General features: G+C 40.8%; 3 protein-coding genes and 1 non-coding gene across 4 annotated transcripts in view; all 4 read right to left on the bottom strand.

The window, feature by feature from the left end:
* Window positions 1–23,504: 23,504 nt before the first annotated feature.
* LOC145410390 (protein O-linked-mannose beta-1,2-N-acetylglucosaminyltransferase 1-like) lies at window positions 23,505–26,833 on the bottom strand. Its single transcript, XM_080280542.1, has 4 exons — window positions 26,720–26,833; window positions 25,846–26,201; window positions 25,190–25,389; window positions 23,505–24,838 (listed from the first exon to the last, which is right to left on the bottom strand). The coding sequence occupies exons 1-4, from the start codon at window positions 26,831–26,833 to the stop codon at window positions 23,505–23,507; spliced, it is 2,004 nt and encodes a 667-aa protein (XP_080136668.1).
* A 7,213-nt stretch (window positions 26,834–34,046) lies between these two features.
* On the bottom strand, window positions 34,047–49,829 carry LOC145410449 (alpha-mannosidase 2C1-like). The gene is made up of 17 exons (XM_080280601.1): window positions 49,655–49,829; window positions 48,592–48,833; window positions 47,796–47,940; window positions 46,391–46,592; window positions 45,801–46,002; window positions 44,588–44,845; window positions 43,812–43,960; window positions 42,805–42,960; window positions 41,949–42,182; window positions 41,101–41,270; window positions 39,458–39,631; window positions 38,929–39,185; window positions 37,516–37,820; window positions 37,148–37,323; window positions 36,146–36,227; window positions 35,057–35,185; window positions 34,047–34,248 (listed from the first exon to the last, which is right to left on the bottom strand). Exons 1-17 carry the CDS (start codon window positions 49,791–49,793, stop codon window positions 34,092–34,094), a joined length of 3,177 nt encoding a protein of 1,058 aa, XP_080136727.1. The 5' UTR covers window positions 49,794–49,829; the 3' UTR covers window positions 34,047–34,091.
* On the bottom strand, window positions 39,875–39,993 carry LOC145410506 (5S ribosomal RNA). The gene has a single exon (XR_013899296.1). It is a non-coding gene; the product is annotated as a 5S ribosomal RNA (ribosomal RNA).
* Window positions 49,830–71,346: 21,517 nt separating the features above from the next.
* Window positions 71,347–72,089, bottom strand: part of LOC145410391 (uncharacterized) — a 3,169-nt gene continuing 2,426 nt past the window's right edge. Inside the window, exon 3 of the mRNA XM_080280543.1 lies at window positions 71,347–72,089. This exon is cut by the window's right edge and continues 211 nt beyond it. Within this exon, the coding sequence (XP_080136669.1) occupies window positions 71,347–72,089 (743 nt within the window).

Below are 72,089 nucleotides of genomic sequence, written 5' to 3' on the forward strand. Positions count from 1 at the left end.
CTTTAATATAGACACCATCCACTCTACGCAGTGCTGAGAACAATGAAAAATGGATGTCTGGTGGTCAAGCAGGGTTAAAACACTAAAAACAGAAGTGGCCCATAATTGGTTACATGAGGGATGGTTTATTATAGGCACCATCCACTCTATGTAGTGCTGCCAACAATGACAAATGGATGCCTGGTGGTCTAGTGGGATTAAAGCACTAAAAAAGGAAATTGACCATAACTGGTTACATATGAGGGATGGTTGGGTTTATAGCTGCTGCAAACTGCTCAGGGAATAAAGACCGATCACTCCAGAAGAGGTGACAGTGAAGACTATTTTCAAATATCTAAAGCATGAATACCTTTATACAACACAGGATTAGATAATAACTGCTTAAACCCTTTATGGGAGCTGGTGCATCATGGTATTTTGTACAAGACAAAACTACTGGACTATGAGAAAACCTGAAATCCAGTATCAGGTGCAAGTCTGGGTTATTTTATTCAGGCAAAACACCAAAATGTTGTTAACCTATATATCTACATATCTATCTATAGCCCGACACCCTAATCTTGTCAACAAATAGTTAATCAATAATAATACTGAATGGCTTCAAACAATCTCTGGTACAAATTTTTATGAGATTTGTTATTTTCAATCTTTTCTGTGTAGCTATATGACAATACTACAGCTGGACATCCTTTACACAGCACTTCAAGCCTACCACCATATTCTAGTGGTAACCTCTTGTTACAGCTCCACACTGAAGATGGAGATGCCAGTTTTACTTTTTAAAAAACAGATTATAATTCTGACCTTTACATCGCCTGGTGCAGTCTTTGGTCCAATCTCTGGGGTGCCCATAGTGCTGAGAGCTGGGACTGTTTGTCATCTTGTCAACAAATTTCTTTTATCAGCATTCTGGACCCTCACTCTGTCCGCTTCTGGCAAATATGTCCAGTGGTAGTGGCAACACCTGGAACAATATAAGTTTTGATCATACATAGTGGCTTTATATGCACTATCCACACACTGTATACACTGCTACCTACATGTGACAACACAAATGGCCAGCTCGGGATCTAATGGGTTATATGGTACCATTCCAAATGATTGTGGTCCATACCAAAATTGTGTACTATTATCACAACTGATAATGTAATACTGCCACAGATGGAAGAGAATTGTCTAAACATTGACCCACATATCTTCCAACCATCCTAGTGAAAAATTTTGCCAGCACCTTCAAAGAGTTAAGCACATGTCTAGATGCAGAAATTCATTAGCTTTCTCTTTTTCACTTCAGAATTTCGATACGACCAATAGTACAGAATTCAAATAAATTGCAGGAATACTGTATTAAGTAATCCCTCATTGATCTGGTTGTGCAATATCAGGGCCTGTTCATTATCCTGACTGTACCTTAGCTCTATTAAACTATTAGCTGAACTTAATTGCTATTACCGGATGTAAAAGTCCCCGAGAACTTCGGCCGGCCAGCCAACATATTTAAACATTCAGTATTATGGCCACTGGGCTTTAGCCGTGAATGGGAAATAGGTCGTAACCCACAACCTGAGCTAAAACGTTTGTCCGCCCCTGTATTGTATACACATTTACTGTGACAATTCAGGTCGGTTTTACTGCAAAAGGAAAATATCTTGCGTCGCGCTGCAGTGCAGAAGCGGTGTTTCGCACGGCCAAAGTTGTTGCTAAATTATTTTTTTCCTTGCCATTCTTTATGCCTCTATCTGCCTGACTTTCTATTCACATACTCTCGAACAGTTGTACTTGCTTATGTTGATAAAAACATTCGGTGAACATAAATTATGCGCTACTTTATGATGTTTTTTCTTTCCTTCTTGTTTCCTCATAGAAATAAATGTTTTATGGTAACTGTTACTGAAAAAGTTTTTAGGAAATTTCATTAGCTACATTTTGGCATACAAACATTTACTGCACAACAATTTGGGTCAGTTTTACGTACTGCAAAAGGAAAATATCTTATGGCCACGCTACAGCGCGGCAGCAGTGTTTCACACGGCCAAAGTAGTTGCTAAATTATTTTTTCTCCTGTCTTTACTTATGCCTCTAGCTGCCTGATTTTTTATTCACATAATCTCGAATAGTTGTACTTAATTATGGTGCTGATAAAAACATTAGGTGAACAATAAATCAAGTGCTAATTTACGTTTTTTTCTTTCTATCTAGGGGCGATATTGTTCGATGCAGCCTGCGTCATCCAGTAACGAGCGAGTGCGATTAGATTCGACGCAGCCTGCGTCATCCAGTACCATGCTTGTGAGATTAGGTTCGACGCAGCTTGCTTGATCCAGTAACGTGCAGCTGAGATTAGGTTCGACGCAGCCTGCGTGATCCAGTAATGAGTGGGTGACTTTTGCACCCCTACCCTAAGTATCGAAAGGGTTAACCCTTGCTAAATGCGAAGGTTAGCCACTAGAACACATGGGACAACAGACCACCTGCTGGAGGTGTGCGGGTTACAATGCCTGTCTGCGGTGCACTGGGTGGTAAGTACCCTAATCGAATGTTTTTTTTGGCAGGGAACTTTAGATTTTTTCATGGTTTTCTTGGTGTTTAAATTTATTTAGGATATTCCCATGTGTGTTATGATGTCAAAATATGACAGACTGACCTGAAAACAGTGCCAAAGTTAGGAGGGATTCTGTATATACAGCAGTGTATAGGTAGGGAGTTCTTTGGTTTCTAATTTTTTTCTGCAGGGTTCTCTTGGTGTTCAAGATTACTTTCTATATTCCTATGTGTATCGATATTTAAATATCAGAATGACTGGAAAACAGTACCAAAATTAGGAGGGGTACTGTACATACAGTAACGTAAAAGTGGGGTGTTTTTTGGTTTTCGATGTTTTTTTGCATGGTTTTCTTGGTGTTTTTGCTTTTCAATTTTTTTTTCATCGTTTTCTTGGTTTAAAATTATTTTCGATTTTCCTATGTGTGTTTTGATGTCTAAATATGCATGAATGACCGGAAAACACTGCCAACGTGAGCAGAGGTACTGTACAAATAGATTAGGTATCAGTTGAAGGTTGAGTGAAGTAGGGGGAATATTGTTCATTATCCGGACATTGCCACTGTGCTCAAACATGCTTTTGGCTCTATATGTCGTATAACTGAGGGACTACTGCACCATCATTCAGGGACCCGATTTACGAGCAAAGGCTATGAAATCAGATTCAGCGTATAGGCAATCCAGAGGAGATATGACTGAAACTTTTAAAATTGTTGATGGTATATATGATGTTCGAATCTGTAAGCACATCTTTGAAAAACAAGTGAACTCAAATACAAAAGGAAATTGAAAAATCTATAAAAGCAAGGCTGAATATTAGACAATATTCATTCAGCTATAGAGTAGTGGATGCATAGAAGTCTACCCTATTATGAAGCCAACTCTGAAAATGTAAAGATTTTTTAAATCTTGATGCTGTATGGAGACTGCTAAAGATGAAATATAATTACAAAGCTAATGCATAGTATACATGCCCCGACCAAGACCACTGTAATAGCAATTTAAGTTTAGAGCTGGAGCCACAGGCAGAATAGCCTCTTCAAGAATTAATCTGTAAGAATAATATGGGAGATAACATAATATGGATGATAGCATGAATATGGATGAATAATATGGATGACAGCAAGACTATGGATGATTGCATGAATACACTATAGTATGAATGATAGCATAAGGAAGATGGCATGAATAATGTGGGAGACAGCAAGACTAAAACTATGGAAGACAGCATGAATATGGATGATTGCATGAATAAGGATGACTGCATGAATATGAAAGAGAACATTATTGTGGAAGACAGCATGACTAAAAATAAAGTTTCCAGATTCACTGGGTCTAACCAGCCCTAACGTTAGCCCATACCTGTCAATTTCTGCTACCTACATATCAGGGAAGTTAGGATAAGCTGAGAATACCTACGTATATATGCATAAAAAAAAAAAAAGTTTAAGGCGAGATATTTACAATCAATCGACTTCGTGGCTGACCGAAAGCACAAACAGTCCCTGTGGACAACCGGCTTTGACTTACCAGACCCTACAGTGTCTATAATGCGGATGAACTCCCGATTTACCATAATGTTTCGTTATCCTTATGACTTTTTCGAACTGCTAGGGCTTGGAATATCCTGCATTAATCCAGACTGACATGGTACCCTTAAATGATTAACCATCTTCATCCAACAGTAGAGCAAAAATGGCGACTCACAAATTCGTCGAGTACCTGGCTGAGGCAAAACACTTTCGTAATTATTCAATCTACGTCTTTCCTTCTATTTCAGCCTCTGTACCAACTACATGTACTAATTTAACAACTACACATTAGAATGAAGACATTATATATAGAAAATACGTACCATGATTTACGATTCACGGCGCAGAAGCCCCACCATCCTGCGCAGAGAGATTGGTGACGTGGCACGCTGCCTGCCTGCTTCCCGGCCGAACGGCCAGACGTATGATTAAATTGCTAAACCCATCTTAATCTTATTTTATGCTTCTTCTCCTGCAGTTTCTTTATAATCTAAATAATTAATCGTCATTCAAGAGCACTACCGTGATATTACAGATAAGAATAACAACACCAAATACCAAATTTCTTCCAGCATCATTTCAACTACCCGACCTATGACGAGTACTTGCCAGACACACCATATTCTTATTCTGTTCTACTTGTGCATTTGAAATGCCAGTCTAATAGTTACTGATCACTCAATAGCGTCAGAGATATATAACGAAGAAGAACGACCACAAATGGACATTGTATCAACGTACGTTGTGCCGTATGAAATTTTTCCATCTCATCGTTTTACAACTCGACTTTTTTAATTATTATTATTTAATGTTTACAGCGTCACCGGGAAACATAAATACAGTAATTAGTATGCCTTATGAAAATTCTATGTTCATCAGCACAAACCGTCACAAGGGCTCGTTTTCACGTGAGCTGAGGAATTTATACCATCCCTTTCTTCCTGCTTTATTTTTGCACATGGCGCATTATTATTCTCTTGTACGAATTGAGCCTGTCCAGATTTATATCCAAGAGGTGGTTGGGGTTTATTGCTCACGTAATGTCACCCAGGGATGAGTGTGGCTAGTCACTCATCAGGACCAACTTGCCTGACCCCGGGTAACACAGGAATGGATGATGATGATGATGACGGCATTTATGTAATCTATATTGATGCTGCAAACCCATAAGACATACAAGAGAACAGTAATTGGTAATACCGGTATCCAAACTGAATCGCTAAACAACAGGGTCATAGATTTCCGCAAGTTCTTTGGCTACTGGGCCCCATAAGCTAACGAAAAGAAGATAATATATATTTCTCACATCAATATTCACCAATTATTCAGAGTAATGAATAAATTATAATACATGAATAAGCAACATTCGGATGACGTCACTATGTATTCCATGCACTCTTAATTGGCCTATAATTGTCATCTTTCCATCCCAGGTACTCAGCCATAACTACAGATTAACACAAGAATATGATGCTAGTCAGGATGAAGTGCTATGGAATGGATGCAAAGCCATAATTCTGTCTTTGCTATTGTGCTATGAGAGTACAATTATTGAGAGGGAGGGAGAGAGGGAGATTCCTGGCAGGTTGCTCAAACGCTGGACTGTGCCTAACTGAAGCAACCACGGTCATCATTGATCATCATCAACATCATCACCATCCCATGATATTTATTAGCACAGGTAGTGAGGAGATTAAGCTCAGCCTTGACATTTTTTTTTTTTTTTTTTAATCTTGCTGTCACCAGGAGATTTTATATCGGCATTTTGTATAGTTCTTTCAGCTTAATTTGGCCCAGATTTTCTGCCTGTTTCAGCTTAATTCAATTAGCTCAGTGGAAGAGACAGTGCTATAGCTAAATCCTTTCCATACCACTTACTCGTGACAAGCATTATATCCTATTGCTAATCTGTTGTTATAGCTAAGCAGTCAAGATGGAGAGATGGAAATTTTAGGCTAAGTTAAAGAGCAAACTTTTTTACCTTAACTTTTCGTTCTTTTGCAGCTTATTTCGCGTAGAGCAGAACAAGGCGACACAGCAATCCTACATCCTTTCCCTAGCACTTCTTTGTGACTAACATCATATGGTGTTCATTAATTACTACAGCTCAGTGTTCAAGATGTAAATATTAGGCCAAGTAAAGTAGAAAGAGTATAATGAAAGGGTTAGCTAACTTCAGACGATTTGGGGGGAACTTTGGAGAGCTTTTTCCACCTGCAGGGGTTAGATGGAGAATTTATTAACGTCTTCAGTAATAGAGATCTGCCCTGAGTAAAATCGTCTGTTTGCAGCTAAAAATAATCGTAAGCTGGTGAGAAAAAACAACTTTCAGTAAGATTGACACTTCTGGTCCATTCATCCGAACTCCAGACGATTTTATTAAGCTTACGAGGTATTAGATATAGCCGCCATTAATCCTTCCAATACCAAGTTTATCCTAAGCTGTAAAAAATCGTCTGGTGCCAGCAAGATTAACCATTTCACTCCAAAGTCGCATTTTTTATTATTTCCAGACGACTTACGCAGCTCAGGATTTTTTTTTTTTTTTTTTTTTTCCGAACTGGAGGGGTTAGATGTAGCCTTCACTATCCCCTTCACTGCCGCAAGGTTCTCCTCAGCTGAATAAAATCGTTTAGTGGTGGCAAGAGAAAAAACGAAAAAAAAGGAAAAGAACAAAGGACGGCAACGGATAATGAAAAAACAATAACTGCTTCAATCTGTTGCTGTTTCCTTCAATAATTTTCATCAATATCACGGAAAAATATCCAAAGAGAAAACGGAGAACTAATGTAAAATCTGGAGGACGACTGAGAGGACTAGAATGATCATAAGCGACAATAGTAGTAGTAGTAGTGGTGGTGGTGGTGGTAGAAACAGTAGTGGTAGCAACATATTAGTAGTAGTAGTATTACCATCATCATCGTTAATATTATTATTATTATTATTATTATTATTATCATTATTATTATTATTATTCAGCCATATCCTTCACTGGTCCATCAGGAGCTTAGGGGCCTTAGATTAGGCTACTCAGTTACGGCATTTAGGGTAATAATAATAATAAGTGTGCTTAAACCTGATTGACAATGATGATGATGATTAAACACAAAGCACTGTGCTAAAACGTGATTAGCAGCCGAGTATTGAAGTTCGCATGATACTCTGGAACGTTTATTTGTTTTGTAAAAAAAAAAAAAATGAGTGCTTTTGAAATGGCCCATACAGCCACATGAGATGTATGTTTTAATCGGTATCCACAACACATGGTCTCTAAACTGTTTTAAAACTAGGCAGCAATCCTAAAAATTGCAGTTGGCGGACCACTGCACTTAACTACAACACTAGTAAGATATAACTTGAAAGCAGACTTGTTTTACCTTTTCTTCTCTCCAAAGTGCTGTAGTGCATACCGTGCAGCGCCACTGATGTTAAAAGCAATGCCAACGTGCGTTTACAATTTCTTTTACGGACGGAATTAATCTGGCATGATTGATTGGCTGTTTGTACATTGGTAAATAAAAATTTGCAACTTTCTATCTTTGCTTGCCCTAAAGATATGAAAAACCTGGATGAAACTTGGTTAATATTTCATGTTAATAATCTATATACACGTAAAGTTTACTTACGATGAAAATGCTTGATATGCTAAAATCGCAAACCTCCGTTTCACACAGACGAAACTTTAGTCTTTTTAATAGATACGAAAAAATATACCTGGCAGCTAAACAAGTCTTTAAAGTTAACCATAGGTCCTTAACACTAAAATAATAAATGTTCAACAGTGGACTAAACACTAATCACTAACTTCAATAACTAACACGCTTTTGCAACAACCATGTCGGTGAAACTGGGTAGGAAACTACTGGCTACTTAAGACCTGGAAATAAAAATGCTTGCAGGGTGAAATAGTGTAAAAATAAAGTACTGTACCACGCATTCATTGAAGATGAGATGCAAGTTGAAAACTGAGCTAATCCTTCTCACGAACGACTTGAGTCTACGACTTGCTTACAGCTTTAGTCTACTAATAACGATCGATAGGTCTTAATCTTGGGTTAGGCTAGTTAAGATCACGAGGGTTAAGGTATTAATTACCTCGTTAGTCTTACAACTTAATGTTATGGCCATAGTGAACGTAAACTCCGAACATGGAACATCGAGCGGCTAGTGCTAATGACTTGCTGTGGCAGCTTTCTCGCGTTGGTAAGGCTCCGATGAATGTCGCCAATCGTGTTTCCACTAAATAACTGGCTTTCAGGAACCTGAGTTCACCTTAGACGTATACTGAAATTTTGATGCACAAAGTACCGAGATTCTTAATCTCTCAGTCTCAAGACCGTGAATATAAGGTCATCATGGATGACTGGAGATTAGAGAGTACATTACCCAGACCTCTTTTTCTGCGTAATGCACTCAGTGACTGACCTTGCCAACGGCAGGGGCCGGCCCACTAAGGCACTGGTTTCTCAACCAGGGGACAATGAGCCACACTTGGGACCTCAGGGTGGTATCGGCCATCTTCTTTATCTAACTGTACGCTGGGAGAGCTTGCAGTTGCCATACTCAGATTCTCCAAAAACACTTATTCTTTATGAACAGTCCTATGATATTGCCTGTGGGGTCGTCTAAAGCCCCCCCCCCTTTTATTTTTACCTTTATGTCACGAGCGCCAGACATCCTGTAATAAACATCTGAGTTGTTCTAGTTGGGGCATTAAACGATAGATGTTAAGAATAAGATGCATAATGAAAAATAAGTGACTAGTTCCGAAATTTTGCAATGAAAAAATGAATATAAATCTTGTCCGTTCAGCAAAAAAAAAAAAATGTAATACAGGGCACCTTAGTATTTCTGTTTTTAAAGGACGAACGAGTAGATAGCGTTAGGAGATAATCAACGCTGTCTTCGTCCTGTGTGTAAAAACAAGCGAGCTGATCGTAATGTTTGGTGGATATTTGGATGTCGACCAGATATAAAAACCAAGAACAATAGGCGAAAATGTTCTCACCCTAACTTGGACTTAAACTTCCATCTCTCCATTTTCACTGCTGAGTTGTAGCAAGAGGTTAGCACTGAAATACGGTGCTAGTCACGAAGAAGTGCTATAGAAAGGATGTAGAGCCGTAGTACTATTTGTCAAATGAATAAGCGGCAAAAGGTAAAAATAAGGGAATAAACATGCTATATATAATGAAAGGAATAAACATGGATTAAGTAAGGAATATATATGGATTAAGTAGGGAATAAACATGAATTACGTACGGAAAAGACATGAATTACATAAGGAATAAACATGAATTACGTACGGAAAAGACATGAATTACATAAGGAATAAACATGAATTACGTAAGGATTAAACATGAAATGCGTAAGGAATAAACATGAATTACGTAAGGAATAAACATGAATTACGTAAGGAATAAACATGAATTACGGTACGTACGGAATAAACATGGATTACATAAGGAACATACATGGAATATGTAAGAAATAAACATGGATTACATAATGAAAGGGATAAATATGGATCACAGACATGGATTACATAATGACAGGAATAAACACGGATTACAAAGGATACGGCTTACATAATGACAGAAATAAGTATAAATTACATAAGGAATAAACAATACAGTATATCGTACACAATGAAATAAACATGAGATAAATAACTGATAAATTGGTTCGGGTGTATCTGTCCAACAATGGTGCGAGATAAGATATAACTATTCATTTCCAAAGAGTGATATTAGAAGTACAACTGTCCTATCACAATCTGTTCATAAACCGCAGGAAACAAAATGTCTTATTATCAAAAGTGAATGCACGAAACTGTGGACGAGAACAGAATATTTTACGGAAATTGGAAATGTTTAGTGGAAGAGAGAGAGACAGGTTAGAGCATGACTTTTCTCTAATGTTTATGGCAACACAGAAACCATCTTCGGAGCCATTTCTTTTCCTTCTGTGTAGCACGAAACGTTAGAGAAAATAAAGAATTCAAACGCTAACCTGCCTCTTTCTTTCCCGCCCAACATTTCCACCTGTCACAATGGATTATCTATGGTACATCTTGGAACATTTTTGAAACACGAGAGGACAGGACTAGTCGGACCTTTCAGTATCGCTGCTGACTGCACTCTGTAAATGTGGGATGCAGACTGAATACGTGTTGCAATTAATTGAAGGTGTTCCAAAAAAAAATCACGTTCAGTGCTTTCACACCTTCGAAGTCTCATTTCAAGCCTTAATTTTGAATCTATTGAGGATTTTCTGAGTTTCAGTTCTCAAAGTATTTATCACAGTACATCCTTAAATCTGGACTTATTATATTTTGCCTGAGTTAAAACGTAATTCTCCCTTACAACTTCGCGGTCTGTTTTCGCAATTAGGTCCATAAATTTCGCGGTCTCAGTTTTCGCAATTAAGTCCATAAATTTCGCGGTCTCTTTTCGCAATTAAATCCACAAATGTCGCGGTCTCAGTTTTCGCAATTAAATCCATAAATCTCGCGGTTTTCGCAATTAAATCCATAAATCTCGCGGTTTTCGCAATTGAGTCCATAAACTTCGCGGTCTCGGTTTTCAAAGTTAAGGCTTTGTATTTTGATCTATCTATTGAGGATCTTTTGCCTGAGAGCTTCAATATCGTTCTCCTTCAGGTATTTATCGACATTCATGGTCTCCTTCAGTAGATCTCTCAGCCCAAACCAAGCGTCTATGTTCCTCACGCCCAAGAAAGTGTATCCAAGAGGCTCCAGGAATTTAATCATCCCCCGTGTGCCTCCCCGAACGTGGTTGACTTCGATGCACAGAAGACGAAAACGTACCTTGTCCCAGGGCAGTGTCTGAAGTACCTGTAGGAGAGACAGAGTGAGCTAGAGTGAGTGAGTGAGTGAGTCAGTGAGTGAGCTAGTGTGAGTGAGTGAGTGAGTGGGAGTGAGGGAGGGACGTGTGTAAATTCGATGCAGAGGAGGTAAAGGATTATCTTGGCCCAGGGCAGTGTTTTCAGTGCCTGTAGAAGGAGATGGAATGAGAGAATGAGGTAGAGTGAAAGTGAGTCAGCTTGAGTGAAAGTGAGTAAGCTAGAGAGAGAGAGAGAGAGAGAGAGAGAGAGAGAGAGAGGTGAGTAACTTCGATGCAGAGGAGACGAAAACGTATCTTGTCCCTGCATGGATGGAAAAGAAAAAAAGTGAGCTAGAATGAAAGCGAGACAGAGCGAGTAAACCAGGGTATGGGTGAGAGAGAGCTAGCCATGGAGCCTTAAAATTAATCTCATCACCTTCATATATCGACATCTTCGCGTGGTGGCACAGATATAGCGAGCCGGATGAACTACCGGGGTATATATATAAAAAAAAAACACCTACTTCCCTATCCCTCAAAAGGTGGATCTATCTATCTACCTCTGTCTATATGTATCTATCTGTCTACATCTATCTATCCGTCTATCTTACCTTCATCTCATCTCCCTCAATATCCAGAGAGAACATATCAACTTGTGTCACGTTCAGAGCCAACAAGAGTGTGTAGAGAGGCAGCATCTTAATTGACACGCCACCCTTTGCTCCAGGCCTCACCCGCCCCGCCCCACGAGCTGGCCTGGGGGTGGATAGATGGATTGATGGATGAGTGGATGGATGGATGGAGGGGTGGACAGATGGAGGAGGGTGGATGGAGGGGTTGATGGATGGAGAGGTGGATGGATGGATGGATGGATGAATGAGTGGATGGATGGATGGATGAATGAATGGATGGATGGATGGATGGATGGATGGATGGGTGGATGGATGGGTGGAGAGGTGGATGGATGGAGTGTTAGTATATCAGGGTCCTTAGGATACCACAAGACCCCTAGCATATTATATCAGTCCTAGCATATCACCAGTATATCAGTATCCCTAGCATATCACAAGTCCCCTAGCATATTCAAGCATACCACAAAATAAAGGCCTAATCAAAAGGAAAGGATTTAGAAAGTATCAGTGTCTAAGTGGTGGTAAGTGACGCCATTAGGAGGGCTGTTGGTGTGTGGTTATAGTCCAATGCATCCTGGAGTTCATACCCTCAGTGTAGAGTCAGATGGATAAGCGAAAAAATCTTCAAAACACCACCGGATGCCATTACAAGTGCGCAGTCTTCTGTGTGTGTGTGTGTGTGTGTGTGTGTGTGTGTAAACGACTAATTACGCATACCCTCATCATCGCATCAAATCATCAGTTTCCATTCACTCCCTTTTATTTCTCTCAGTTCACTCCTTTTCACGTATTCCCTTTCATTTTCACCGCTCACTTGAAGTCCGCTTTCCCAGCTCTACTCGAGAAGGAGAGCCCCGTCCTGATGGAGTAAGCTTTGCGGTGGAGGGAGGACAGAGTCGCGTAGAGCTTGGGGTCCGGCTCTATCAGAAGTCCCGTCCAGCCTCTGTATTTCTCGTAGTAAAGGCTGTTGCTCTTGTCTTCTCCGTCCAGGGCGCCAACCTCAACGAAAAATCCCCCGCCCTGGAAAAAAAAAGAAAAGTAATAGCGAAAATGGCAAGAAAAACACCCGGAAAAGAAACACAACAAGCGAAAATGGCAAGAAAAAAGCCGAAAAAGAAACACAACAAGCGACAATGACAATAAAACACCCGGAAGAGAAAAACAAGCGAAAATGGCAAGAAAAACACCCGGAAAAGAAACACAACAAGCATAAATGGCAAGGAAAACACCCGGAAAAGAAACACATGCGAAAATGGCAAGCAAAAAACGGAAAAGTAACACAACAAGCGTAAATGGCAAGAAAAACAGCCGGGAAAGAAGTACAACAGGCGAAAATAGCAAGAGAACCAGCCGGAAAAGAAACACAACAGGCGAAAATGGCAAGAAAAACACACGGAAAAGAAACACAACAGGCGAAAATGGCAAGAAAAACACACGGAAAAGAAACACAACAGGCGAAAATGACAAGAAAAACACCCGGAAAAGAAACACAACAGGCGAAAATGGCAAGAAAAACACCCGGAAAAGAAACTCAAGCATAAATTAGAAGAAAAACACCTGGGAGGAAAACACAACAAGCGATAAGTATATGGCAAACTCTTGAAAAAGAAGCCGAGCAATCGCTGTTAATAAGAAAAACATCCGAAAAACAAGAAGCACAAGCGTAACTGAGAAGAAAAACACTTGAAAAAGAAGCCTGTATACGTAGATAGACAGACAGATAGATTGATAAGATAGATAGTACACTCACCATGCCATTGAAGAAGTTGTTTTCAGCAAATTCACTCTGGTCATACTGGGAGAAGTGCACTCTGTGGGGGTAGGTGAGGTTGTAGGGAAGGGGGGAGGGCGGAGTCATCTGGGGAAGAAGGATACAGTAAGACCTCTTCCTTAGCGATTTATTTTGCACACTAAACCTCAGGATCCTCCCGATATTACTGACGCAAAATATAGTAAAATGATATACAATAGAACGTCAAAGGTGTGATATGCAGAAAAAAATCGCTATGGAAAAGGTTTTAAGAAATTCCCACTTAGAATTATGATCTACAGTGGGATCTTAACTCTAATAATCTACAAAAAAAAAAAAAAAAATCTATTACAGTTAACACGAAAATATTTTAGTCAAACAGAGTAAGTTCGAGGAGACTGTTTGTTAATACTGTCACTATCAACTCATTCCAGCCATCCAATCCTCCATCCATCCACCCATCCATCAATCGACTCATCCATCCATCAACCCAACCATCCATCAACCCATCCACTCATCCATTCATCAACCCATCTATTCATCAACCCATCTATCCATCAACTTATCCACCCATCTATCCATCAACCCATCCACCCATCCATTCATCAATCCAACTTTCCATCAACCCATCAACCCATCCATCCATCACCCCAACCATCCATCAACCCATCCATCCATCAACCCATCCACCCATCCATCCATCACCCCATCCATCCATCAACCCATCCACCCATCAACCTATCCATACATCAACCCATCCATCCAACAACCCATCCATCCATCAACCCAACCATCCATCAACCCATCCATCCATCAACCTAGCTAGCACCATACGAAATGAATCAACCAAAAGCGAGTAAGGGAACCCTCAAAAATATTAATACTGATAATATTAAAAAAAAAAAAAAAAAAAAAAAAGAGATAACAGAGGAAAGTGTGGAGTATAAAACGCGAAATATTACCAAACTCCTGGCATAGGCGATTAATCTTGGGTCTGTCATTGCAAGGCCAACGAAGGTACGATCGGTGGCGGGTTCTGTGTTGACATCCCGGGGTGAAGATGGTGCTTTGGCGTCCAGGAGCGAGGACACTTGTTGCAACTCAGCCAACATGGACCGGGTCAGCGAGGCATCTGCGGTACACATACACATATACAGTACATGAACGGGTTTATCTGCTGCACACACACACACACACACATGCGTTCTGGGGGGGAAGAAATGAACAGAAAACGAAATCCACATCAGGGACTGCCTAACAGTAGCCAAAATTTACCCAACCTAAACTATAAGGGATTAATTGGCCAGAATAAGTAGCCTAGCCAAGGGCCCCTACGACCTTAATGTTAAAAAAAAAACTGAAACAAGCGAGACTGACCTTGTGTTTGTTGCTGTGGTCTTAGTGACAGGAGTAGAGCGAGCACCATACACGTCACCATCACCCCCATCATCACCATAACATTACACCTTTCCCGCCACCTAAAGGCACTGTGCCCCATCATTTAAATCACAGCACGTCTGTCTGTAAATATGAGAAGCTGTAAATGCGAAATGAAAGCTGTAAATACAAAATAAATTCCAACATAAGTTTCCAGCCATCGCCAGTCTCTGTACGCCATCTTTTAAATCACTACACCTCTACCTGTTTGAAATAAGCTGTAAATACGAACTGAAAACTGTAAATACGAAATCAGGTGCACTACAAACGCCATCATCACACCCATCACCACCATAACACTGCACCTCTCCCGGGCACCGTCAGGCACAGCATCCTCCCTATCCCCCAAAAGGACGATTGTGGATTGCAGGATGAGGGCAACTTCAGCCTGCAGAAAAACAGGTTCACGTTCAGATAAACTCGAAAAAACACCAACAACGACAACTACAACAACAACAACAACGGCGACGACGACAACAGTCAACAAAACAAAAACAACACGACCTGAGTTAAATCATGTAGCGGTTTTCATAATTAAAAATATAAATAAATAAAAATCCAATCCCCTCTGATCCTTCCCATCCACAAACCCTCTTTCCCTTAACCTCCTCCATCCCAGGACGATTCTTTCACCTTATTCTTTCTATTTTCGGACGATTTTCCTCAAGTTACGGGCAATCTCTAACCCGACCTACAATTGCCATCTCTTTTATGCTGAGTGCTGAGCTGTAACAGTAGATTAGCACTAGAATATGATGCCAGTCACGAAGAAGTGTTACTGAAAGGATTTAGAGTCGTAATATTTTTTTTTTCTGCCACTGATGCATTTGAAATGAGGTACAAAAAGACGAAAATCTGGACCAATTCAAAGTACAATGACTAATGATGGCCAGGTATATAATCCCTTCAGTTCGAAAACTCTCTCTCTCTCTCTCTCAACAAAAAAAAATAATAATAATAATGTGAAGGGGATGTGAAATACGTCATCGGAGTGAAGTGGCTAATGACACGTGGAGGACGGACACAGGTGCGACACACACACACACACACACACGATTACACCACCTTATGGCCCAGGTGTCGTAGGCCATTTATAAATAGTCATAAGGCAGGTAAAAGTTAATTATCGACTTCATCTAAATGAGACACGTAACTAACAGCTTACATTTATATACATAATCACACTTCAATAAATTCAGCAAAAAATATGTTGTAAGGGAAGAAGTACTTGTTACGTGTCCCGCCCTTTTTATTTTATTTATTTATTTATTTATTTAATTATTTTTACAGATGGAAAGAGGAAGGAAAGACTGTTTAACTACAGAAAAAAATCACGTCAGTACTTTGCCTTAAAATTTTTGATGACAAATGGTCTAATTAACAGAACCTCATTTGGCTTAAAGAATTGCAAATTAATAATCTCCTTTAGACAGTCCATTAACGTACAAGCGATTCCCATCCCGTCAGGTCATGACTCTCTCTCTCTCTCTCTTCTCTTCTCTCTCTCTTTTTCTCTCTCTCTGTTTACCTCACTTTCTCGCCCAGCAGACTCTCTCGGTTCTCTCTGACCACTTCGAGTTTGGTTAGGAAATTGAGGCTCACCAGATACTCAGAGTCGTGTGTGGAATGTTGGCACCTCCTGGACTATACAGCTCACACGTGCTTATGATGGGCCGGTGACAAGCCTTTCTCTTCATGTCAATGGCGACTACCTCTTGTCAGCCTCTAGAGATCATAACTGGGCCTTCAAATATTAAAACTGGTCGTGTTCTTTGTAAGTGACTTGTAAGACACTGACCGCTGCACAGTTTCACCAAGATAGCCTCATTCTGGGCTTTGGCACACAGGACGCCGCCATCAATACCTGGGATCTGAAGGAACGCTCCAATATTGTCAGCTTCTCAGGCCATAGTGGCGCCACCAACTCCACTGCCTTCAGAAGAATGGATACTACCTGGCCACAGCTGCTAAGGACTCCAGTCAGGTTTTGGCATTTACGCAATCTGAGGAACTTCAAGATAATCCAACAGGACGAGGGTCATGAAGTCTGGTGTTACCTTGCTGCTGCCGGCACTGATGTTTGAGTTTACGTGACCACACAGCCATGGCCGCAAGTGTTGGCTGTGGCGTTAGTGCATCCATCATACTTGGCAACATTATTAACGGACAGAACACTAAAGCCTTATGGGCCATGAGAAGGGATGCAAAAAGTATATCATCTTAAATGTTGAGCTCGATGACTGGTAATGTCTTTGTACATGACATTCTTTCGTGGCCACCCCTTGCGGGATTATGGTGTCTGGAGATAGATTCTTGGTACATAAGGTGATATTATTCTGCTTAAACTTTTCAAGACAGAAGAGTTGTGAAAACCTTTCAGTAATGAGTTTACCACTAAGGTACTGTACATATGAAAATTTTATTCAGCTTAGGAGAGAGTGAATGTACTTCATTAATGTGTTTATTGTTGAGGTGATGTAAGTTGAATAAAACTGGTGGCAGCAATAGGAGAGAGTGAATATACTTCATTAATGTGTTTATTGCTGAGGCGATGTAAGTTGAATAAAACTCTGGTGGCGGCAAGAATTCAGTCAAAACGACATCCTTTTACTGAAGTGCTGCAATCATAATAAAAGATTATCACTAATAGACTTAAATAATAAATTTGTACATTTTATGTGGGTGACTTAAGATATTTCAGAAATACTCGTGTGCGGGAACTCTGCTTGCGTTAATGGAATACATTTTAGTTTCTTGCATTTCACATTTTGATGTACATTTTACTATACGCATTTTGTATTTTAGTCTTGCTGTTTCCACTACAAGAAATTCGTTGCAAGTGGAATAAAATTGTTGTGTTGGTAACGGTTAAAATAAAATAACTGCACTAAAGAGGTTTACATTATACAGAAGTGTGGCAGGTATTTATAAGTTCTGTGTAGTAAACGGGCCAGTGTTTTCACAAGTAAGAGGTAGAGGTTTTTATTTTACAGTTTCTTTATCAACGCACTGAAGATGGTTAGCATTACACTACCAGGTTCTTGGAATGCGAATGTTGTAAAACTCTTGGCAGTGACTTTGTTTGTACTGTCCTTGTATATATCTTAACAAACTAACCATCTTTATGCGGTGTTTCAAGCAAACAAACAAACAAACAAAAAACAGTAAGGGTGGCCTAGGTATGTGTTATCCTGCTGATGTACTGGAGGGGGGGGGAGGGTCTGTGTCCGGCCTTTGACATGTCCAGGTAAAGACGTGCTCGCACGTCTCTACGCCCGTTCAAATGGCGCTAGCACAACGATTCACCTGACGTGCGTGCATCAAGGAATTTATCAGGGACTTCATGGTTGAAGAGGACGGTAAGCACACGTGTTTTCTTTTTTGTGAGTTTGCAAACAGGCTTAGTTTACAAATTAGCAATAATAGTGATCTTAGTAGAATTTGCCTTTTTTCCCCCAGCAATTAACCTTGTCATGGGCCAACAGGCCTCCTGTTATCTGTGCTTCCTATGTCCTCCCTCATCCCCCCCCCCCTCTCTCAGTACCACAGAGCTCCTTTACTGCCTCATTTGTCTGTATGTCTCCCCATGTCACTCCACATGCTCTTCTCAAATGACACTGCTCTCACTCTTGCCTTGTACCCTTCCGGCAGAGTCCAAAAGCTTCACATCCGTACGTTACAGTGGGACCACAATACTGCCAAGAAGCAACTTTTTTTTTTTTTTTTTTAACTTCCATGCTCACTTCCCTCTTCTGTATCACTGTTTTCAGTAAACCAGCTGTATCCTTTCAAGCACATCATCCTGTAAACTTGTGATCTTACTTAACACACTGCCTAAGTACTTGAATGAATTCACATTCTCCATTTCCACACCATCCAGCCTCAGTGTGTGTGACTACATTTATCTCAAAGATCTTAACTTTACTTTTATCTACATTCACTTTTAGATTCCGTTTCTTACACTTCCACATTCATTCACCAAGCCTTGCAGCTTATTCATCTTCACTTAACAATACAGTATAGTCAGTAAACTGCAGTACAGGAAGTTACAAACCCCACCCTCTTTCATTAGGGAGTCCAACGTGCACTGCCCTACCTAGTATCCCTTTTATAACTCCATCCATTTACAAAGTGATCCTGTCATTAAAGAAAAAAAAAGGAAAATGGAGGAAAATGCTAAAAAGGAAAGGAAAAAGAAAACAGATGAAATACGTAACAAAACAGATGAAGTAACTGAAATATATAAAACAAACACAATGAATGAAATTAAAACTGTTGTACCTTCCCGGGAACAAGATGCTGGTGTGGCAATGTGTTACTTGGACAGAGTATGACGCCGTACTGTCTACCTGCATTATCCGATCCCTACCTACCTCCCCTATCTCTCTTTCTCCCCCTCCCCCCATCCCACTGCTTCACTCCCACTTCTCTCCCTCCATCCCTCTCACCCCCTATCTTATCCCCTTCCCCTACCGACCTTACTATCTCACCCCCTCCCTTCATCTTCTCTACCTCCCTGCCTCACCCTATCCGCCCTCCACCCCCACCCTACCCCTCCCCACAATATCCTAAACCTGGCTTACTCTCACTTGGGTGCTGGACAGAGACGCCTTCACGTGATGGCACCGATATGTCTGGGCAGTGGAGCTACCCAGTTATACAAGAGTCCCTTAACCCCCTCCCTATCCCCTGAGAAGATGGTGGACTGCGGGAAGGACAACTCTGGCCTGCAGTCCACCGGGTTCACAGTTGTTATAGAAGAGGAGGAGTAAAATATGTTGTTAGGTATGAGGAAATATTAAGGAAGCGACATATACAGTATATGGATGTAGTTATTATCTTATCTCGCCATTAAAGAAGAGGTGATCGAGTACAGTGGGACGGATATCAGGTACGATCAAATTAAAACAGATCGACTGCTTTCCCGTATGCTATCCTTGTCATTTTCTTTGTGCACTGTTTGGCAGCTGAATGAGAGAACGATCATACAAAAAAATCAATTATATATATATATATATATATATATATATATATATATATATATATATATATATATAGATAGATAGATAGATAGATAGATAGATATACACACACCTGATATGGGGGTGTTTGGTGGCTGTACAAATGACGACGAGCGCGTACAAAGGCAAATGCACAACTTAAGTCTGTAGGTTTATAAATACCAATCATAAATGAAACAAGCTTGGAAAGGTTTATAAATACCCTCCCCTCCCCCAGGTCTGCCAGAAACCGGTTTGTCTTTTGTTCACTTGGCAGGTGTTTTGCATATGTACTGTTCGATACTACGTAACCCAAACCTACGATACCGTACGCAGAGATTGGCGGCACCAGAAACCGAGTTCACTTATCCGCCATCAGGAGCAGCGTTAACTTACCCAACAGGAGCAGAGTTTACTTACTTGCCATCAGAAGCTGCGTTTATTTACTCTTCTACGGCTCATCGAATTGGCACTCAGGTGGTGGCGGTGGTCCAGTCCCGTCGGATGAAAACAAAGCAGCTGGGATCCATGGAGAAGGTGGATAGAAGCGGCAGGATACGGTTGGCCTTACAGGTGACTAACTCTGGTTGCAGCGGCGTCCTCTGAAATAAAGGCAATCGTTCGTGGTCTTGATTTCGTAACAATTCTTCCTTAGCGATTTATTCTGTATATCACATTGGCATGCACAGGGAATCTGAGGGACTGGGACTCTAGTTTAATAAAAAGGGGGGGAGTACCACACTCTTTCCCGTAGAGAGAGAGAGAGAGAGAGAGTGTGTGTGTGTGTGTGTGTGTGTGTGTGTGTGTGTGTGTGTGTGTGTACTGACTGGATGGTACAATTTGGTGTCGAGAGAGAGAGAGAGTGTGTGTGTGTGTGTGTGTGTGTGTGTACTGACTGGGTGGTACAATTTGATGTCGAGAGAGAGTACCGACTGGATGGTACAATTTGGTGTCGAGAGAGAGAGAGAGAGAGAGAGAGAGAGAGAGAGAGAGAGAGGGGGGTCACTGTGCGCAATACCGTATATTTTGGAGTAAAGCCGTAAGCCACAAATGACCAAGCAGGAAAAGGAACGATGCTAATTCCTCTACACTCAAGAATAACCACCCTTCACTGTTTTTTTTTTTTTTCTTGGAGGGAACAATCTTGCGGGATTCTGGCCTTTGGTTCCTTCTTCCTTAAAAAAAAGGTCCTAAATGGCAGTAGCAGCAACCTCCCTCTACCTATGACGTCACAGAAAGCCTATGACGAAAGATATTTTTAAACTTCCCTCCTCCCCCTTCCCCCCTAATCAACAAGTCATCAGGTATCCATCCACGTATAAATCCTAAACATATACTTTCACAGGATATACTTTCCTACCCTAGCCCCACCACCTATCCCATTCCCATCCCATTCCACCCACTCCTTCGCTCTCCACACCCACCCGTTACTCCCCTTTGGCGGGTTCAGGGCGTGCGGAGGTTTGGAGGTCGACGCTCTCTCTCTCTCTCTCTCTCTCTCTCTCCTTACGTCCAGAAATACAAGTAACATTACAACTAAATAATTTTCGGATTCAGATTTACGTAACTGTTGTGTATTTAATCTCCTAACCCCTATCAGCACGGGTGTTGTTAGACTGGAGGACTGATTTGACTAGTAACCAAGAAGACTCATTCCTACCTCAGAACTAAGGCTCACTTAATTTCATGCAACCAAAACTTAGCATTTACGTTGTGGGAGTGGTTCAATTCCATCAGATAACAAAGAACAGACTAGAGGATTTGTATTTGTGGAAAGAACAAGGGATCAGAATATTTTAATCTTCATTCCTTGCCCAGTCTGATAAAGAGAAGAAAAAGATAACAATTTTCCTTACAAAAAATCCTATCATAATTAAGTATATACAGAAACAGAAAAATGTAGTGATAGTATGCTCTTCTCTTGACCATTTATCTATTTATTTTTTATTTATTTTTTTGCATAGTGTTTACACCTTAACATTCTTTTGTATGTCACTTGTATTTTGAATATCGACGCTGACGTAGTTCTCATCAACACACAATAGGACAAATATGTATAATGTGCAGAATGTCGCTAAAAAATTGTTACAAAATTTCCAAACCACTTCAAATATCACCCTCAAAACCCATGGGCCATTTTTTTCTATTGTTTTAATGAAAGAAGAAAGAACCGTTGGAAGCCTTCAGGAAAATCAAAATCGAGATCCATTTATTTCGAGATGCTTGGACACACTGCAACTGAAAGACTGGAGGTCAGAGGCAGACGGAAATACAGACTGAGGAAGACTGTGGAGTTGACCTGTTGCATACATGGACTGAGAGTAGGTTACACTATCACTTCTTGGTCTTTCACAACTATACTCCTTTTATTCTAACTTGGCCTAAAATTGCCAACTCTCCATCCTCAATGCTGAATAATAATAGCTAAAATATAATGTTAATCACGATGGAGGTCTGTGGAAAGGATGTAGAGCCGTAGTATTATCTTTATCGACCACTGTGCTACGTGACACAAGCATAAAAAGACGAAAAACTGCGCCAGGTGAAGGTGAAAAGGGAATACATCTACAAATGTCCCTCCCCTTCCCTTTCTGCATCTGTTCCATACTGGCTGCCACCAGTTTCTTATTCGCAGGTGTCCTCTCTCTCTCTCTCTCTCTCTCTCTCTCATGTAGTCATCGCCTCACCTGTGTCTGGCTTTATATCAGACCAAACACATGCAGGCACATTTAGGTAAAACAATTCATCTGTCGCTGCACTGCATTTACCTCACACTTAGGGCATGTCCGTCCACCACACTGACGCATCATTCCAGTAAGAATCATCACAATTAATCACCCCAAGCATATCAACGCTCAGAAATATTAACCGGTAGAGTGAGATGTGGAAGGGAAATGGATAGTGGACATGATAAAGCGAGGAAATATGGAAATGTGCATAGGAAACCAGACGACAAGCAGTGTGGACCGGGTGCGGGGAGGTTGCGTGTCTAAAAATAGAGTTGGAGTTATTGTACATGTGAAATGGGAAGTAAGAGCCTGGACTTTTTTTTATTTTATGGAAGAAAGAAGGAATCAAAGGCCAGAAGTCCCCAAGATTGCTCTCTCCCAGAAAAGGAAAAAGAAAAAGAAAAAGAAAGCTAAATTCAAGATCCGTCCATTTCGAGATGCCTGGACACACTGCATTTAAAAGACGGGAGAAAATGAAGAGAACAGGAGCTGCAATGATGTGGGCGAGGCTGCTAAGAGGAAAGAGTACAAGGAACATCACATCAGCACATGCCCCTCAAAATGGTATGAAATTATGCTGGGAGATAGGCAAGAACAAAGTAAGGAAAAGAAGGGAAAAAAAGAATAAGGCAAGGACAAGATATGAAAAGGAAGGACGAGAAAGCACGATACAAAAACGAGAGAAAAACAGAAAGGTGAACACTGCATGGATAGGAAAGCACTAAACACGAGAACCAGGGAAGGTGAACACGTGGCTAAATGTGAGGCGAGAGATTTAGAAATGGAGGGGAGAGGAAGAGAATATCAGGATGCCGGGAAGAGAATGGGAAATCAGGGAGGAGTAATTAACCCCTTCATACTTACATGGAAAGACAGACAGACAGACGAATGAATAAGACAAGGAGTGTTGTGGTGTTGATGTGGATCACACACACACACAAAAAAAAAAAAAAAAATGCAATACCAGATTCAATGGATTTCATGGGAAAAAAAAAACAATGAACAAGAGACTGGTATTGAGAATTCATTATAGACTTTCTAAAATAAAGGAAAACTCTCCCATCCCCCCTCGATAACTGGCTCGGGAGTGCTGGGCTGGGTAAGGAGGTACGGGGCACGGTGCTGGAGGGAGGGAAGGGGGAAGTAAACCCTGTTAAGCAGTGTTCTTTGCCCCAGCTTGAACACCTCGTCTCCTGGACTAGGCTCGTGAACTACATGCACCCACCATGGCTTCAGGTAGCTGTAGTCGCTGAAAGGGTAGCCAATAATGTACAGAGTGGTGTTGTAGAAGTTAAGGGAGAAGAGGCCTCGGTGGTGGCCCCGTTGGTCTAAGTTCCACACACCTAGGCAAGCTCCCATCTTCTTCCATCCCAGGTAGTGGTCAATCCCAGCCATAGAGATGAACAACACCACTGGACCTGCAGTGTAGTTTCTAGGAATGTAATGTGGAGAACAGGGGTGCTTGGTGCTGTTCAGGAAATATACATTATCCCCTTCCAGCACCTTATACACGTCCTCCTCATATTCCACCTGCGTCAGCCTATGAACATTGTGTAGCCTGACGGTGGGTGTAGCAGTGACGGGGTGTGCTGTGAAGTGTGCCTGAGTGAGGACACCCTTGATATGCGCTCCTGACACTCCGCTGTGGAAGGTGCGTGACACATCAGGTACTACACACTCCCGCCCTGCCCTCACATCACTGCTTCTCAGCCACACATCCCAGTCATGTTCTTCACTGGGATCTGGCCACTGGTTATATATTTCATTGAAGAGCGCCCTAGTGATCATCCAGCCATAGCCTGCATGCGTCTCCACCCTGCGCAGTGTGTGAGGCTGGCGGGCGGAGTGCAGGGCCCCCAGGTCATTCCACGCACTGATGCAGTATAGGCTTGGGTCAGCGTCCAGCAACCATGAAGTTTGGTTGAAATAGCTGAAGAAGTCTGGAGCCACCAACAAGTCCTCCTCCAGCACTATGAGTCTGGTGGCACGAGGGAAGGCAAGGAAGGCAGACTGAAGGGCATAGCGGTAGTGATGTGAGATGCGAGAACTTACACTGGCAAACTCTATGCCCTCCATGTTGTTGATGAGGTAGTTGATTTTCATAAGGCGCAAGAGAGCAACCATTTCAGCATTGTATCCATCAGTGACCACCAGCACCCTCCCTCGCCCGCCACCCTCACTACGAACCACCGTCACTAGGCACCTGTAGAGAGCTTGTGGTCGAGTACCGGCGATGATAACCACGGGGACATCCTCAATCACACTGTTTGCCAGCTTTAACTCTGGGTAGTCAAGAGAGGCAGGGTCGTGGCAGTCACACAGGGCACCATATCCCTCATACCGTCGGCAGAATGTGGCTCTTTCTCTCTCCCTCCCTATCTCGTCTTCTATCCTCACTTCCTCCATGGCCCTCTCATCACGTCCCATCTGTTGTTCTCTCCATATTTTCCCACTCACATTCTCTTTGTCTATCTCTCTGTCTCTCATCACTTGCTCTCTCTGCATTTCAGTCATTTTCCCGTCTATCTCTTTACTTTCCATCATATGTTGTCCCCACATTTTTCTACTTGACTTCCTACCTTTCTCCGCACTCCCGCTTATTTTTGCTTTCAAATATTCACTGTTTACTTTACCACCTCTTTTAATCTCGTCAGTTCTCATTTCTTCTCTCCTCTTACTTCTTTCTCTCTTTATTCGTTCTTTTTCCCCTGTTATTCTCTCATCCCAACAGTCCTTATCTATCAAAGGCACCACTACTTCTAGGTAGACTGGTGATGTGTATTCTGTGTGACTTAATAGTTTGTAGTCTACTTCTAAAGCTTCTTCGATTTCCATATCACTACTTAGGTAGCTTAAGTCAACTTCTTGAGTGTCTATGGGTTCTGTTAAGTTACTTGGGGTTGCAGAATCAATTGCTTGCTTGCTTTGGTTAAAATTAAATACTGATTGATTTATGTGAAGTCTTGGTTGATTATTTTGGACGCTTATTTGGTTTAATGGTTTGCTGGAATTGAACTGAAGCGTTGACTGCTTATTTTCATTTATCTGGCCATCTTGCTTATTTTGAATGCTTCGGTGAACTAGAAAATCATGAACAAACTTTTTACTTTTTTCATAAGTTGTAGGCTCTTTGTGTTCTGTGTCCGTCCTATCTATTCCTTCAGTATCAGTTTTATCAACTTTCTGGCTATTGCTCTGCTCGCTGGCTTTCAAGAGTTGGTTTACATCTCTCTGTTCTTTAGTTGATCTTTTACGATTCTTATTCATTATTTTCACATCCAAATTCAACGTTTCTCCTCTGTTTCGTCTTTTTACATCTAATGCCCATTTTTCTTCATTCTGATGCCTGTTTGCCTCCATACTGTCAACCATATCTAACCTTTCTACGTTTCTATCATCAGTAGTACTTCTATTCTGGTCAAAGCTGCCATTCTTCTTCCAGTCCCACCCCCCATCACCCAGTCCTGCCCGCCCTTCTTGTCCAGCGTTACTTTTACCCATTTCTGCCCGTCCTTCGTGTTCAATGCCATTTTTCCTGTCCTTAGTTCCAATTCCAGCCACGTTCCTCCTGCTCCTATGGCTTGGGTGTCCTGTAGCTGCCTCGCCCCAGGACGGCCCCCAGGACGTGAGGACCCAGGACAGGTATCCGCGGTAGGACAGGCGGTGTGCTCTGGAGGACCCCAACAGCTGCAGGAGACCTCGAACTGCCTGGCCCATATTAAGGGAGGCTTCCGTCTGGCGAGGCAGGAACATAGTTAAGACAGTTAAGGTGACACTAGAAAGAAGTAAACGGCTTAATAATACAACACAACGGCGTTTGTTTCACTTAACTTTTCCTACTGACACGATATGACGCAAGTTAGGTGACACTCTTCATACCAAAAGGTTAGAAAAAATATTCATTAACCTCTACAGTACATTTCAGTGTCTTCCTTATTTCGTTCCAGCCACTGCCAGATGTTTCAGTGTGAGGATTCCTGTTGCAGTGATGTAGTGGAAGGGAAATGGGGGGGGAAGGGCTGCACTCCCTCACAATACTGTATGTTCTAGGAATCATTTTAACCTTTTCAGTGCGATGACGTGCTGCACATTTTAAATTTTGCTACTGCCAATTTCTATTAAAGTTAGGATAGACATCTAGTAGTAATAAAGAAGGTCATATCTAACTCCTCCAACACAAAAGTCACTAAATCAGAACCAAAACAAAAACAAAAGGTACATCATTAGACTGAAGGAAGGTTGACTGCTCTTACCTTGACCCCTATTATGAGGATGCGACCTTGGGAGAGGGAGGTGAGCAGGGGCGGCAATCCCAGGTCAGCGGCATACCGGTGTAGGTCAAACTGCCTGCAAGAGGTCATCATCATCGTCGTCATTATTACCATCACTTATTATCACTATCATTATCATCACTATCATTATGGTGACTACCATTATCATTATCATAACTGTTATCATCACTGCCATCATCATCATCATCATCACCATCATTATCACCACTGTTATCATCACTGCCATCATCATCACCTTCATCACTACCATTATCATCATTATCATCACTGCCATCATCATCATCATTATCATCACTGTTATCATCACTGCCATCATCATCATCATCATTGTCATCACTACCATTATCATTATCATTGTTATCATCACTATCATCATCATCATCACCATAAGCAATCCCATTTCCCCCATAAAACCAAAGTGTAGGGACCCGGAGCTAGGTCACTTTATCCCAACATTTCAGGCAACGGTGACCAGCCTTACGTCCCCCGAGTAGCATTACGTGAGCAATAAATCCCAACCACCCCTCAGATCGAACCCATACAAGCAGAATCTGGTTTAATCGCCTGGTTTAATCCGGTTTAATCGCCTGAACTCACTAAGAGATGGAATACTTATAATATTACCTCTAAATTTAAGACATTCATGACATTACCCAGTTACCATGGTTGTTTTATCTTCATTTATTTTTTCAGCTCCTACACGATTTTATTCAACTTCTGAGTGATGTATAGCAGTGAAGGGGTTAATGAAGGCTATATCAAACCCTTCCAGTAATCTAAGTCTTCTTCAGTCAATAATAATAATGATGATGATGATGATGAGCAAGAATTAACTATACTCTTTTCCTTTACTTGGTCCAAATTTCTTTTTTAAGTTTATTTCATGTAGCTGAGTGGCAGGAATAAACAATGCTATGGCTCTGCAACCTCTCCATTGCACTTTATCATGACTGCTAGCATCATAATCTAGTGTTCGTATTTTTTACGGTTTATTTCATGCAGCTGAGTGGCTAAAAAAAATAAATAAATAAAGTACAGCTCTGCATCTTTCCACTGCACTTTTTCGTGACTAGCATCATAATTTAGTGTTCGTCTTTTTTATAGCTTATTTCAAGTAGCTCACTGGCAGAAAAAAAAAAAAAAATTGCTACGATTCTGCAGCTTTCCACACTACTTCCTCGTGACTAGCATCATAATCTAATCATTTGCTTCACCTCAACTCAAGATGGAGACGGTAATTTTAGACCAAGTTGGAGTTTATATATATATATATATATATATATATATAAAAGACATCACTGGATTCAAGGATTTACTCAATAATATCCCACAGAATAAAAAATGTTACCTTCTGATGATGACTTTCCCATCAAACTGACTGAGGATGACGAGGAAGAGCCCGGCCGTGTTCAGTTCATCTGTGTTGTTCCCGCCATCACTCACACGCACCACCTTACATGAAGATAGCTTAGTGGGTCATAGGAGCCTGCAGATCTACTGGCACCATTAACTCAACCATCTCTCTCTCTCTCTCTCTCTCTCTCTCTCTCTCTCTCTCTCTCTCTCTCTCTCTCTCACACACACACACACACACACACACACACACACACACACACACGTCCTGTTGAACAGGATGTAAGTTCGATCACAGGTTCGCAACATATATACAGGAACTAATATACAACGTTGTGACTTGACAACACATGAACATCAATACTCAAGAAACAGCAAGTATTCATTACATTCAGTGCCGTATCAGAAGGAGGGGATGATGGACATTAACAACCCTCTCACTAAATTTCTAAAAGATTCTATTCATACAAGAAATCGTAGCACCGGTAATTACAACAATGCTTACTTTACACATTGTTGATGAAAAGCATAGAATGAGTAAACACCGACATTCGCATGACTCAAATTAGTCATTATTCTTTTCAAACTTTCTATTACACACACACACACACACACACACACACACACACACACACACACGAGACAAAATGGCAAGAATCATACTTTAAGGACTTCAGATGCAAAGGCTAAATATTCGATAACTCATTTAGCCTTCTGTAATGCAAGCATTCGGTATGATCGTTTCTACACTTTACGCATGACACACAACTCACCTCATTTCCATCAACGGTGATCACAATGTCATGTCTGCTGGATAGCACCGAGATGGCAACACTCCGGGAATGGCCGCCACCTTTCGAATTTTCTCCGTTCTTTCCTACAGTTTCTCCACCCACCGGAGGAAATGAGGAAAAATATGAGGAAGAATGTGCTTCCGTTGTCGTTAAGGCGGCTGAGACAGGAGGTACCGTAGACCTGTTATTATTCCGTGCACCGGTGAAGGGATGGATACCAACTGAAATGAATATAATCATCATCGTCATCATCATCGTCAACATCATTATCCATCATCATCATCATCATCATCATCGTCATCATTCGGAAAAGAAAGTCAGTCTAACTCACGCATATAAAAGTACACAAGAAAAATACTCACTTAATAAAATAAGATGTGGTATTACATTAGGCATCCATCGTTTCCCTGTCATCTGTAACGATACATAAATCGTAAGTTTAAAAGGTTCAAAGCTGAGAGCCAAACTATAAATTCTAGCATTTAACACGAACTTCACACGTAAACAATGAATTATAGACCCCGAAGTGCACGTAACATCCTATATTAATCTCTTCTTTCCTGTTTCTATAATTAGCATCATCCATTACTAGACCACAAGGAATGTAGCCTACAGTTATTAAGGGTGATGAGGAAAGACAGCCTTGTAAATCGTAACAAATTAAGCATTAACTTCACTTGTACACATAAATTCAAATAAAAAGCATCAATATATCACTTACCTTCGAGCTACCAATTAATATGCATCACCATCCAATTTTTTAACTGAATTTAATATACTTTCTGAGGGCTTAGGCGGAAAATTCGTTTATCTGGGTGTTTATACAGTATCAGATTACGGAAATGTCGTGCCAGACTGAACTGCCAACTCAAAATTTGTAGAGGAAAGTATGGCGATATTATGGGTGGATGGTGGGGCGAGGGGGGAGAGAGAGGGGGGAGGAAGAAGAGAGAATGAGGACGAGGAGGGAGAGAAGGAGAGGGGGAGGGGCAGAGACCCTGTTGAGGGAGAGGGGAAAAAGGGAGAGGGGGAGGGGGGAGAAAGGGAGAGAGGGAAGGAGGAAAGAGAGAATAGGGTTAAGGTAGGGAGAGGGTGAGAGAGGAAGGTGAGGAAGCAGTTGGAGGAATGGAAGTGAAATTGAAAAAAAAAAATGGTACTGTATATGTAGACAGACAAGAAAGGAAGTATTCCCCCTGTATGAATGACTGATTTAATGTATGAATGATGTATGTATGTATGTATGTATGCAAGCTTGAATAATTATATTCCCCCTATGAATGAATGCATTTACATAGGTATGTATGTATGCATTCACCTCTAAATCTGATAAACTCTTGCTTAATAATAGTAACCACAATTTTTGCTCTATCAGTGCTTCAGTATCTTCATTGGCGCTTGCCTTTGTCTATCTATCAGTTTCACTCTGTCAGTACAGTACTTGTAAATGTATCTCTCAGCTAGTTAATGTATAAGTTGCCTTCTAGCTATCTGTTATTGTGGCTGTGTTTATCAGTGACAGTCTGTATGTGTCTATCTACCTGTCTGATACAACATGTCTATTTTTCTTTGTCTGTCCATTAATGTCTCTCTCTCTCTCTCTCCATCTCTGTGTATGGGTGCGTGCATGACTATATTCAACTGGCTATAAATGTGTCAATGTATACTTTTGTGTCTGCCTATCCCAAACCCCCCTCAGAAGTTGACCTTAATGGGCCTCTCTCACAAGGCCACCAGAAGTCTAAAAAAAAATATTTATAAGAGCAACAGGACCAATGCACTACATCAGTGAGCAGTGTGAAAGTCCACCCTTGATTTCCTTGTGCACATCAGAAATCTGTTTAAGATGGGGGAAGATACTCAAAGTGCAACATGGGGTAATCTTAGCACGATGGTGTGTATAACTCCTATTTTACAGAAGGAACTTACTGTAAGTGCAACGGGGGTGGGGGTAATCTTAGCATAATAATTCCTCATATATGGAAGGTACTCAAGTGCAACAGGGGTGGTAATCTTAGCATAATATCCCTTAACATATGGTACTGACTCATGCAGGCAAATTATGGGATTTCTATTGTTGATTCCATGTGAACCCAACTCCCAAACAACAAGTCTAGACAATAAATTTAAATCTAAAGACTGAAAAATCCATGAGATTCTTTGTGAGGTGCAGTAAATTTACAAGGGGCTCAGCAGTGAAGGGATCAAAATACAATGGTACTGTATCTATTTTGCTCTAGCTAGCATGGAACAGTTTGATTCATTAGTGGAGAATCACCCATGGTCTCAGGATTAATGGACTATCAGAGCCTACTTTTTCTGTTTTACCCTAGTTAATGACAGGCTATTCTACATACCACTGGGAGTTTTCAGGGGTCTCATGATAAATGGAGAAAACTCTGGCGAAAGACATGTCCTTATACATAAACTGCATAGGCGATAAGGAGAGAGAGGTGACTGGCTGATATTTATGAATCCATTTATTCCCAAAGGTATTACTAAATACAATATGAATACAAAACTTTTACCATTTCATAATATTACTAAGATCATTCAATATGTATAATAACAGAAGGGAAGAACTACTATGCACTATATTTCCTATGTGTCACATAACACAAATAAAGTGGGCTAAACAGATGTAACAAACCAACTGCTTTACCACATTGCCAGGACCATTACTGTATACTGTACTTTCGATCTCACAAAAAGGGGGATGGAAGATACATTATATGTCTTCCGTTTTCCTCTCATTCATGTCCCTAAACAGATCATCAATGTTTCCTTCTGAAAATCTCTCCATGCTCTGTGAACTGAGCAAGGATGATGATGATGATTGTGATGATGAATGATGAATGCTCAGCAAAAGACTCAGTTTAAATCATTAATGTGAAACAGTAGGGATGGAAGTTTTCCACCTACATAATATTATATTAATTTTTTTAAAACTGCATACCTATCAAAACATCTTGATATACTAGAGGCTAAAAATGTGTATCAGAGTACAGTAGTGCCACTGTAGTAACCTGTAAACATTACAGAATTTTTCTCTATTACAAATTCCATGTTTAAATTTGCACTATATACACACTGTACATTTAAACCCTACATTGGTGATGGTGAGGGATGTCTTCCATATACAGCTAGGTGGCCCCATGGCCTGATTATACAAACATCCCTCAACTCCTTCCCTATCCTTTGCAGAGACTACTGCAGCTTAAGCCTGAATTCATCCCATTCACATGAGCCTGGGGTTCCAGCAACAACAACAAACTCTAAATGTTAGCTGAAAGCTTATGAATTTACTGTAATTACAGTAATAACAGATGATTATATTTGTCACAGGAAAATCCTGTCCTCTGTCTTGCAAGAGTTAATTCCATCATTATGCTGTCAGTTTTCATTTTACACAGGTCATCACCACATGGTTATAGTCATGATTAGTATGGACCTTTAATAGTGACAGGGTTACTAAAACCAATAAGCCCTTCAGTAAGAAAAACTGTCTAAACTGATTAAAGCCATCTGGAAATAGAATGAATGAACTAAAAATACGTCATCAAAGAGTGGGAGTTACTGATGCATAACTGCAGTTTATATTCACTTATGTGCCCAGTACACATGCTGAAAGATTTTGTCTTAAAATCAACCTGCATATTATTATGTCATTACTCCAATACTGTACTTCTATGACAATCAACAATAACTACTCACGTATACAAAGCATAAAAGATCACTTCAATGAATCTCCTCATCAGTGCATCACTATCACTGTATTCTATGCTACAGGTACTGTACTTCACTACTTCCTAAGAATCTAAATTTTCAATGGTTAGGATACACTACATTTTATTATCAACTATGAACTTTTTCTATCAGCAAGTATTATCAATTTTGATCCTGACAATGGGATTATTCAAATTTAGCATCAGTCTATAATTTCAGAATGCTTTCCAATATTATTTTACTATTTAAAGGTACTCTGCATGTAAACTGAATTCTGAGCCACTGTATTCTATTATACTGTATAAGCTTTTAAAAGTCCACTGAAATGGTTCTGTGTTTCAATTTAGATCAATAATTTGACTGTGTAACAAAAACTTGGCTGATGTTTGAAATCACACTAAGCATATCCCCCACTGCAGCCATATTGCAAAGAGTGTTCAGTGATATATCTATATCTATATATGTTTGGACCAACTGCTTAGCCCCGGGCTCCTATGCTCCTCATGGGGCAATGTAGGATTGGATGATGGATGGATGGATGGATGGATGGATATATATATATATATATATATATATATATCAAAATTATATTCCGGTTACTCAGCGGTAGTGGTAGGTGGGGGCGCTCACCATCCATTCACTCGATATTGTGCTGCTCTAGAGTGACTGCTCTTTCCCCTCTTCCTTCCTCTTCTGTCTTTCTTTCCTTCTTTCTTTCCTCTACCTTCTGTCTACAGGTGACTCTGCACTGAGTGACAAGCCATATGAAACCATGTACTATGCTGGGTAGTAACCATATAACCAAACTCTGATGTCTGGTGGTTTAGTGGGTAATTAAGGTGCTCCAACCAGATTAAGCCAGTGTAGGTTTATATCCAAGGGGTGGTTGGGGTTTACTGCTCACATAATGCCACTCAGGGATGTGTGAGACTGGTCACACTCATCTTAAATATCAGGACCAACTTGACTAGCCCCAGTCTCCTACATTTCTCATGGGGCAACGCAGGATTGGACGATGTATGTCTGTATGTATGTACTCAAGGGCATTCCTGTATAGAGTGCAGCAGATGTGAAAAAAATAATGTAATTCATTTTATTCATTAGATAGTATAACAGACAACAGATACAATCTATGTTTTCTGACAACATATGGGAGCACACAATGAATGGATCTCATTACTAGTAAAGTGTGATAAAGCTCATTCTTCTTCACAGTTATCAAGTATATCATGGGAAGGTACTGATACTGAATCTTATCACTACTGCACTGTACCACAATTCATGTTTCTTAATACAAATAGGAAATTATGAACAAAATGCAAAATCATCAAAGCTGGATCTTATACTGGATAGTTAGCATGACTGAACCTTGGACTGTTATTCTGACGATATTATTGTAAGCACGAGTAGATCTTATAGTTATTATGGCTGGATGTTCTAGTTATTATGACTGGAGCTTAACATTATTGCAGCGTGAGCCTGACAGCTCTGATGGCGAATGGAGTGAATGCAAGTGGAACAGAAGTGACCCCCTCCTCCTGCGTGAAGGGAATGTCGGAGCCTGCCACCTCCATTCCATCACATGCCTTCACCGAGGTTACTGGCCATTTCAGGTTCAGGCTGGGAGTGCATATATGGGGTTAGTAATGTTTAAAATTAAGGACAAGGTTAGCACAGGCGATGAAGGCTGTTGTGAGGGAGAAACAGGATGAAATACATAAAGAATAATACAGGCCTCTAACTAGTCCAGGGGAGTGTAGAGAGTAGCACAATTAATATTGGTACATTCAACTACAGTATCAAATATGTAACACTAAGAAAAAATATGTCTAAGTAATTTATGAGTCACCTACATAAAACTGTTATTAAAAATGCTAACAGTCACAACACCAATGAATATCAAAGAATAAAAAAACAAGCAACAACTACTATATGAAACAATGTATACACTTAAATGAAAATACATCCTACTGATGACAGCAAAACTCTCATGATGGTTCTCTACAGTATAAAGAACAGTACTGGAAAAAACATATCAGTTACAGCATTACTGTAATTAGTACAACACAAACAAACCAGGGCCTGTACTTATAAAGTCTCCTAGCCATAAATTGTGTGCAATATAAGATTCCTTGTCTGTATGTTTTGTTTGCCTTCACTCATAGCTACAACTTCCAAACACTTCAAAGTCAAGTTAGAGTGAATATTTAAGTGACAGTTAATGAAAAACAAAATTATCTGTCATACCAGTATGAGTTAAATGTTATGGAGACTACTGTTATAAAAAGTGCTAGGATCTTTTATAAATATGACACTTGGTATCAAAATATATTAACACAGCTAAAGGATTGGCTACACTGAAAAGTACTGTAAACATGAACTACAATAGTAGATACAGAGAGTCAGGATATAATCAGAGAATACTTACGTGACCTTTGACCTGGTTCCATTGCACTCATACAGACGCAGGACAATCTCACCAGACCCATCCTCTGCTGGTTTGACTGTGTGTAGCACCACTCCTTCCCCAGTCACATCCACCCATGTCTCCTCACCTCTGTACATAGACAGAAAATTGGAGTGCTGAGAATTGTGGAATGGTCTGGGCTATCATATTATCGTCACTCTAATCTTTTTTCCTTCCTATGAGTCCAGAAAAACACAGAGAAGCACAAATGAGAGAGACCTATGAACTGCACACCTAGTGAAATGGGCCAGACACTTATCACAGACCATCTGGGAATGAAGCAAACATCTGAGGTTACAGATGGTGGTGGGGATAAGGCAGAGAGACTGATGATGATCCTGGCTCTCGCACCTCCTGCCAAGTGTAGTCTTCTCAATACTTTTAAGAATAAGGTTTGTTTCTTGGATAACTTCAAGTTCAGCAGAGTTTAAGCAAAAATTTCCTTTCAGTGTCGACAGTTTTCTCAATAACTACTATGCACACACACAGTAGCATGGTAAACAATGGCAGCCTGCCTAAGGAACAACTACTACTACTACTACAATGGCAGCCTGTACCATTTCCCTTGGTGTTTCCACAATCTTCACATGGAGGAAAAAAAAATACGGGATATGCAAACCCCTTAAAAAAAATTATTCTGGTTATGACCACACATCTTAAAGTTAATTGTGGTCAGATAACTGCAAGACTAAAGGAGTCATATACTATTTCCATTAACATCCTCAGTGTAATAATGACTATTAGTACTTTATTTTAATCAGTTACTTCTGGTGGACATTCTACAGTTTAAGACAAATAACACTGACCAGACCAACGTAACAGCTCTCAGCAAGAACTTCATTAAAGGGAAAACTCTAAAGGCACACATTTACCATTACTCAACTGTATGCGCTTCTCTGCCTAAGTACCAAAATAAAATGCAACTCACAAACAAGCTCTTATGCCCACACTCTAATGCAGTCTCTCCACACCACACCACACTCACTTCATGCACTTCATAACACAGACTATCCATTTAACACATCAAACATACACATGCCAACTACTAACCTATCAGCAGGGGCCTGGAGGTGGAGAATGGGGGTGTTGAACTCGTATCCTCGCTTCATCACCCCGGCTTGTTGAAGGGTTCCTGCACATAGAAATAAAGCAAGTCATTTGTACAGTTACAAATTTTAATACTGACACTTTTACTGACAAACAACAAGACAGTGACAAACAAATTTCAGAATGTATTATGTACATTTAATCTTGATTAAAAAATAGTGATATTAATGTCCAAAACCGTACAGAGATAAAGGTAGGGATAGACATTATGAGGTATGTGAATCATGGTCCTCATCTCTGTAACTTAGGCTCTTGAACCTGTGGCAGGCTATTGACCTGCTATCATAGGATATAAGGCCACTGCACTACTCAGGTTCCTATAGTTACCTCCCCTAGGTGTTACCCTAATAACTCATTTTGCCTATCCACCAACCCACAAAGGGTGGAGGGGCATACGAGCTGAGTGGTACCAACAACCTGTACCAGGATTCCAACCCCAGTACTAATGGGCCACCAGATTCAAAAATAGCAACACTAATCACTCAGCCATTGCACTGGTAACTCTTACATTTTAAAAAGTCTCCCCTATGCTCAATAAACACACCTAGAAGTAGCAAAAATAAACTAAATAAGATATCACTGGATTCAAGATACAGTACTCATGGTTTTCTTGACTGAACATTACAGTTTTGGTCACAATTATGGTCACCATTAAGTGTGACCATACAAGCCAAGACTATAATGTGTGTGATTACAGTACATGACAACCTTGGCCCATGATACTTTCCATTACCCAGGCAAACAAAAAATGTGTTTGAAAATATAACAACTTTTTACATCAAACTATAAGTTGGGAAAAATGGCAAATCAACTTACAAGTAGCAATGGAATTTTATAGTTATTTTCCTTTAATATACTAAGGACACCAAGGTAAAAAGAACATTAAAATGGGCTAATAAAACAAGAATACAATACCTACATTAAGCAAAGACCAACTAAACTCACCCAAATGTGGAAAGAGAGCATATTTGAAGGTGTGGTCTCCAATGTCTGCAGATGCGTCAGGAGCCTTAGGAGAGCGGAGGAGGGAGAGAGCCAGGGTGTGACCGCGAGCCATCCACCCATACTTGGAGTCATTTAGCACAGCCACACCCCAGTCAGGTTCAGAGATGTCCGCCCACCTGGAAATGTATTACAGTTGATAGTTTTCTTTCATTCTCCAACATTTTGTACAATATAGGTACTGTACTTTCTTTTTCCACTATTTCTGAAGCTTTTGTCATCTACATGCAGGTACGATAAAAAGGTCTGGATGATGATGGTGATACGGATCATAGTGAGAATAATGACAGTAAGTGATGACACTGACTTACTTGTGGCCACAGATTTCATAGCGGGCTGAGTCCCAGGATGTGTTCATGTGTGTCGGTCTTTCAAGATGGCCAAACTGAATGTCAAAGCTAGCCTTGTTGGAGTGCAGGGAGGTGGACTGCACAGTCTTCAGGAATTTGCGGTTCTCTCCCCAGGTGACTGAAGTGAGGAAGGTCAGGAGAGGTGAGTCAGCAGTCAACTGGATATCTTGGGTCAGCGTGGAAGAACCAAAAGTGACCCCCCACCGGACTGAACAGATGAGTGCACTGTTCTCCACAATGACTGGGGCTGTGATGGTGTAGCCAGACTGGAGGGAAAAACATTAGGTAATATGGTAAAAATAAACAAATAAATAAAAGTCTGCAGCCAACTGAACATCCTGGCTCAATGCATAAGTACCAAAAGTGATTCCCATCAGCCTGAGCAGATAAGAACACTGTTCTTCACAGTGACAGGTAAGATATTTCTAAGTGAAATTATCCACTAGCAGCAGTCCCACAAATTTTCCTTGCATAATTATTACTTTTTTTTTTTTTTTTTTTTTTTTTTTTTTTGTACTACCCTAGCCATCCCACCCCATCAACTTCCATAATTCTTCAACAGTTATTCCAAACTTATTTCTTTCCCACATATGTGTTAAAATGAATGTCCCAACTGTCTTGGTACAAGATGCTATTAACCCTCAGAGACACCCAAATGCAAGTAATGCACCCTAAAATAAAAAAAAAAATAAAAAAAAATAAAAAAAAAAGACATATGGGAATTGAAACACTTGAAAAATGTTTTTCATGCCCCAAAGATGCATGTTAGACTCGTTACAAGCTGCCTGAACTATCAAACATTGGTAGAAAACAGGCAAAACCTCACATTGTCACTTGTCATCATCATCATCATCATCTAAACCCTATGTCCCACTAGAAAATGGGGTGGGTATGATCCAGCAGTAGCTACAGGATGGCATATAAGTAGAAACTACAAACAGAGAGCTCAATGAATGGGCCATACCATATATCCATTCACAAAGCAAATTATGGTACTTTTCAAAAATCTTGGCTCCAGGTCACATGTAAACCATCATCACTTTTTTTTTTTAGATATTTTTAAAACTATTTGTGTGATTACATTATTCCACTGACTACCATTTTAAAAAAGGGATGCATCCCTAGTTATGTGAATACTCATCCAAATATCATCATTTCACTTCTATCTTTTCTTGTTTTCTCTCTCCATCCTCACTTTTTTTTTTACCAGTATGTATTTTTAAAACCACGTGTGTGATTACATTATTCCACTGACTGCCACTTTAAAACAGGGATGCACCCCTAGTTATATGAATACTTATCCAAATATTATCAGTTCATTTCTATCTTGTCACTGTTCTCTCTCTCTCTCTCTCTATTTATTTATTTACTTACCTTGCCATCATTAAGTACCACTGGAGTCTCTAGGTGATAATCCATGACATCCCAGGCATCCCAGTACAGTGGCTCATCATCGTACAACATGAGCTGGTTCCCATACATCTCCTCCGTTGTTTCAGATGTCTGGTAAGAGGGTGGCTGGAACACATCTCGCTCATCACCTACCACCTTCAGGCTTGTTACCCGGCCAAATGAGTCTATTTCAGCATGGATCATTCCATTCTCGAGGACATACTTCCCATCAACTTCAGCTGATCACAAGAAAATAGGTAAAGCTGTAACAAACAATCCCATTTTATACCATCAATGCATGAGGACCCAAGGTTAGGTTACTGTGGTCTAGTGCACTTCAGGGGAGATGACCAGCCTACTTCTCTTGGTGGCATTACATGATCAAAAACCTTCAATCATCTGGGGACTGAACCTATGCAAGGCCATCAATGGTAACCATGAAATATGAAATAAATAAAGTAAGGAGAGAACTAGACAATGAAAGAACATAAAAAATGAAATGTTAACTTACTGACTGAGACTGGAGAGGTCGGTGTGAGCGATGTAGGTGAAGCGATGCCCATGGAGGGTACACTGACCATGGCGTAACTCCCGGCTCCAGCCTTACTCCCACCTACAGTCACCACCTCTGTCCTTGCCCATGGCAGTGTGTTCACCAGAACTTCTGTCTTCTCTCCAGCATTCCCTAATATCATGAAAAATAACAATAATAATAATAATAATAATAATAAAAAAAGGAAAATATACTAAATGAATAAAACTAAAAACAGACAACTTTACACTCTTAAATGAACATTCATCACTCATTCATTCATTGCCAGACGCCATGTATCCCAAACGGGGTGGCCAAGGGCTTAAGAGTTAATAGTTTTACTGGGAGGGGCACTAATCCTCCACCAACCCCACTTGACACGTAGGGAGAACGTTATGCCAACAGCATCTGGTGTTCCCAGGCGGTCACCCATCCAAGTACTAACCAGACCCAACGTTGCTAAACTTCGCCAATCGGACGGGAAGTGGTGTACTCAACGTGGTATGGCCGTTGGCATACCCAATGTAAATACTGTTGCAACAGGCTTGCACTCACCATACATAAATGGGTAGCTCTACTACGCACATTCAAACTATGCTTTTACAAATTCCGAAGGGCAACTGATCCATGTAGCCAAAGCATGAACTACTGTAGCTCTAAAATTAACTTACACGTACCCACTACCCACACGGTACTGAAGAAATGTGGGCAGGATCCAAAAATAGGAAAAGGAAAACAAGAAGCAGAGGCTATCAATAGTGAGTCCAGTGCAGCAAGTATGCCCTATTTCAGTTAACTGATATTTTGTGTAATCCTGTGTACAGCACTGTAATTATGTGACAAACTTGATAATATTTAGTAACAACTGATGAATGTACGAACAGGCTCTATTACCAAAGATATTCCAAATATATTTGTCAATAATAGCAGCTTAACATAAAGTAACAATGGAGAGAAGTACTACATATGAGGAAAACTTCACTACAACAGTGAAGTGACTTAGTATTAATCACGAGTTTGGAAAATAATGTCTACAGTATACAATGACTATTGCTGGCAGTCTAACTTAAATCTAAAGTCTTAATTATTAAAGTACCTAGCTAAATTTAGTGTAAGCTTGTTCACATAACATAATCCTTTACAAAAGGAGATAAAAACCAAGCCATATATTATTACCTGATCAGCATAACTTCAGTAAGCAAACTGTATTGGGAAAAAATTGTTGAGAATTATTTTATTCTACGAAAAGCGTAAGTAATGTAATACCAGACTTTACCTCACTAATTTACTTCAAGCATACCAGTACATGATAAGTGGAAAATTAAAAATCCCCCACGATGTATATTTTAACTTTCATGAAGTCTTGCACTTCCCATACAAAATAAACTGAGAATCTTTGCCTAGAAATAACGGTGCTTCAAGGATCAGTTGTTGGACCAATTCTTTTCACGGGTTACATCAGTGATCTAAAAAGTTTGTTTTTTTTTTTTTTTTTTTGTTTTTTTCAACTCAGAAACAGGGATGATATGACAATACTGACAACAATTACAATAATGATGATGACGATGATGGACGACAATGACAAGAAATGGATTCAGATGCAAATAACATCAAGTACTGACCAAAGACAGCAGCAGCAGCATTGTCTCTAACAGTGATGGCAGCCTGTATAGCCTCGTTGTAGAGCACCTGAGCCTCAGGGTAGATCATAGCGATGCCTGAGCCTGGCAGCACGTCATGGAACTGGTTGAGCAGGAGTTTGTGCCATGCTCCCTCCAGGGTTGTTAGACTTCTGCATAAAAGGAGTACAGTAATAATTTTAACTCTCTCATGCTCATTACAACTCTAGTACTCTACTCTATTTCAACTAACACTAATGCTACCCTGCGGAAAGTGTATATGGGAACGTGTGTTTTAATACTGTCACCAGCAGCCCTTTCATGGTTATGACAGTTCTAGTATTCTCTTCCACCTAATGTAAAATCTTTTATCCAGCTGACAGTGAATCACACAAACCTGAACCTCAACACACAGTCATCATTAACCTTCTCATGGTCATGACAAATATAGTATTTTATACTAGCTAATACTAGACAATTTTCTCCAGCTGAAGGTGAGTCATAATAATCTAAGAGTATCAAACTGTGTACAGTTAATACACAACATTGTGATAAAATAACTTCTTCAGCCTGAGAACAATGTTATTATTTTATTCCTAGTACCACAAGATTATTAGACTTCACTCTGGGGAGATTTCCTGTACTGCTGGAGTTAAAGAGCGCTACTTCTAACCTATACTGTGCCCCTCTTGACTAACATCCCACTAGTCTTGCATCAACGCAATTGTATGCTCTGGCACACTTTTTCAATTTGCCTGACTGTAACTAAGCAACTTTTTCCTTTTTCCTCCCCTCTTAATACTCTTATAAAGCAAGATAAAGAACAGAAATGAACTGTCCCCCCAACTCACTCTTGCAGGAGCTGTGATGCACCCTGTGAACCCAGCGTTGCTACAGCCTGACAGAGGAGCAGCTCGGCATCTCTGAGCTCAAATTCTGTCTGTCGACAGAGCCTCTTCATGGCAGCATGTGTTGTGTAAGTGCCATTGTGCAGTTCCAGGTACAGCTCACCCACCCACCGGCAGAAGTTGTGTTGCTCAGACTCTAGCTGGGTGAACATCTGGTCTGGTGTCATCATACTCATCCTGTCCAATATATGAAGCATATGTATCATCATTATCATCATCTTCATCACTGTCATCATTATCTTCATCATCAATATCACCACCTCTCTCCTTGCCTGCCATGTTTCCTGCCTCCTCCTGTTTTTCTGTCAACCTGCCTTTAATTTTTCCCAGACCCAACCACACTAATATAATTCAACAACCACACTAATATAATTCAATCACCTTATTTTGTTTGAGATTTTCAACATTTTGCAGCTACTTTCTATAGCTCAATGGCATCCTATCAACAACAATTTTAGGATGAGCAACATACTAACATACTCTACTATTAAGACTGAATCTCAGGTGGTAAAGGGGTCATTGTAACACATGTCCCTACGTGATTTACTTTACACAGGTTAACATTTTCTCTCTTATGTTTGTTGTATTGTTTGAGTATTGACACAGCTTGCATCAATAATACACAAGAAGCTACTGACATGTAATGTGTAAAATAAACAGATTTGGAAGAGATGCCGTGAAGCCTAGTGCATCACTAAAAATATGACCCTCATTCTCTTGTTACAGCTTAAAACTGAAACTGGAGAGATGGCAGTTAGGTATAGGTTAAAGTGGACAGAGCATAACACATGGACCTCACCTGGGACAGCCATCAGAGTCCTTGAGGCGTTGTATCTTCTCCAGCATATCCTGAGTGGGGCCACCTCCACCATCACCATACCCAAAGAGGAAAGCCGAGGTAGAGGCACGGCCCTTGTCCTGCAGATTCCTCTCTGTCTTCACTGCCTCCTCCACCCTGACACACAATAAATGATACAACATCTTATTTTTTATTATTTTTGCTGATTTTTGTAGGATGGAAGCTCTATATTCAAGACCTATAAGAGCAAAAATCCATAATCTCTATTAGAATATAAAATCATGGCAGAAGGAAGAATCACATACAAGAATGAACAGGCAGCTTGTAAGACAAACAGAGGGCTATGATGTTGTCTATCCCTAAATCAATTAAAGGACAGGGTATGGGGCTCAGGGTCCAGCTCTCCCAACTCCTGTCCCATCCAGTGGTGTTTTTATAACACACAGAGAGTATGTGGATAAACTTCATCCTCCTTATCTCCATAATAATTTTCGAAAATTTTAGCTCTGGAAAATTTTTATAATTTTTATGCCCAACACAGTTATTGGATGAGATATACTTTAACTGCCAGCCCCCCACAATGATGACTATTTATCTACCCGTGTGGGACCAGGCACTAAACTGATATCAAGGTTTTGCACCCTAACATCACTGTTTCTGGGCACTACTTTTATGATACAGGATAAGTACAGTTCATCTGAAATCACAGTGCAGTTTAAGTCTATTGTAAGTTACCTTTCTTGAAGTGTTATTTTGCTGATAAGTTCTCAGTTAAATTAAAACTGCCTACTAAGGTCCAATTATTACCTGTAAATACTGACTCATTAGTTTCCCCAAATCCAAAACAACAGCTGAATGTAGAAAGCTGTGATATTTTAGAATGCATCCCTTACTTACAAAACAGACTGCCATACAAACACACAAATAAATGTTACACTACAGCCTCCACCTTTTTTTAACCTAACTATACCACACACGGCACTGCCACCATTTGAGCTGATACTTACGTGACCTGCATGCTGTACGAGTCTCCTGGAGGGAAGTGTGCCAGGACAGTACTGCCATCTATGCCCTCCCAGGTAAAGTTGTGGTGTGGGAAGCGGTTCACCAGGCTCCAGCTCATCTTCTGGGTCAGGAACCTCTTCAATCCCATGTGCTGCAGACATCAAATGGTGATAGATACTGTGAGTCCTCATTACATGTTGGCTATATTATTATTTTTTTTTTTCTTTTTTCTTTTTTTTCCAATTAAGTACATAGCAAATTACTATATTATGGGTAATTAAAGTTCCATTGCTACCTTTATACAGTAACTGATTTCCCACTTCCTCAAAATTATGACTGTATAAAAAAAGAAAAAGGTTGATATTTTGGAACACATAATAAGGACTTACTGTAATGCACAATAGTTTTAAAACATCAGAGATAGACTGGGTGTATATATGTTATATACAAATCAACTCACACATATATTTAGTCATCAAACATCAGTGAATAGCCCACACTCATGCTTAATGCAGTAAATATGTTACATTTTGACATACCAAAAGACTCAATGAAGACAGTGCAAAAATACGTTATTCACACAACATGGGAAATGTTGGTTCTTACAACATTAAAGCCTACATGAACATGGAAAAGTATACATGCACTTACCAAAGTTCCCAGAATACATGCACAAGGACCACAAACGTCAGTATCAGCCACCAGAAAATAGAAATACAAAACTGTACAGGAATTTTATATAACAGTACAACAAAGCAAATGCAGAAACAAATCTTACATTCATGAGAGCTGGAATCTGTGCAGAGTAACCAAATGTGTCTGGAAGCCAAAATTCATTGCATGTGATCCCCAACTCCTTCTTGAAGAATCTTTGCCCATGGAGGAACTGTCTAATGAAGGACTCTCCACTAGGTATGTTGCCATCCATCTCGGTCCATGTGGAGCCAACAGGCAGGAAGCGTCCCTCAGCCACGCGCTCCAACACCCGTGCATACAGCTCAGGGTAATACTCCTTGCACCAGGCCCACTGTTGTGCCTGATGGTAAAGGAAAACTGGTACTGTATTATGTTAATCCCTTTAATCTGAGGACATACTTTATATCTGATGCTCTTACAATACTAGACAATTTTTTTCTTATTAGGAGAAGACTCAAATATGTGAAGGGGTTAATGAAGGCTACTTTTAACCCTTCCAGTTCAAAAAGTCTCTTCTATTCTACATACAACTGCCTGGAGAAAACAAAAATGAAATGAAAAGAGAGTAAATCTGAAAAACAGCAATGCAACTACTGTATAGCTATCCCTCTATCAATTTTCCTCCTAACACCCATCCCTATCTGCAGTGGTGTTGAAACAGATCAGAGAGTTACACGTACAGCAATGTACCCTAAATATGATTTGGCTCACAGCTTATTCAATATCTAACACAAAATTTACTCAAGAAACAGACTAAACCATGCCTTTATGACTACAGTGTAAAGGACATATATACTATTACAGTAAGATCCCCAGAGATACCCTTGTTTATTTATTTATTTATTTTTTATTTTTTGCAATTAAATCCATGATAAGTTACATAAATCTTGCTTATTCAAGTTCTAATTTTACCTGTAAGATTTTTTGCTAGTTTTCCCCACATACAATCAACTGTATGTAGGAAAAAAAAAAAAAAAACTCTTAATATATCTCTGGCTTATAAGAAGGGCTGTTTGTACTTTTCCTTCAGTTCAGCTCGTGCAGGGATTAATATTACCATACTATCACACGCTAGTGTTCACCGACGATTCCCAATCTGCATTATGTTTTAAAGAACATTACATTACTTACCTTTGACTGTCAGGGACTGTCCTTCATTATATTTTACTGTTGTGTACTGTACTTCAAATTGCTAATCATACTACTTTCTTGTGTAACATCTTACACTGCCAGCTGCCAGAGCTGACAGGGATATGTTGGTAAACTTTTCATAGCTAGTGACAGAACACACTCACCTGTGATGCAACAAAGATGTGTTCAGGATAACGGTCCATGAGAGCCAGCTGTGAGGAGAAGCTCCGTGCTACTTTCCTCTTGGTTTCTGTGTAGGGCCACAGCCAGGCTGAGTCAATGTGACAGTTGCCAATGGTGGCCAGGGTGTGGGAACGGGATCCATTGCCCTTGCTGAAGTACTCATCGGCCAGACTGCTTGCAACACTGGAGGCAAGGAGGACAACAAATCAACATCACTATCATCACGATCTTTTCTCACCTAAGGATGGTGTCAGGTAGGATCAAGAAACCAGAAAATCAAAGTTGGGAAACTATTAACAGTATAATTACTGAAATGGGTCACATAAATATTCATGCTCCTGGAACCTTGTTGTCACAAGCATAGCAATTTGCACATATTTCTTTTGTTATTGCTCTTTACTGATGCACTTCACATACACCAGCAAGGTAGTCAATCAATCTACTATTACATTAAAATGGAGTAAAATTTTATACCATATACATTTCCTTCATCTATAAACCACAAGCTTGGCATCTGGCACAGTACATCCCAAAACCAACAGGATGAGAAACAGAGCACTGTATTACCAACCTGTCTTCCCCAGCTATGATAGAGTTAACCATCTGATTGGCAGTATAGAGAGCCTGGTATCCTCTCTGGTCATTTAGGTCTATCAGCTTCTCAGCCAACTGATGCAGCACCTCCAGGTCACGGGTCAGTTTGTACACCACCCCATCCAGCCGAGCCACCTCAGCCCTCGACACAGTGTAGTAAACGTCAGGGGAGGGTGGGTCTGCAGCATGTTACAGGTTACTGGTATCTATTTTTATACTTCTGCCTCTGCATATGTGAAGGTATTGCAGGTCAAAATGATGATGGGCCTGGAGGACATTACGGGTCACGTGATACAGCAAAAAATAGGTCATAAGGTACTGGTACATGAAAACTGTGGTCTAGCTAAGGAAAACATATGTGTGGTTGGTGAGTCAGTTTATAAAGTGTACTTCAGTCTTTCAATGGGTTGGGCTCCATTCCATTTATCATTAACCCTTTCAGATATCTGGATGCTCTTTTGCATCAAGTGCTCATGCTGCATAATAAATATAATTGCTGAGTAATTTCAAGCTATATTGTGCTTTGTAATGAATACTTTGCTGACACATAAAAGCAAAACCTTATCTGTGTGCTATGAGTGAATACTTCAAATAATTTATCTCTGATACAACTTGTCAAGGAATATTTGTTCGTACTGCATACAGCGATAAAGCATATTTACTGCCCTTGCCTGAAAAAGTTACAATTACTGAAGTACCCTACATGAGTACTGTGGGATTGGCTGTTAATCCTTTTAGTTGTTACTGTGATGAACATTTTCATAATAAACTGCAGCAATCACAGAGAGGATTATAGATAAAAAGTATCGTGTTCTAGTGGGTAAAGATGCTCCAACCAACTGGTCAAGGTTTACTCATCACATAAAAGTTACTCTGGGAAGAAGGACTGGTAACTCTTGCCTTCAGTGCCAGGAATGAATAACCATGCCGTGGACACCTATGATCCTGATGTACCAATAAAGGGCTGGAGGATAGATAAATCAGTACACATTGCTAGTCACATTATCTTGTACGTTACCAATGCGAACACTGCTGAACTGATGATATTAAAGATATATTGTACTAATATAAATATAAGGGAACAGTAAGGTGTAGTAGGCAAATAACTAAGGAAGATATGTAAGAAAGCTTCCCAAGCTCACATGAAAACAGGCTCTGGTCTGTGGTTCCCAATTATTGATACATCCTTCTGTAACTTACTTCATGTTACCTTAATGTCAGATATATGACAATTCTACAGCTCTACATTCCTTCTATAGCACTTCTTCATGACTAGTAACATATTCTTGTGTAAATATATTGCTGGAACTCCACACCTAAGTTGGATTGATGGTAATTTTTGGCCAGGTCAAAGTGAAAAGATTACTCGTATAGCCACTCACCAATAAGGTCTCCCTCTGATGCTCCCAGCAACTTGTTGACAGCCATCTCCACATAAAAGGTATATGGTCCACCTTGCCCTGCCTGATGGTTGGTGGTGATGGTGTAGCAGGATCGTCGGGCATCTGGATCACCGGTTGACAGACCCTGAGGCAAAAATGAATTATATCCTTTGATGCAGCAACATATCTCTATATTTTAATATTGCTACTAACAAACATTTTACTCAACTTAGGAGATTGCCCTAGTAAAGGAGGAACTAATATTGGCTGTATCTAAACCCACTGGTTAAAACAAACTTCTGAACTAAATATAATTGCCTGCAGACAGCAAAAACAAGTACCAGCAGATGTCACTGTATCGAAAGGGGAAAAAACTTAAATCAGCCTAATCATGTGAAACGGTAAGGAAATATCTGTAATATGCAGCATCATTATTATTATTTTTTTTTTTTAGGTAAGCTCCTGAAATACTGGATAAAAAATGCCCAATGTCCATTTGTTGTACAGTATTATATAAAGGATGAACCTTACTGGGTGGTCGACACAATGCCTTCTGGCATCTAAACCATCCAATCCTCACAATTACTCATCTTCATAATTTTTCTGCCACAATATTAAGCCTACTACTGTCTTCACCAAACCACCAAGATGCTATCACTTTTCCTTCTTTAATTATGGCCCCATAACAGATCCCAATTCTCTCATCTTCATTCTTTTGTCCAATTATTTTTTCCAACTACTAGTATTTGTAGCAATTTCTCAAAATCAGCTCCTGTGCTGGTCAGTAACCACTCACTTGTAGAATCTTTCCATCCTCACTCCATACAGCTGCCTCTGAGTTTGATGACCACCGAAGCTGCACCTCACTGCCGGCCCACTCATCAGGAATTGTGAACACCAGTCGGAACCAGTGGGTGGTCCAGGTGGGACCATAGGAGGACCCAATGGAGGTAGGGCTGAAGGTCTGCTGGGTGATTTCGGCGAAGCTCCATCCTTCCCATGCGCCAGACCCTCCAGGCAATGCCCAGTGGGACAGTTCTGATGGCAACGCATAAATTAACAAGACCGCAACCAAATACAGTACTGTATTTCTTACATAGGTAAACAAAAGAAAATACAGTACCTGCAGTCAGATGGTTGCTCCAAACAAGAAAGTGATATCTAATCACTCAATGGAATACAGTTCAACAAATCTTTACAAGTAAGGGATATTCAGTTGTTCATTGGAATTCAGTTCAACTACAGATATATATACTGTATACACATACTGTACATATATTCTGAAAAACAGAAGTCCTTGCTTCCATGGGTCAGCCTTTTTTGTCCAAGGGCTACTCTCCAACCTGTACAGTCTTGGGTCCTCTAACCTTGAACTCCCTTCTCAGAACCTCAGTGAACACTGCCTTGGTCTGCCTACAAGGATTCTCCCAGTCACATCCACATCTGTACAGTTCTTCACCCAATTACTCACACATGCTCTCTTTATGTAAAAACCTCCTTAGCCTACTCATACATAATGCAAGTAATTTTCAGTTGTTGGCTGAGTTGAAAAGAGTACAGTAAATATATGTCAAATGATCTCTGACAGTAGGCTAGATATATCTGTTCATTCAGTTATAATTCAGTGAGTAACCCTGATCCAGAGGCTTCAATGATGTGTGAATCAAGGTCAGGTCCGTTTTAGCAATCACACTTACAGCTTTATGTACTTGTTTCAGGATCCTAGCTCACATCATCTCTTGGTAGAAAAAGGGTCAGGATGATGATGGTGATCATTAGTTACTATCTCAAACTTCCGAATATCGTTCAATGGACTAGAAAAAAAAAAAAATGAAAACCCAAGCCACATGTTGACTCACCTACAGGCTTTGAATCTGGATAGAGTCTGTCCACAAGGTTAACCTCTCGGAAACGTGTGGAATTAATGTAATTATATACCCTCGGCAATGTTGTCTTGAGGTTCTTGTGTATACTGGCTTGAACTCCTGGGTCAGACATACTGATGACTTTGTAACTGCCTCACTCTTAAGACGGTTATTTGGTAACCCTGGAGTGGGACACTTCTGAAATAAAATAAATTGGATAACATTATGATTTTCACAGAATATGAGGGAAATGAAACTACAGTACATGTAATCATATACTTTTAGAATCACTGCTTGAATAATTGAATGAATACTAAGAAAAAGGAGAGGTTATGTGGCACTAAGGCAGCAAAGAATGGAGGACAATTAAATTACATGCAAAATGTGCAAAGCAGAAAGTAAAGTAATAATATTAGAAATAGAAAAAGACACCAAAGAATTCAGCAAGCAACGAGGGGTGAGGTAATAATGAGAGGAAGGGAAAAGCAGAGCAACGGTCGTGAAGTATGAATGGGCAGCTGAGAAAAAGGTGTCATGAATCACTGTGACTGTTGCGAAGTAAGAACAGGCGGTCGAGGAAAGGGTGTCGGATGAATCACTGCTTGGGCTCGGAAACGTAAAGGTAAGTAGTGCTAAATGTCATTTTTCTGCCCAAGCTTAAAAAGGTTGATAAAATCTGACACTCTTACAAAGGTTAAAATACTGTGTACTGATAATATATTAATTCTTTCACTGTGACAGCTGAAGTACTCTGTACTGTACCATACTATAGTATTACTTTTCTAATGCCAGCAGTATATTAGGTAATGGCCTAAATAAATCATTCATACTGAAAACAGAAAATATATACACATCAATATCTAATGGACTTACAATCCATATCAATCTGCATAGCCTCAAGTGCAATTCTGGCCACAGAAAGCCTATTTGTGAGACAGTCATGGTTTGGCTACCCACAAACAGCAAGTGTAGTGGAGGTAAATCACCAATTTAAATTTTGCTGTCAGGAGTTTGCTTTGCAGTTATTACATCCATTTTTTTTAATAATTTACCATACATAGTGTATAAGCGAGTCAAACGACTGACAGTAAATATGTTATCTTCACAACTGTCACAAAACAGGTGACTTGAAAGTGTGGTGTTTGCTGTGTGACTTGCCTGAAGACGGCCTTTTACTTGATCTTCAAGTTCAACTAGATTTATAAAGTTATTTTATCAAGGGCAATTTCAGTTACCAGTAGGCTACCATACTCATTCAATTCATTCTCAATGTATATAAGCTAAAAATACGAGCAAAATACATGGGTTATCATTTATGGCCACCTCTGCAGTTCATGTACCTAAACATACCGCTGTACGCAATGTATGTATTATAGTACAGCAGCGACTGTAGGGTCCCTGGGGGGGGGGGGCTAGTCAGCACTCCAAAACTTTTGGGTTTTAGGTAATTACTTAATCAAAGTAAGTACATCCTGATTTTTTTTTTTTTGGAAGAACATTATTATTATCAGTCAAACTTGTGTGAGGAATGTGCAATCAATGAAAAATCATCGAAAATCCCTCTAAATTTACATTCCGAAACATGACGAAGGACTTGTTTACACTTTAAGGCACATCTACGCTTGCGGCTTGCCACGTAACTCCCACTGCATTAACTTCTGGTGGCACAATAAACCAGGAAAAATATCTTATTATGTCGAGTTATGGCGGGTATTTAAGAAAATAATTTACCGCATCTTGATTTCTACCAGACACAACAATACCTTTGAAGAAGTGTCGCTTTAAATTAGGTCGTCGATCCCAAGTCCAGTCAGTGTTGTCAAGTTAGCACTTATGTTCAGCTAGATCTAAACATGAATCACACACCTAGCGACAATTTTTAAATGAGGAAATCTCTTGTACCCAAGCTGCCCGTCACTCACAAACGTTTCTGGGAAAACGAGGTGCTACACCGGTAGATCAATGGCCCTGATGCTCCCGCATTTAGTAACTTACACTGTACTTAAGAAACTAGCGGTATCAATATGCTATTAAACGTGCATTTTGCATGTACATAGGTTATGCATATAAAAGAGATACAAGGTAGGGCAGTGGATGTTAAAGTGGCCCTAATGGGAGACAGCAGTGTTTTGGAAACCCTGTACTGTCTGCAGATGATAGCCTACTGTGTTGTGAAGACGAAGAGGAGCTGCAAGGCTTGGTGGATGAGTTTAGGAGAGTATGTAAGAAACGGAAGGTGAATGTAGGGAAGTTTTGTTACGGTCTTCGAGAGAAGTGAAGTCAGTGAATGTACTGTGCAGTGAGGTTGGATGAGGAGGAAATGGAAAATGTGAGCGAGTTTAAGCAAGGTGCGTTTAAGTACTTAGGTAGTGTGATGAGTAAGGATGGAAGTTTAGAGGGTGAAGTGCTTGAAAGGGTACAACAAGGAAGAACGGCTGCTGGTTCCTTGAAAGCAGTGATAAGAAACAGGGAAGTGAGCATGGAAGTGAAAAAGTTACTACATGACAGTATTGTGATACCAACTCTAACGTAAGGAGGTGAGGCTTGGACCTTGTTGGAGGGACACAAGTCAAGGGTGAAAGCAGTGGAAATGAGTTACCGGTATCTGAGAGGAGCTTGTGGAGTCACATGGAGAGATAGACTGACAAATGAGGAGTGAAGGATCGTTGTGGTGTGGATGTGGATGTGATAGGAAGAGTTAGGAGAAACAGACGTGATTTGGCCATATGGAGAGGATGGAGAGTGAGAGACTAACGAGGAGAGTGTACGTGAGTGAGGTGGAGAGGAGGGGAGAGGGAGAGGGAGGCCAAGAATGAGACGAAGGGATGGAGTGGAGAGGTATATGAGAGAAGGGGGTGTGAGCTGGGAGCAGGGCAGTGAAATAGCGGGGGACAGGGCGACATGGAGGCGATTTGTTTGTGGCCACCCCTTACGGGATTAAGGCGTCTGGCAACAGACAGATAGATAGATATATGTAACATAGTTCTGATTTTTTTTTTTACAAAACTGCATACGCAACCATAAGAGATCAATGGCTGATATTTCAAGGATGGTCCTCATAACGAAGTTCTCTGAGGGCATGTTTTCGTCACTTCTATGCTCTTGCGATGGCTTCACTGAGTGTGTGTGTGTGTGTGTGTGTGTGTGTGTGTGTCAGATATTGGCCCTCTGCGCAGTTTCATTTGTTAGCTTTCGGTCCACTGTAATGCCTTGATAATTCTCTCTATATAGCACGAACAGACCGATTTCCAATTCATCGCTTCTCTCAAAAACTTGGATTTGGAACACTGACACTTCCAGCAGCGACGTCCGTATTGTAGTTGAGTCTGAAATTGTAACTACACGCCTAATTTTAGGGGGACCAGGGGTCATTAATAGAACGCATGTTATTAGATACCAATCAGCCTGCTTCTCACAATATAGCGTAGTCGGCAGCGGTACAGAAAAATCAGATTCTATCATGACATGCTTGAGAAATTACTTGTTAAAATTCTTCTCTGTTTAGTATCTTAGCGCTCTCAACTTCGGATTTTTTTCCCCAGGCACAGGATAAAGCAGTAACTTACACTTTCTCGTAGCAAGAGTAGGAAGCCAGTATAATATGCCTACCTGTCTCTCAATATATATGGTGAAAGATAGTAATGTTATCAGTGTTATCATATTCGAGTTAACACCTGTGTGTCACGTTATAATGACAGTGCAGGTAATCATTGTTGTTGTCAAGGGTGAGGTTTAAGGTATAATTCAGACAGCAAGCAAGTGGGATTCAGACGGAATTAAGATCACTATTTAAAGTATTAGAGCTTTGGCTACGACTTAGGCACGGCTGGGCAGTGGTTCCACCCATGAAATACAGTATAGTTATTATTTAATCATAACCAAATTTAGGGGAAGAGCTGAGGGGCAGCTCATGACAAAATCTGTACGGTTTGAGAACCATAAGTCAAAGGAAAAACCCACAGAGCTAGCTTGAAATTGCTCCTGACCTGTGCCCTTAGTGAAAACTAGTGTGTTTGGCCATGGGCTACATCTAAACATCTCCACTACATTAGGTTCAAATCGTTTGGTTGACTGCGAAGGCCGGAATTATTCTCACGGCAGCCGTGAGAATAGTTTCGGCCATGAAAAATCGAGGAGACAGACAGACAGACGGACGGACAGACAGTCTGACAGCGAAAGCAAATGAGGTCAACCTTTCTGGTACATTAAAATAATATCGTGTCATGATATAGTCCATTCACTTCAACATGAATATTTTCGTCCCTTGACTGCCAATTACCCGTACCTCAGTGGCAGAATAAGACGATGCTATTCCGATCCTACATCCTTTCTGCAACACTTCTTCGTGGCTAGCACCATATTCTAGTGCCAATCTCGTGATACGGCTCAGTAATCAAGATGACGAGATGGCAGTTTTACGTGAACGGAGTATAGGACGAATAAACAATTAAAAAATAAATACATAAATAAATAAAAAGGTTCTACGGCTGAAAGGGCTAAATAATTGACTACATGTGTACGATAAGTAATAAACGTAAATACCAGTGGTTGTTATTTGAGGTGACGATAAACAGACACAATGTTATCTGTGTTATCAGTGTGTTGGGTGTTAATATGACTGGTTTGGTTCTCTCTCTCTCTCTCTCACAGGAAGTTGAGAATGACCTGAGCGCTCCCCACATCAATTACCAAATTATTGTTATTATTCTCTCTCTCTCTCTCTCTCTCTCTCTCTCTCTCTCTCTCTCTCTCTCTCTCTCTCTCCTCTATATGATTTGACCATTCACCATTAATTTCAATTTCTATAAACACACACACACACACACACACACACACACACACACACACACACACACACACACAGGTTATGTATGTATGTACAAGAAGTGTGCATTCATGTATGTCTGCATATGCATGTGTGTGTGAGTATGTAATGGACATGTATGTATATGTACTATACAGTATATGTATCTGTTATGTGATTACTGATGTACTGTGTGTGTGTGTGTGTGTGTGTGTGTGTGTGTGTGTGTGTGTGTGTGTGTGTGTTAAATCCCCAAATCCTTCACAACACTAAATGAAACCGAGCAGTCATGGTACCAATCTGATAAATCCGATATCGTAAGTTCTAATCAACCTGTACCGGGATTTTTCTAAGGGATTTACGCTGAAATAATCGGCCTCCGTATCTTTCCAAAAGTCCATCGAAATCCCACAAAACCGACCTAATGTTGAAAGGAAGGAGATATGGTAGAAGGGGGTGTGAGCTGGAGGAGGGGCAGTCAAATGGAAGGGGACACGGTGATGCGGAGGTGATTTGTTTGTGGCCACCCCTTTCTGGATTAAGGCGTTTGGCAAGAGAGAGAGAGAGAGAGAGAGAGAGAGAGAACTTTAAATTCTGTTCTCTTGGCCTATTCCCTCACTTTCCCACAGCATAACACGTGTGGAAGGGAAGGTGGTTTTAAAGCCAAGGGGTGAATCTTTTAAGAGTGTGTGTGTGTGTGTGTGTGTGTGTGTGTGTGTGTGTGTGTGTGTGTGTGTGTGTGTGTGTGTGTAGATAAACCAAAGGATTAAATGAAGAACGGAGGCAAGTTTGATGAAAGAAAAGGAAAGCAGGTTGGGGGAAGGAAGGAAGGAAGTATGGATGGATGGATGGATGGATGGATGGATGGATGGATGGAAGGAAGGAAGGAAGAAAAATGAAAGGAAGAAGCAAATATCAACATGTACATGTGCGTTTTAATAACTGTGTAATCTGACCATGTGCGATTGTGAAAGTATATCCAAGCGTGTGCGTGTTAGTGTGTGTACACATCTGACGATGTGAGTCTGTGTAAGTAAATACAACCGTGTGCGTGTTAATATGTATGTAAATGAACGTGTGCGTGAGAAAATGAGTGTATGCCTCTAAGTGCACATAAAATACTATACCTCATTAGTCAAAAACTGCATGTGCGTTTTTGAGTGTGTACGTATAACTGAGCATGTGCGTTACTGAATGTGTACGTATGTGTATTTCAAGTCAGTAATTATGTGCGTTACTGAATAATGAATATGTATGCATTGCTAAGTGAGCGTTATTGAATGTGTACATATATTTCAAGTAATTATGTGTTACTGAATAATGAATATGTGCGCATAGCTCAGTGTGCGTTACTTAATGTGTATGTATGTGTATTTCAAGTCAGTAATTAGGTGCGTTACTGAATAATGAGTATGTACGCATTGCTAAGTGTGCGTTATTTAATGTGTATGTGTATTTCAAGTGAATATTTATGTGCGTTATTGAATAATGAGTATGTATACGCACAGCTAAGTATACGTTAATGAATGTGTATGTATTATTCAGTACTGCATGTCAACAATTCCGTGTGAGTTTTTGAATGTGTGCGTGCAACTAGAGAAAAGAAAATACAGTAATAGCTATCAACTGCACCAAAATCAATAAATATTCAGTTTTTTTTCCAAGTCTAAACCTTCCCCTAGAATAGAACCTGCACCCTTAAAATCCAGGATCTCACGTTCTTTCAGTTGCGAGGTGAATCTGCTAACCACTACACCACCGGCTCCCCCTAGGCCAAGACTGCTGTGTGTGCGTGATCTAATGACCGTATAAGTACGTAATGGGTGCGTGTATCTGCATGTGCGTGGACTACTGGCTGTGTGCGTGGGGGTGTCATACTTGCTACGTGTGCGTGTGCATGTGCTATTGGGTGTGTGGAAGTGCATGTGCGTTGAGAAATGACTACGTGTATGTGCGTGTGCGTGAGCTAATGGGTGCGTGGGTTCTTGGCTGCGTGCGTGTGTGTGCTAATGGCTGCGTGTGCGTATGCTAATGGGTGTGTGTAGGTGCATGTGCATGGGGTAATGGCTGCGTGTGCGTGTGCTAATAGGTGCGTGTATGTGCATGTGCGTGGGGTAATGGCTGCGTGTGTGTGTGCGTGTGCGTGCGTCAATGACTGCGTGCGTATGCGTAGGGGCGTATATAATAACAGCTCTCCGCCTTCATAACCCTTACCCTAACCCCACTTACCGTTTTTGCCCGGTTTTTGCGGTGAGGGTAAACGTTCTCTCTCTCTCTCTCTCTCTCTCAAAAGAAAATAAAAAACTAAATGAGCAAGTACAAATCGGAAAGAAGTATCTAGTGTAATAGTGTCTATTTGCTGGTCACATAATGCCTCCTCAGAAGCGATTTATTATGCACATCACACCTTAATATCCCTTGTGTTACTGATACAAATTTTCTCAATATTAAAACGACACTGCAAAATAAATCGCTTAAGCAGAAATGTCACGCAGCCTTCAGTGACATTTACAACACGTTCCTATACAGCATGGGTATCAGTTTATGGGATACTGATTATAAATATGGATTTGGACCTATTTCTATAACCATTTCTAGTATATACCATGAGCAATCCCAACTACACCAATTTCCTCATTAATATCAATCCATTAAGCCACTTAAACACCGTAACTACCCACTTAACAGTCAAACTACCCAACTACCCCATCGATAAAATCCGACCGTGACAGCCAACCACCTCATCTACATAACGACCCCCGTGCCGGCCTTCACACACACACACACACACACACACACACACACACACACACACACACACACACACACACACACACACGCCATCCATTTAACTCACAGATAAAAACCCGCTCAATTTTCACATAATGGCCGCTTCTACACTTTCCTGTTTTCATTATGAGGTTATGTTTATGATTAAAATATATAAAAGACAAAAGAAAAGAAAGAGGAAATAAAAAAGAACAGAAAACATATATATGAAGTACGCTATTTCTATCTATCTATCTATTGTCTGACGCATTAATCCCATATGGGGTGGCCACAAACAAATCGCCTCCACGTCGCCCTGTCCCCCGCCATTTCACTGCCCTGCTCCCAGCTCACATCCCCCTCCCTCATATACGCTATTTCAATATTATAAAATAATCGCCATGACAGTTCCATAAACAACACAGGAAGGGGGAGTGACAACAATAAGGGGGTGACAACAAGGGGGGTAACGACAAGGGGAGGGGTGACAAAGGGGGTGGGGTGGCTAAAAATGACCAGCGGCATCAAACGCGCCTCCAAGCGACAATCCCAACCGCGAAAACCGAAAGCCCATTTGATTTATTGCTTTTTACCATGGACGTCACTAGCGAGGAAAGACGTTAATGGAAATAAGCTATAACTATTTTCAAAGGGAGATACCAGAAGAACAACTGCCATGTCACAAGCTGTTCGTAAATCGCGAGGAAAAAAAAGTTCCGTGTTATCGAAAGTAAGAACGCGATACTGAGGACGCGCACCGAAAACTTTACGGAGACTGGAAATGTTGGATGCGGGTTCGATCTTTAAATCTTTTTCTCTAGCGTTTCGGGTAACAGAGACTCCATTTTTTGAGTTATTTTTTCCCTCTGTGTCGCCCAAAACGTTAAAGAAAATAAAGAATTCAAACTCTAACTTGTCTCTCTCTTTCCCACCCGACCTTTCCACTTGTAACGGGTCATCAACATCCATTAACCTTTCCACGAGACTGAAATCTTGAGCAGTCTTGTTATCCCGTGGCGATTTTATTTAAGTTTGAGGTGGCCTCTCATCTATGGGCTAATCTCTTCAGACTGATGATGGATTTTTTTTTTTGTATTTTCAGAATTTTCTTTTTATCAAACCTGGAAATTCATGAGGGTTAATTTAAGACCCTATTTAAAGACTGATGGGGATTATATTTAACCTCCCTAGTTCCAAATACCTCTCATATATTACTGACACAAAGTTTTCGAATTTAAAACGATATAATAACAAGCAAGATCATTTTTAGGAGGTAGTAAGTAAATGAATCGCCCAAGAAGAGGTGTTCAGAATTTTCCTTGGGTCAGCAGAGTACGCGTGTATCTGCCGCCAGCAAAACGAAAATCACGGGTTATTTCTTACGGTGATTGCTTGCTTCCTTCCTCCCTGCTTGCTTTCCAGACCTTCAAGCAGAGCAAGAGTGCCATCAAGACGTCAGACAATTGTAGGTTGCTGGAAGAGACATGTTTTCCCACAAGGTGACAAGCCCACGCTGTTTCATCGTCGTGTGCTTTTTCATCTTCTGCTTTTACATCCTCACGTTCTCCTCCTGCTTTCTCCTTCCTCCTAATGTTTTCCCCTCCTCCTGCTCCTTTTTCTCCTTCTGCTTTACCTTTCATCCTCCTTCTGTTTAAATATTTTATCCTATTCCTTCTTCTTTTACTTTTCCCCTTCTCTTGCTTTTACTGTTCTCCTTCTTTTACTTTTTTTCCCTCCCGCTTTTATTTTTTTCTCCTCCTCCAGTTTTTACCCTTTCTTCTTCTTCTGCTGCTGTTTCCCTCCTGCTGCCTCTCCCCTCCTGCTTCTACCTTTCCTCCTGCTCTTTCTTTTTTCCACTCTCCCCTCCTGCCCTTACTTTGCCCCTTCTGTTTTTACTTTTCCTCGTCCACTTGATTTTACTTTTCACCTCCTGCATTTATTTTCCCTTCTTCTCCTGTTACTACTTTTTATCTTCTGCTTTTACTCTTTCCCCTCCTCCTCCTACTTTTCCCCCATCTCCTACTTCTCTCTCTTCCCCTTCTCCTGTTCCTACTTCTTCCCCTTTCTGCTTTTACCCTTTCCCCTCGTCCTGTATTTATTATTCTCCTTCTATTTTTACTTTTCCACCTTCACCTCCTTTAACTTTCCTGTTTTCATTCTTTCTCTCCTCCAACATTTACTTCTTCACCTTCTGCTTTTACTTTTTCCCATCTTTCTGTTTTACTTTTTCCCCTTTCTGTTTTTATTTTTCTCCCCCTCTTGCTGCCGCTGCTGCTTTTTCCCTTTTTCCTAATTTTACGCTGCTTTCACCTCTCACTTTTTCCATCCCGTATCTGTCCTCTTGTGTATTTCTCAACATTCTTTACAGTCATCCTCAACCACTCTCTCGATTTACGTTTTCGCTTTTACGGGCACACTTCGGTATTCTGTTCTGGGTAACTTCATACGATTTTTTTTCAGCTGATGGATATCCTAAGAGACAGACTTTACAACACTGCATATTTTTGGTTTTCTCCTTTTCAGAATGCATGTCAATCTTTTTTTTTTTTTTTAATTCTTCTACCCCTCCTCCTCCTTTTCTTCTTCTTCTTCTTCTCCTCCTCCTCCTCCTCCTCCTCCCCCTCTTCTTGTTCTTCTCCTTTTTCTTCTTCTACTATTTTCGTTTCCTTTTTTTTTTTCTTCTTGGTACTTTATTCCTTTCGGCGGCACAAGTTAGGTACTTTTCTAGCCACCAACAGACAACTTCCTTCACCTTAAATTAACCACTGGATCGTAAAAGGTTAACTATTGCCCCTTCACCCTAACTTGGCCTAAATTTTCGTCCCTTTGCAGCTTATTTCACGTAGCTCAGTGGCAGAATAAGACAATGCTACGGCTCTACACATCCTTTCCATAGCACTTCTTCGTGACTAGCACCATATTTTTGCGTTAACCTAGCGTCATAACTCAGCATTCAAGATGGAGAGATGGCAATTTGAGGGCAAGTTAAAGAGGAGTATAATTTTCCTGAGACTTTTTAAACATTTTTATCGTCTCATTCATTTTCCTTCACCACGAGTTCTTATTCACTTTTTTTTTTTTTACAACGGTATTCATCATCTCGTCCTTCAAGAAACTACTCTCTCTCTCTACTCTCTCTCTCTCTCTTCGCGGTCAGAGGCTAAAATGGGTCAGTCTGCCCTTGATTTCTCCTGCTCACGTTTAATACATATTATTGTAAAGAAAATGTGATCAAGGCGTCATCATGATATTTCTCTCTTTCCATCTAACTGTCTGTCTATCTGTGTCTCTGTCTAGCCATAACTCCTTTCAATTTCGTCATATCGACATCAAACCAAAACCTAAGGGTGCATCTTTCACATCTGCATCCTATAACAAGCCTCATTACATTACATCAAGGGAGGTCACCCCCAATTAGTGGTGGGGAGGTCAATGTCAGGTGGGTCCTGCAAAAAATTTCATATGGGCATAAAATCGTCAATTGTCACCCCATTTACTCCAAATGTGGTCTGTGACATCTCTGACTATACTCAGTTTTTTTTTTTTTTTTATTGAGGCGAAGATGCACTTGACAGGTTGGTGACGATTGGCTAAATGCAACATGTCCGAATAACATTTACTAACCCAAATTTCCCCATCAGATATATAGTGTCAATTAATAATAAAGAGATTATGAAGTAATGTTGCATTCAGCCAATCATCGCCAATCTGTCAAGTGCATCTTCGCCTCGATAAAAAAAACTGAGTATACTGTAGATATCTCGTTGTGTTTATATGTCGCACTAAAATGCCGTGGACGGGAATGCTGTCCCTTGGTACCGCTTCTAGTTTTCTTTATTTCTTTATTTTCACTGCAGCTTTTTATTCAATTCCTTAACTATGACGACTTTGTTTTCTTGTTCCATTTACTATTTTTATCTTATTTTTATTGTATGTTTTTTATTTAATTACCTAACTATGATTACCTTTTTCATTTATTTTATTCTTCCCTTTATTATTTTTCCTTATTTTTTTATTACATGTTTTATTACTTGGCGATGACCCGTATGTTTTTCTTCCTACCCCCCGACGTACCTTTATTTAATTTCAGAAACCCTCCACGTATTTAAGAGGATCATGAGGGCTATCACAAACCTTCTCAGCTGGAAAAAAAAAAAAAAAAAAATCCTTAGCTACATAACGTCGTCTGGTGGAAGGAAGAAAAAAAAATCATCGCTCTGAAGGAGTTAAATGAAGAGCCGTGAAAGACATATTCGTGAAAGACTCGTGAAAGACATAGATTCGAGAAAGACAGATTCGCGATAGACACAGATTGGAGAAAGATACATTAGAGAAAGGCATAGATTCGTGAAAGACAGATTAGTGCAAGACAGATTAGTGAAAGACAGATTCGCGAAAGACTGCTTCGTGAAAGACATAAATTCAAGAAAGACAGATCCGTGAAAGACACAGAATCGCGAATGGCATCGATTCGTGAAAAACACAGATTCGTGAGACACAATCGTGAAAGACAGTTTCGTGAAGGCCACAGTACAAGTGAAATGATCAAAGAAAAGACGAGTGTGTCCCTATATGGCATGGAATGGGAGGAAATGGATGTGAAATTAGGGGGTGTGGGTGGATAGCTGTACTGTATGTGAACGAGGTGAAGGGGACGAGCGGGGGGCATGAAAGGCAAAGAAAATTATAGACTATACTCCTTTTACTCTAACTTGGCCTAGATTCTCGTCCCTTTGTAGCTTATTTCACATAGCTCAGCGGCAGAACAAATACTCCGGCTCTACACAGTCTCAAACAGGTTTTAAAAATCGAGATGGCTACGGTCTTCGAGGATATTAACAGGTAAGGAGGACGTGCAAGAGAGCCTTCTAAATTGACGAAAATAGGGCTAAAATAGGAACTTAGACGAGGCAGGAGACGTGACGGAAATAGGCTAGAATGGATGAAACACGTCAGATGCACATAACCAGGGCTGCTCTCCTTTTAAAATCAAGTAGGTTTATAAGAGCGCCGTAACTCTCTCATTATGCCAGCGTATTCTGCATCTTATTCACCGTTTTCTTTTCAAATTTCTGACCATCATTCCCATCCTTCCTCTCCTCCTTGCTTCCTTCCTTCCCTCTTTCTTTCCTACCTTCTTCTTGTTTTCCTCCCTTCCTTCTTTCCTTCCTTCTTCCATTCTACTTTCCTTTCGTTTGTAGCATCTTATTCACCGTTTTACTTTCCACACTTCTGAGCATCTTTCCCATCCTTCTTCTCCTCCTTGTTTCCTTCTCTCCATCTTTCTTTTCTACCTTCCTTCCTTCTTTTCTTCCTCCCTTCCCTCCTTCCCTCTTCCATTCTATTTTTCTTTCTTTCTTTCCTTCCTTCCCTCCTTCGTCTCCCCATTTTCTCTGACCCTGAACTAGACGCGGCCAGTCTGAAGTGTGTCATCCACGTAGCTACTGTTCTCTCTCTCTCTCTCTCTCTCTCTCTCTCTCTCTCCAGTTTATGTGTATTCGAAGCACTTTTTACACACACACACACACACACACACACACACACACACACACACACACACACACACACAGAGTTAACACACGTGAAGAAATCCGTGTATAAACAATAAAGAAAACTAATGCAATAACGCGTTTTTATTTGTTTATTTATTCATTAATTTTTGCTACCTCAAGATCTTATTGGAGTTCAATCCGACACCTCACACTAAAAGATTTATAGATAAAATCTGGGTTGTTTGGGTTGAGCTTAGATTGGCTGGATTGGTTTTGGTTGCGTTGTGTAAGGTTTGTTTTGGTTGGGTTGGGTTTTGCTTGGTATGGTCTAGATTAGTTACGTTTCACTGGTTTAATTGGTTATGACAGATCAGGTCAGGTAAGGTGAGATTATATTAGCTTAGGTTAGGTTAGGTTAAGTTAGAGTGTTGTTATATGTTGTTTTGTTTAGTTATATTTGTTTAGGTTATGTTACGTCAGGCTAGGTTAAATTAAGTTAGATTATTATTATGTCATGTTGTCTTGTCAGCTTAGGTCAGATTAGGTTAGACAGGCAATGAGTGTAAACAAACAGGGTAGGGTCAAGACAGAAGCCTTGGGGAACACCACCACTAATGACAAGATAACGAGGACTGATAACGAGCACTGCCAATCATCTGCCGCCCCGCCATCACTGCCCTATTAACGCAATTATAAACCACATGATCGCTCCCATTACCCAAACCAAGAATGGAAACTGAAGGGCAAATCAGAAACCGCAGACGTCATTATCATCATCATTATCAACGTCATCATCATTATCATCGTCAAAATAGCTACTTAAAAAAATGGAGTGTATAAGAAAGCAGAAAAGACATGTAAAACTGTCATAATCTTCTTCATCATTATTATCATCATCATCATTATTATCATTATCATCATCATCATCATCAAATCACTATTCCCACGTTTGCAGATGAGAAAATAAAAAACGATATAAAACTATCAAAATCATAATCACCATCACCATCTTCCTCTTAACCTCAATTCCCACTAATAAAATGACGAGGGGAATTTTTAGAAACAGTACGGCAACAGAAAAGCGCAAGTTGAAGAATTTTTATATATTCCTACCATATAAAGTAAAGGACAAAAGTTCTTACCGTTCTATTGCTTCTGGTTCACACTTCAGTATGCCCGACACTTTTCTCCCTGACACATCACCACATCATATCAGGGAAAACTTATCTACGGACAGAGGAACATGCCTAGCCTCTCTCAGCTTTGGAATATTAGCCAGAAGAGGAAAGTGAGAGGTAAAGTTGAAATATAAGGCGAACTTTTATATTATGGGCAGAGAAACATACCAGGCCTCTCTCAGCTTTGGAATATTAGCCAGAAGAGGAAAGTGAGAGGTAAAGTTGAAATATAAGGCGAACTTTTATATTATGGGCAGAGAAACATACCAGGCCTCTCTCAGCTTTGGAATATTAGCCAGAAGAGGAAAGTGAGAGGTAAAGTTGAAATATAAGGCGAACTTTTATATTATGGGCAGAGAAACATACCAGGCCTCTCTCAGCTTAGGAATATTAACCAGCAGAGGAATGTGAAAAGCAGAAGAGGTGAAATACTATGCCAACTTTTATCCCAAACTCTTTCCTAACAAACAGCATACCTCTCTACGTTCGTGCATCGTGTATTAGGTGTGTGGCACGAAACTTACTTTAGAAATCTGACTGAAACGAAATCACTTTACTAGTAACGCCATTGTTTTAACCTGATAAAGATCCCTAACAGCTCTCAGCTCTGTTAATGGCCAGGTGTAGTTTGCTTGGAGGGTTGATTTGAATAGTGACCAAGGAGACTCATTCCCAACTCCGGGGAAGTTCTGTCAGGTGAAAACAAATCTATACGACAGGTATTTTCTAGACTGAATTTAAATTAGTTGTTGCAGGTAAAAAAAAGAAAAAAAAGAAAAAATTGTCATAATGCTAAAGAGAGTTAATGGAAAGGGTCACCAGTTCCTGACTAACTAAGGCACTCCATTACGTGCATAAAGATAACTATAAAAGTGAGAGAGAGAGAGAGAGAGAGAGAGAGAGAGAGAGAGAGAGGCGTCATCGTCGTGAAGGGGTTAAACATGACGGATCCAGGAGTTTGGTGAAAGTTATGACGTAAAACTTCTTCCTTGAGTCTTTTACCCGTGGCTGTTGAGAGCTGCAGTGGGTGTGGCGGGGAGGGGGAGGGAGGGAGGGGAAGGGGAGGTGAAAGGAGAGGGGGAGGGAGTGGAAGGGGAGGTGGAAGAAGAATGGGGAGGGAGAGCAAGAGGTGGAGGGAGAGGGAGGAGAAAGTGGAAGAGGAGGTGGAGGAAAAAGAGGGAGGGAGTGGAAGGGGAGGTGGAGGGAGAATGAAGAGGAAGTGGAAGGGGAGGTGGAGGAGAATGGGGAGGCAGTGGAAAGGGATGTGGAGGGAGAGGGGGAGAGAGTGGAAAGGGATATGGAGGGAGAGGGGGAGGGAATGGAAGGGGAGGTGGAGGGAGAATGGGGAGGGAGTGGAAGGGGAGGTGGAGGGAGAGGGGGGAGGGAGTGGAAGGGGAGGTGGAGGGAGAGGGGGGAGGGAGTGGAAGGGGAGGTGGAGGGAGAATGGGGTGGGAGTGGAAGGGGAAGGGGAGGGGAGGGGGAGGGGAGTGGAAGAGAAGGTGGGGAAAGACGGGGAGGGGGTGCGGGAAGGGGAGGGGGAAAAGGAAAGGAAAGGGGGAAGGGGAACGGTGGAGGGAGGAAAGGGCGAGAGGGAAAGAATTTAGAATTCAGTAAAGGAGATAGGGAAGTGGAGAGGGGTAGGGGGTGGGGAGAGGGAGGAAAAGGGAGAGGGGGGTCATCATCCCTAAACCAAAAATTATACATGCCAACTTTTTTTTATATTGATGATAGTTGCCAAGTTTTAATTATACCGGTAATTCATGTGTTCTAACCTAATAAAGATCCATAACCTTTTCAGCTCGGTTTATGGCCATGTGTAGTCAAATCGGAGGGTTGATTTTACTAGCAACCAAGGAGACGCATTCTTACATCATAATAAGATTTTGGAGGGCTGATTTGACTAGTAACCAAGGAGACACATCCCTACTTCTCAGCTAAGAGATTGGAGGGTTGATTTGACTAGTAACCAAGGAGACACATCCTTACTTCTCAGCTAAGAGATTGGAGGGTTGATTTGACTAGTAACCAAGGAGACACATTCCTACCTGACAACTAAGACATTGAAGGGTTGGTTTGACTAGTAACCAAGGAGACGCATTCCTACCTCATAATAAGAAATTGAAGGGTTGATTTGACTAGTAACCATGGAGACGCATTCTTACCTCGTAATAAGAAATTGAAGGGTTGATTTGACTAGTAACCATGGAGACGCACTTACCTCATAATAAGAAATTGAAGGGTTGATTTCACTAGTAACCAAGGAGACGCATTCCTACTTCATAATAAGAAACTGGAGGGTTGATTTGACTAGTAACCAAGGAGACACATTCCTACCTCTCAGACTCATCGAATTTCACGCAAGTTGTAGGAGTGGCCCAATTTCGTCAGATAAAAACAAATCAATTATATTTTAGTAAGTACAATCAGAGGCAAAAGTTAGTGCACCCTTCCCACTGTGTCTATTTCACACCTGCATCACGTTCGTCATTTTTCTCCACCCCATACTCGGGTGGATAGATAAAGACAGATAGATAAAGAGAGAGAGAGAGAGGGAGGGAGAGAGAAATGTAATCCGATTAGAGAGGTTAACAGTCTTGTCAATAGTTTTTCTTGGCGATAAAAATTCCTGGTGATGTGACCTTGCTGTGACCTCGGAAGTGAGCTATTAAGGATATCGTGACCTCTGTTAGACATGTATAATAACCCGTTTGGAATATGATGTGGTGTGGTATGGCTGGATATAGTGTGGTGTGGTGTGGTGTGGTGTGATGTGGTGTAGTGTAGTGTAGTGTAGTGTAGTGTAGTGTAGTGTAGTGTAGTGTAGTGTAGTGTAGTATACTGTAGTGTAGTGTAGTGTAGTGTAGTGTGGTGAAGCGTAGTGTAGTGTACTGTGGTGTGGTGTTGTGTGGTGTGGTGTGGTGTGGTGTGTAATGTAGTGTACTGTGGCATGATGTTAAGGTGTGGTGTGGTGTGGTGTGGTGTAGTGTAGTGTAGTGTACTGTAGTGTAGTGTAGTGTAGTGTAATCTAGTGTAGTGTAGTGTAGTGTAGTGTAGTGTAGTGTAGTGCAGTGTAGTGTAGTATAGTATAGTATGATGTGGTATGCTGTGATGGATGATGCAACCTTGTGTGGGTCGCCTCCCCTCACCACCATCGGATGTGACGTACTGAAGAATGACAGAAGCAAGGGAAGACAAGCTGATTGCACATACATTCTCTACAATCTTCCTTACTTCTGAACCTTCCCAATACTTTTTCTATAATATTCCTTACTTCTGAACCTTCCCAATACTTTCTCTATAATCTTACTTACTTCTGAACCTCCCTAACCCCAATCACATCCCTCCTCCAACCCCTCTCTCTCTCTCTCTCTCTCTACGTAATGTTACAAGACTTCTAGATCAAACTGCCTACTCTCTACTTTATAATCTTCCATTCTTTCAACCTCCCCACGCCCCACTCACAAAACTCTTCCAACCCCACATCCTTTACGTATATTTTTTTCATGATCTATGTTACAAGGATTTATTTACGTTATTTATCTATTTATTTTTAGTTTATTTTTGCTACAGAGGCTACGAAATCTCTTATGCTCCTAAATTCAATTCACGTTAAGTATAATCCATTTATTCTAACTTGGCCTAAAATTGCCATCTCTCCATCTTGAATCGTGGGCTTTAACAATAAACCGGAATATGATGCTAATCACGAAGAAGTGCTATGGAGAGGATGCAGAGCCGTGGTATCGTCTTATTCTGATACTGAACTACGAGAAATAAGCTGCGAAAGGACGAAAACCTGGGCCAAGTAAAGGTGAAAGGAGTATAGGAGCAAAATTACCATCTCACCTTCAATGCTGTGCTGATTGCCACTAGAACATGATGCTAGTCACGAAGATGTGCTACGAAAACGGATGTGGGGCTACAGCACCGTCAAATCACGCTTCAAGAGGACGAAAATCTCCGCCAACTTAAAATGACCGAACTATAGAAACGATCAACACCACAGCTTTTACTCTCGTTCTCGACCTCCTTCTCCCATCTGTTCACCTTTATCTTTTGTTCTACCGATTTTCTATTATTGACAGGTGGCCACTCGATTTTTCCCTCGTCATCACTTAATTCTGAGCGCATGTTTACCTACCGTCTTGAAAACTGGTGTGTGTGTGTGTGTGTGTGTGTGTGTGTGTGTGTGTGTGTGTGTGTGTGTGTGTGTGTGTGTGTGTGTGTGTGTGTGTGTGTGTGTGTGTGTGTGTGTGTGTGTGTGTGTGAGAGAGAGAGAGAGAGAGAGAGAGAATTAAAAAAAGGCTGCCCTCATTATGTTCAATTAGTCTTTCATTAACTTATATTATCGCCTTGTCATGAAAGCTTATGTGATCGTCCTGTTATCTGACATTCACCTACGAAACTCTCTCTCTCTCTCTCTCTCTCTCTCTCTCTCTCTCTCTCTCTCTCTCTCTCTCTCTCTCTCTCTCAACCTACCCTACCCTCGCCTAACCAAATCTAACCAAACCTGACATTACCTAGCATAACCTAACCTAAGCTAACATTGCCTAAGTGTGGTAAATGGGACACAAAATGGCGTCACTGTCCAATCAGGGAAGAGTGCTAATTAGACACGTTTGCGACCTGTACCCCTTCCCCCTCACCCCCCTCACTTCCCCCAACGTCTCAGCACAGCCAATTGCATGACGAAAGTAGAGGTGACGAAAGGTGTGAGAGGTTGTGAGGTGAGGTGAGGTGTGATGAGAAGTGAGGTGAGATGAGAGGTAATGAAGGGAGGTGAGGTGAGAGGTAATGAAGTGAGATGAGGTGAGGTTAGAGGTAATGAAGTGAGGTGAGGTGAGAGGTAATGAAGTGAGATGAGGTGAGGTGAGAGGTAATGAAGTGAGTGAGGTGAGATGAGGTGAGGTGAGGTGAGTAGTGAGGTGAGGTAAGGTGAGAGAGACAATAAAGTGAGATAATGAGAGGTGAGACAATACGTGAACTTAGGTGAGATGAAAGGTAGGCACGTGAGGTGTGGTGAAGTGACATGAACTGAGTTGACAGCGAGAGAGAGAGAGAGAGGGGGGGGGGGAGTACCGTGACGTGATGTGAGCTGAGCGAACTGAGAGGCGCTAAAGTGAGGTGAGCCAGCAAGGTAATATAAGATGAAATGACGAGATATGAAGTGAAGTGAGAGAGGCAATAAACACACATAAACAAAGTAGAGATGTGAGTGTTGGCAATTTTGTAATGGTTCTATTGTAAGGCTTTAGTGCTGGGAACACACATGAAATTTCTCTGTTATTTCCTTTAGTAAACAACAGCGAAACAATAACATCAAATCAACACTTAACCGCGCTGGGAAATTCTGCCACCGATTTGTTTTTCCTCTATAACACCTGACGATTTTCTGAGGCTGTGAGAAATACGGTACTAGAAGGAAGGTATGAGAGGAAGAAGGAAGGTAAAAAGGAAGGCAGTGCTCAATGTAGAAAGAAGAAAGAACGAAGGAGGGAAGGAAGGAAGAAAGAAGGAAGGAACGGACGAAGGCAATGTTCAATAACGAAAGAAAAAAAGGAAGAAAAGTGGAAAGAAGGAAGGAAGGAAGGAAGGATGGATGGATGGATGGATGGATGGATGGATGGATGGATGGATGGAAGGAAGGAAGGAAGGAAGGAAGGAAGGATGGAAGGAAGGACGGAAGGAAGGAAGGAAGGAAGGAAGGAAGGAAGAGAGACAGACAGAAAGGAAGGAATGAAAGAATGAAAAACAATAGAAAACTCACATACATCTTTTTCACCAGCCATCTACATTCATTGCCTCTACGTGACCTTACCATCTCAGCACTGTCTCTTCAACCCCCTTACCAACAGATTTTCTTCTTTCTCAACATCTCTCACAAATCATGCTATTTCTTACGCTATCCTCTCTACGTAGTCCACACGCATTCCTCAATCATCTCATTCCACTGCTCTTAATCTTGACTTTTCCTTCTCATGCTACATCAATGTCACATGGGTTAGAGAAGCTCCCTAAAACGCCTTTTCCTAAGCGATTTATTTTGTTTATTACACTTTACTACCCTCTTCTGTTAAATAAATCCTCCCAATATCGCCATACCCTGCATAAATAACGTACAAAAGGTTATTAACCAGCCATATCCAAAAACAAATCGCTAGGGAAAAGGTGCTAGGGAGCTTCCTTAAACGATAAGAATAGGGTCCTTACTACAGACTTCCCTCAACGTCTGTCTTACTGCAAATTATTCATCCACACATCCCCTATCACTCTAAAAATAACTGATCCACACATCCCCTACCATTCTATTAAAAATTCATCCATACGTCCCTTATTACTCTAAGAATAACTGATCCACACATCCAGCCAGTTTGATATATTCCTTTCCTCCTCTTTTTATTTTTGTATTTATTTATTTTTTTGAGGGAGCAATCTTGCGGGCTTATCGCCTTTGGTTCCTTCTTCCTTGCATAAAAAAATATATTATCCCATATACTCTCCATTCAACCCTAAGCAGACTTTCACTACGATCTTTTTGCACACTTCTCTCACTTTTATTTTTTAACACTCACTTTCACCCCTTTTCTTTACACTCGCTTCTTACACCTTTATTTTTTTACACTCGCTTCTTTCACCTTTATTTTTTTACACTCGCTTCTTTCACCTTTATTTTTTTACACTCGCTTCTTTCACCTTTATTTTTTTACACTCGCTTCTTTCACCTTTATTTTTTTACACTCGCTTCTTTCACCTTTATTTTTTTACACTCACTTCTTTCATCTTTTTTTACACTCACTTCTTTCACCTTTATTTTTTTACACTCACTTCTTTCACCTTTATTTTTTTACACTCACTTCTTTCACCTTTATTTTTTTACACTCACTTCTTTCACCTTTATTTTTTTACACTCACTTCTTTCACCTTTATTTTTTTACACTCACTTCTTTCACCCCCTTTTTTACACTCACTTCTTTCACCCCCTTTTTTACACTCACTTCTTTCACCTTTATTTTTTTACACTCATTTCTTTCACCTTCATTTTTTACACAGTTCTTTCACATTCATATTTTTTAACTCGTCTTCTTTCACCTTTAATTTTGCACTAAGGCACAATCACAGCAGGGTAGATAATAATAATACCCTCTCGCCCTCAGCTGACATTTACAGGAGAGAGAGAGAGAGAGAGAGAGAGAGAGAGAAGAAATGTATGTGCATGTGTATAAGTTTATTTTATTTTCGAGTCTTCTGGGCAAGTGATTGAGAACTTCGGCTCAGGTGTAAGGGCTTGGTGAAGGACAGGTGTGACAGGTGTGGCTTACCTTAATTAGTCTATCACGGTAGGGAAATTAGAGAACACGTGTGATGATATGGCAGACTTTATTGCTATACAGATCAATAAATAAATAAAATAAATTCGTTATCTATGCATCGTGCGGTCGTCGGCTAGTGAGGTGGTGCGTAGCGGGAGGGGGGAGGGCCGTAAGTAGGTGCTGGCGTCCCGTAAGTAGGCGATGGAGGGTTGTAAGTAGGTGCTGGGGTCCCGTAAGTAGGCGATGGGGGGTTGTAAGTAGGTGCTGGAGTCCCGTAAGTAGGTGACGGGGGACTGTAGGTGGGGGCGGGGGTGCCATAAGATCGCTGAGGGGGAGTGTAAGTAGGTACTGGCGGACGGTAAGCGGGTTCTGGTGCTCTGTAAGTAGGTTCCGGTGCCTCATATGTGGGTTCAGGAGCTTCGTAAGTAGGTTCAGGGGCCTTGTAGGTAGGCTCGGGAGCTCTGTAAGAAGGCTCAGGAGCCTTGTAAGTAGGTTCTGGAGCCTTGTAAGTAGGTTCAGGCGCCTTGTACATAGGTTCAGGAGCTTTGTAAGTAGGTTCTGGGGCATTGTAAGTAGGTTCTGGAGCCTTGTAAGTAGGTTCCGGAGCGTTGTAAGTAGGTTCTGGAGCTTTGTAAGTAGGCTCTGGAGCCCTGTAAGTAGGTTCAGGTGCCTTGTATGAGGGTTCAGGTGCCTTGTAGGTGGGTTCAGGAGCTTTGTAAGTAGGCTCTGGAGCTTTGTAAGTAGGCTCTGGAGCCCTGTAAGAAGGTTCTGGGGCCTTGTAAGTACGTTCTGGGGCCTTGTAAGTAGGCTCAGGGGCCTTATATGAGGGTTCAGGGGCCTTGTAAGATGGCTGGGGTGCCTGGTACTGCTGGGGGG

Source organism: Coenobita brevimanus, chromosome 85 (genome assembly GCF_032717465.1).
Source record: "Coenobita brevimanus isolate Jiangsu-jjx chromosome 85, ASM3271746v2, whole genome shotgun sequence".
In the NCBI taxonomy this organism is placed as follows: Eukaryota; Metazoa; Arthropoda; class Malacostraca; order Decapoda; family Coenobitidae; genus Coenobita; species Coenobita brevimanus.

What these genes read in the sequence shown, in the direction of transcription:
- LOC145410390 (XM_080280542.1), bottom strand. Translation starts at nt 26,833, where the DNA reads ATGATGATGACCTCTTGCAGGCAGTTTGACCTACACCGGTATGCCGCT. An exon ending in TCCTCATAATAGGGGTCAAG is followed by an intron (nt 26,202 to 26,719) that starts GTAAGAGCAGTC and finishes CTGCCTCGCCAG; the next exon opens with ACGGAAGCCTCCCTTAATAT. An exon ending in GATAGATAAGGACTGTTGGG is followed by an intron (nt 24,839 to 25,189) that starts ATGAGAGAATAA and finishes ACGAGATAGGGA; the next exon opens with GGGAGAGAGAAAGAGCCACA.
- LOC145410449 (XM_080280601.1), bottom strand. Translation starts at nt 49,793, where the DNA reads ATGTCTGACCCAGGAGTTCAAGCCAGTATACACAAGAACCTCAAGACA. An exon ending in GCATCACAGCTCCTGCAAGA is followed by an intron (nt 41,271 to 41,948) that starts GTGAGTTGGGGG and finishes CCTTTTATGCAG; the next exon opens with AAGTCTAACAACCCTGGAGG. An exon ending in TGCTCTCTTTCCACATTTGG is followed by an intron (nt 36,228 to 37,147) that starts GTGAGTTTAGTT and finishes TTCTATGTGCAG; the next exon opens with GAACCCTTCAACAAGCCGGG.